Below are 72,089 nucleotides of genomic sequence, written 5' to 3' on the forward strand. Positions count from 1 at the left end.
AAAAAATATCAAGAAGCCTCAACCCTTAAATGGGCAACCAAAAATGAAATCAGCAATACCAGCTCTTTAAGAATACTAGATAACATAGGCAGAAATGGAGGGCCATGACGGCCGATGTCTGTAACACACCAGGCACTTGATGATGATGATGAGGGGGGGGGGGGGTGTAAGTATTATCATATCTTTTCTAGCTTGCAAGGGATATTGAATTCATAATCAATAAGTTCAAAATATAATATTGAATCGATGTAATGGAGGGATGGAGGCAATAATGGTTCTATATAAATGCATGATACAATATTTTGTCTTCGTATGGACAATGATGGAAATATGTATCATAAACAGTACAACCGAAATTATATATTTTTTAAACCTCCTACCACTACCTAGTGATTTATACAACATTATGTGTTTTTATTTCATCGTCCAAAGCATGTCGCGATAAAGAATATATTAAAGGCCCACTGCACTACTGGTAGTTCCTTGCGCCCTCTATATAACAAACAATGCCTAATCGGTGACCATTGGTCCCCCATGATCCTTTTTTTCTTATGTTAACTGAGAGCTGAGTTGATGAGATAACCACCTGTCCAGTGACCTTGCAGAGCGGTCTAATCCCTCCTGTAAACTACGGCAGATAAGCTTTAATAACAGTGTCCATAACACTCTAATTAGCACTATAATGACAAACAATGAAAATTTGTTGAGAGTGCACGATTGACAAGCAAAATGCTAAAATGCTAAATCATTTCATAATGTTAATAACTCTCTCTCTCTCTCTCTTTCTCAATACATATCTATCATGGTCTATGATATGCTAGTGAATCAGGGGTTGATTAATTTACAAATACAGACTCTATGCGAAAAATATACACCATTTCTTCCGCTAGAAGTCTAAACAAGCTTCTAAATAACAGATTATAAATAAGTATTGTAAATAATACATTGTATATGAAAGTTTGGTGTAAGGTCAGTATAGCTCAGACCCTGTATCACGTGATGTGGTTGACACGGTGGGGCGTCGGCAAACAAACAGATATTACGTTCAAATTATCTCATCTAAAAATTAATATCTCACCAATCACCAAAATTCATGTCCATAATTACAGTAGTATACGTTTGGGGAGTTGCAGTATAGACCTAATAGTTATATCAACATTAACATATATAAATATCAATCGATATATGGCTTGCTTTGAGCACTTTTAATCATCATGAACTGTCATTTCTAGCAGGAATCTATTCGCCGGTTAAACTTTCGTGTCTACAAATACATCTTGATAGATCCCGGCAACGGTCTCCATCGTAATTGTAACATCTCATAGTACCACAACAATTTTCCAGCCTCTGGTTTGGGTTACATGATTTTCCTTGTGGTACACAGGGCTTTGAATACAAAATAGTGAAACATTGAGATAAAAATGAATTAATTTTGTTTGTAAGCAAGATATTAAACTTCATGCATAATCAAGGAGTATAAAGAGTGAGTTTATTGGAGGAAGTTAGGAACAACACCAACGACAAATTGATAATGTTTCAAAATGGCATTCTTGCCCTATTTAGTAATGTCGATCTCTTCTAATTCTCTGCTGTATAAGCAGTCATATGGGGATAACAATTTCTGTCATAGACGACATGTACATGCCCCTGTATTATAAAGATTCAGCGTAAGATGAATTTATCATTTATAATCCAGCGTATCTCAACAATCAATATGACGATAACAATTTCTCTCATGGGCAACAGGTACAGATCAGAAAAAAGGAGAAAATGAGTTGATAATTAGAAGATGGCGAGGAAGATATACTACAGGCCAGTATACTCACTGGTGGGGTTCTAGGTGATGGAGGAGGTCTCACGGATTCCAATATGTTCCTGTTCGTCGATGGGGAGGCAGACTTGAATTCATGAATACAAAATAAAAACATGAGAATGTTACAGTTCTACTTGTAAAATATGATTCAATTTCAAAAGTAAGCATTTCCTTAACTTATTTTACATATATATGTGTATGTAAGGAGGCGATGATCTTATCAAGGCACGTTTGACGAAACATACATGCAGGCGCGCCGGAAGCAGTTTGGGATTGGGGGGAGGGGAAAACATTCCAGGGGCTCACCTTTAAGGAGCAGTGGCGTAATGAGCAAACAAACGTTTGGGAGGAGGGGGGAGAAGAAAAATCTGCATCACCACCACTCTTACATGTTACATGAAGGCCTTGCGGAACGTTTTCAGAGTGGAGTATTAACGATCAGGTAGAGAGAAGCGAGCGAAGCGAGTGGAGCGTAAATTGATGTGGGGTCCGAGGGGCTTTGCCTCGGTGGGGGTCAAAGGGTGGAGCCCCCAGAAGCTCAGGGGTTTTAGGCATTTAATTACGGTCAGATGAGCATGATTCAGGGGGCGCCTTCGGGCCCTTGTTGGGATCCAGGGGGTCGAGCCCCCGTAAGCTCAGGGGTTTTAAATATTTAATTACGGCCAGGAGCCTTTTCACACACAGCTAAAATTCTATAAACATGACTAGTTTAAAGGGCTTTAAACTAATCACCAGTACATACGACATCATTCATACACAGAAATTTCGGTGCGATCGTTAATCGTTTCGTGATTAACTACTGCTCGTAAAATGCGCAGTAGTGCCATTGCGCATTGAAGGTCATGTCATATCAATCAAAGCGCACGCTCCATCCAGTTTAAACACATCTGAAACACGTTTAAACACGAATAACCTTTCACACACAAAATGTCAAGCTCTCTAGATACGAACTTCGTATCTGCAGCATGCTTTTAGGGGCGTATGAATCGCGACTTCGTATCTATCCCAACATCGTATAAACGATGTTCACACTGGGAAAAAACATGTTTAAAACTGTTGAGTTAAACACGTTTATACTAATCATCTCTGGATACGATGAATTTTAGCTGTGTGTGAAAAGGCTGTAGATGAGCATCCAGGGGCCTTCCTTAGGGCACTTGGTGGAGTCCAGGGGGCATAGCCCCGAAAGCTCAGGGGTTTTAGGTATTTAATTACGGTCAGATGAGCATCCAGGGGCCACCTAGGGGCCTTGGTTAGGGTCCAGGGGGCAGAGCCCCCGTAAGCTCAGGGGTTTTAGGCATTTAAATACAGTCAGATGAGCATATTTTGATACCTCATTTGTCACTCATTTGTCTTTCTCTCTTTCTTTCCTTCTTTTTCTGTTTAACATAATTTTTAACAATGTGAGGGGGCTCGAGCCCCCAAGCCGCGCCGTTCTGCAGGCCCTAACATGAAAGCTTCTAAATAAGCATATTTTGCCTGACTGTAGACTTGGGAATATGTAATTTTCTAACAAACGCATACAAAAGTATAATTTACAAAAAAAATGAGAACAAATCCATGAAAATCATGTCATTTCAGCACCATTTGTAAATCACTGGTATCGAATATTTGAAAGGCAGTTGTCCCCAAGCCCCCCCCCCCCCCATCAGTAGGCCAGTGTTCAGGGGCTCATGTCTTCTCACCCCTTCAAAAACAAACACGCACGCTTTCCCATCAATATCTTCACGATCTGCGCGTAGGCCTCTATCCCATTATCAAATTCTCCATTGATAAATATTGGGGCATGCGGAATGTTTAGGAAATTTAATTCATGTTTACTTCCCTTTTCTTTAAATGGAATATGATTTGTATGTGATTCAATTCAGGTTTTATTATATTTTATATTATTTTTGGTTAAAAAATACAAACCATTTCTACTCCTTTACTGCTGATTCTTTTTTCGATGGGGGAGGGGGCCTTTTTTTTTTTTGGGGGGGGGGCAAAATTTGTCCCCCCCCCCCACTTTTTCTATTGGCGGGGGGGGGGGAGCCATAACAAAAAAATTGCGCTTCAAAATGATAATGAGGTGCCTTAAAAAAGTAATAATCTTTGAGTGACCGGTTTTACCATATAAAAGCCGTTAGGAAAACGCAAAATTTGATTTCGGTTTTCAATCATAAATATCTTGATAATCAGAAAGGCGATAGACTTGTAAAAGTCATGGGATTCCTGACTGACATAAAGGTTTATAATTATGATTGCAGCATGAGCTAAATCCAGGATACTGTTTCAGAATCTGAGGCAATGTTACAGAGTCACTTTGATGGAGATGAGTGTAGTCCATTTTCAAAGAAATCATATTAGGGATCACTTTCTTTGGAGCTGAATCATCTCCAAAGTAGGAATCAAATAACTCTTTTGAATCACAAATTTTCGTGTGGATTTCCATTTCAAACGACCCCAGTACATTTATACAATGCGTACAAAAAAGTACACACTTTGAAAATATGCTCTAAAATGATACTTTCACTATATCTGCATGATTTCTATTACACGATTGCGAGTAAATAAGCGAATGCTCACTCAAGCGTAAAACATTGTCAATACTTTTAGTGCCATCCTATTGAATAGACTCTAATCCATAATTTTGTAATTAAACAAAATTATGAAGATATCCTATAATAATAATTTTGGAGGATATTTTCAGAGTGTGTACTTTTTTCGGTACGTACTGTAGAACACTATAATCTTTTTGCGTATTTTACCTCGACATCGGTGGTATCTCCTGATGCACCCTGGTATGTAGCTAGTACACACAGCATGGCCAGCATCAAGTATGTAGTATACACTCTCTGTGTGATTGGTGCCATCTTATACGTCACGTGATCTATCCACCATTTGAAGCAAAGCAGAACAGTAGAACTTGCAATGTTTCCCTTTTTTCAAAATCAAGCTCTGAACATGCCAGTAATATTCTTTATTCTTTAAAAAAATCATAGCATAGCTCCTCATTTATGTACACTAAAACCCGTTACACAAGAGGCGAATAAATGTCTGAAGAAATGCAGAGCTACGCTCAACAACTGAATTTACATGAATTATTCCCAAATCCAGACTCTCAACTACCGAAAAACGTTATACAATGGCTCCTTCGAAATCGTAGAACAATATTCCCCTTTCCATCAGAGAATTAAGATCCATTAAAACATATTTCTTCCCTCAATAATAAAGTATGATATACCTATTTGAGTTTTATGTTTCTCTTCGCATTATGTTACTTTGTACACAGTAGGCTTATACGGTTGCACCATGTGAGAGGGGGAGGACTGGGGAGTCCTGAAAAGGACTGTCGTTAATCTTTCTTTCTTGAGTGTGTGTAAGCCTACTGTATATCTACATCACCATGCAAGCCGATACTTATAAGCAGCATCTAAGGTATTTTTTGTTTTAGCGCTACAAAATAATCGATATCATTATCAATACAATTACAAACTGACGCAGTCAGAAAGACGTCTCATGTGCAACAGGAATAACGTAAGGGCATTTGGGCCTACCTGATTTCGATGCGGTGTTCGAATAGAATTCGGTGAGATGATGATATACATGTACTCTCTCGTAGCTTGATGTGACGAAGTGTCTCTATCCAGCTTTCTGTTGAAGTACTGTCTAGATAGTTTCTAGTATTATAGAAAATCGAAGCCTGCAATGACCTTCTGCTTCACCGCATTCAAATTAAATTGCGAATAGTGCTCAACAACATGCTGGTGGATAAAACTTTCTAAAATGTTATTAAATATGACCTCGGAACACAGTTTGATTATTTTTTAATCAAAATTTTAATCTTCAATGTCATCATTCTGGCATCTCTCTTTTTTAAAACCTTCTTGTATGTGTATGTACTACAGCTAGATTTCTTTTTTGTTGATGGATTGTTGATGCCGTTAGTAACCGACAAGTCACCATGTTCATGTATCTTAAATGTTCGTTTTGATTCATTTCCTCCCCATTTCTTTCTCCCTGTTTAATACTGATAAAATGTTCAATTTGTCTTTAATAATCAAAGCCGAATATTATATTCATATTTTCTTTAAGCACGAGAGCGAGAGAGAGAGAGAGAGGGGGAGAGAGAGAGAGAGAGAGAGAAAGAGAGGAGGAGAGAGAGAGAGAGGGGGAGGGAGAGGGAGAGAGAGAATATATTAACTGACAATTATTGTGTACAACTATGAATTGCATCCTTTTCAATATCATATAATTTGCTGCCAATATTCAGAATCTAAATATGATGAATCTACATAATACACCAACGATATGTCATCACATATGATATAGTATGTAATTTTGTTTATTTTTGTTTGCTTCATTGTCTTCCCCCCCCCCCCCCACCCTCTTTTACAGGCTGGCCCTTACCATACTTTACCAACATTTCTTCATTTATTAGCAAACTCGTTTTTTCTGTTTTGCTCTTTTGTACTTTTTCTTGTATCTCCCCCTCTCTCTCTCTCTTCTTTTTCTTCCCCATCACCATTTCTCCTACATATATCTTTCTTCCTTCTCAACTTTTCTCTGTTGTTGTTTTGTTCTGTTTTGTGCTTTCGCTCTCCATCTTTATGTAAACTGTTGGTCATAATGGTGGAATAATTATTTCAACCCCAATTTATTGAATGATTTTGACAATGATTTATTCCTAATAGATTTAGATAATAGTAAACATTCTCAGATTTAATTGAAAGACAATTGGGGAGTGTTTGTTTTGGGTGACTGCTAAAGCATGTGTGTGCTACAATGCTAATCAACTAGGGGACCTACGTCCGTAATGGGGATTAATACCTCATAAAAGGGCACTAATATAGCACATCGACACGGTTTTGATCCTTGGGGCTCACAGTAACGAGGCCATTGCTTAGCCAATGGATCATGACTGTACGCAGCGGGCGCTAGGGTACGTCGACGCCCCCACAAAAACAAAAAAACTAAAAAAAAATGCAATAAATTTTAAATAATTTATTGCATTTTGCCCCGACCCCCAACATAAAAAATCTTCTATGTGGGCATGCCTTGAACCATGCATGGCCCTACCGAGGAATTTTTCCTGTTGGGGACTGGGGAATGCAATGAATTATTGAACATTTATTGCATTTTTTTTTTTTTTGTGTGTGGGGGCGTCGACGTACCCTAGCGCCCGCTGCGTACAGTCATGATCCATTGGCTAAGCAATGGCCTCGTTACTGTGAGCCCCAAGGATCAAAACCGTGTCGATGTGCTATATTAGTGCCCTTTTATGAGGTATTAATCCCCATTACGGACGTAGGTCCCCTAGTTGATTAGCATTGTAGCACACACATGCTTTAGCAGTCACGCAAAACAAACACTCCCCAGTTGTCATTCAATACAATCTGAGAATGTATACTATTACCTAGATCTATTAGGAATAAATAATTGTCAAAATCATTTAATTAATTGGTGTAAAAAATAAATATTCCACCATTATGACCAACAGTGTATATTCTTCCCATTTTCTCCTTTTCATCTATCTCTTTTGTATATTTTTCCCATGTGTAATTGTTTCTAGTCTGTTAAAGATACTGTGTTGCTTTTGCAGCCAACATCAAATTCTGTAGAACTTTGCAGGAATTATGAATATGTCATGTATGTCCTATCTGTGAAAATTAAACGTTAGCAGTGTCCAAATATTTAAATCATACAAGGAACCCGTTTACTCGCTAGACTTCACTGTCAGACACTATTGAGTGACTGACTGGCTTTTTTCCTTCTTTGATAATAACATACATAAAATGAGCTGTAAAGGGTACATGAGCATTTGTCTACATCAATAACCCACTTCTTGTAATGGCCAAGACTAAACTGATTGAATCTTTGCGCAGCATAAAACGAACGACCATTCGGTACAATGGTCTGAAAAGCAAACTATTACTTACTGGCTTTATAGCTCCTAAGTCGGTTTAACAACTAATAGTCGTTATTTTCTGAGGGAAGTTCTAAAGTAGGGATTTGGCTGGAATTACTGTTGGACTTAGCCGGGATGAAGTATTTAATATTTATTCCGAAACCTCAACATGAGACCGGAATCATGCATAGAAGAAATACTGGGGCGACTTCAAGGAACAGTAGGGTTTATCTCTCTACCTTTGCTTTTCTGTTAACCTCACGGAGAGTCCGGGCCGAGGAGGGCACGTTGGTAGCGAAAAGGGATTAGCCAAAAGCAAAGGTTATAAGATTTCTTTGTATTTTGCTATGTCGAATTCTTGTATCTTAAGAGGTTCCTAAGATGTGAGAGGATTTTTCGGAGGGGTGGTCGTTATGAAATATAGTTTGTAGTTTTACTGCTGCTGCATTTGCAAGAGTGTGTAAAGGTTCTACAAGGACGAAACCTGCCATGACCATATGCTCATAACCGACTGAAATTGAAAATAGTCTTCAACAACATGCTGGTGGATAAACCTTTCTAAAATACATATGACCTCCGAACACAGTTTGATTATTTTTTAATCAAAATTTGAATCCTCGTCAATGTCATCATTCTGGCATCTATCTTTTTTTTTAAAAACTTTCTTGTCTGTGTATTTATTACAGCTAGATTTCTTATTTTTAGATGGATTGAGTATATTCGTGTAATATTCAACGAATAAATCAACGTCAAATAATTGATCCATCATCCCTCTATAAATAATTATTTCACATGTTAACATACCTGCGTTCGTTTCCATCACGAATAAACATTTAGTATCTTAGATGTTCGTTTTGATTATTTTCGTACCCATTTCTTTCCCCTGTTCAATACTGATAAAATGTTCAAGTTGACTTAATGAAAGCCCTATATTATATTCATATTTTCTTTATGCACGAGAGAGAGAGAGAGAGAGAGAGAGATGGAGAAATAGAGAATATATTAACTGACAATTATTGTGTACAACTATTAATTGCATTCTTTTCAATATGATATAATTCGCTGCCAATACTCAGAATCTAAATGTGATAAATCCACATAATACACCAACGCTGTTAACCGCATCCATTGATTCATCGATAGCTCAAGTGACAACAACACAATGTTGATCACATATGGAAAGGGGGGGGGGGGGAAACGAAATTTGAATAAAAATCAATGCACTATGCACTGAGAGGCTTCAGTTGAAATCATAAATTCTATGTGACGACCTTAGCACTAGTTTCTGAGGGACCTATTACTGAAGATTCATAATTTTACAGGTGCCTCGAAAAGTGTGCATGGTGCATGGGAGTTGTCCATTTCATAGTGGCTGGTGTGTTTTTGTATTGGGGGGATTGATTTTGTTGTTGTTATAGATTTGGAATGTTATTTTATTCTTTTTTCTCAACAAACAAAATCGAATACATTAATTGCACAATTAAGATACAAAATAGTTCAAAATTACCGTAGATCGACAAGCTACCATAGATAATCCATATATAACGTGCCGGGTTCACTATTGGTTCTCTCTACCCAGGTTATAATATGCTTTGAGAGAAATAGTTGTTTTTATACGCTCAAGGGAAGGTTAGAATTGTGCTATTGCCCCGAGGCGTGCCGAGTGCAATAGCCCAATTGTAACCTTCCCGAGAGCGTATAAAAACAACTTTTTCTCGAATATTAAGGCAGTCATTAATACTTTTATATGCCGAAAAAAAAAAGAAGAAAAAAAAAAAACTTTTGTCGAAGATGGGATTCGATCTCTTGCGTACCAAAGGTGATGTAACGAAACCGCCGCCTTAAACCGCTCGGCTATCGCGCTCTGTTACGATACATAGCAGTTTTTTCTTATATATATATATACATTAAAATGGATTGAAAACGGCTTCGCGTGGTGGAAGCTTCGCGGCTGCTCCATTAAACAGGCCCTTCTTTTACTTTTGCAATGCATCTTGATATTGGCACGAATTTAGATCAAGATCTATCGGCAGATGTTGTTTTTTTGTTTTTGGAAGTTTATTTTCGTCTTAATGTCAACAATGCAAGATAAAATTGTCGGTAAGATCGATCGAGATTCAATTGTATGGAAATTACCGACCAATTCTTCGCACACGTACGGTATCCTCGATCGCTCAGACCATTTTTTAACATGTAACCCTATGGGGTAACCATGAAGACTGACCTATTTTCCCAATAACCATGGTTATTGGGATTTTGAACTGTTTTTTAACCATGGTTACCGGGAATTTTCGGGAACAGTTAAAGTTTATGAATGCAATTTCGACCAATCAGATTGCTGGATTACTTAAGTGAGGTATATAAAAGGGTATCCTGTATGAATAGTTGAAGAAAAGGAAAAATAGAAGTTTGGGAGTCCAGCCGTAAATGGAGATATACGCTGATTTGGGCAAAACATTGACCTAAGGGGGCGCTATAGCAATAGAGGAGTTGGGTTAAGTTGACCATTTGTACGGTTAATAGTTTGACTTTGTATACATCTAAATGTTGAACAGCATTAATTATGTTCCCGATATTATGACAGGAACTGGTAAACAACCCCTGGACTTGAATTTCTACATTAGATTTACAGGTGTTCATTTCCGATAAACACGTTGGACATGAATTCATGCACACTAGACTGTTTTCCGGGGATCTGACATTCTGCCTCAGAGGCGGCGGAGCGACTTCCAAAGTGGGGGGGGGGGGGGCACCAATAAAAAAGGGCACTTTCTGGGAAAAAAGGACACATACAAAGGGAAATCTCAAAGCGAAAATAAACAATTTTTAGACGTTGGTATATACCCCTAAAATTTGATTACATTATCAGGGATGATTTCAATATTTGTTTTTCTTTATACATCGTATAAAATATTGCTTTTTAGAGCATCATACCTTGCAGTTGGGTGTGATGGTCGAAAAAATCATTTGCGAGCGAGGAAAAATACGAGATTTGTGAGGTCACAGTGCGAAAACTACATCTTATAAAGAGGAAAAACCCAGCTTCATCGGGTTATAAATAAGCACATTTTCATAACAGCAAACTGAAAAGACCTTTGATAAGTAACATAATTATAACATCTATAACTGTGAGCGAGCGTAGCGAGCGAGCTTTGGGAGATATTGATGTTAGTCGCTTGAAATTAGGGGCACGTTTAATGATGAGAGGAAAGGGGGACACTTATCAAAGGGATAAGACACTTATTAGAAAATAAAAGGAGCACGTGTCAAAGTACAAAGGATTATTATTAGAGGTGAAAATGGGGCACTCACCAGGGATGAAAAGGCAATTATGAGAATGGAAATTGGGCATTTGTCGACAGAAAAAGGCAACCATCAGATTTTGATAGGGGCATTTATGAAAAAGGGATAGGTTTCTCATAAGAAAGGAAAAGGGGCACGTATCATTGTTAAAAAAGGTTAATTATCAGAGGTGAAGAGGGGCACTTATCGCACCTGAAAAGGGGCAAACACCATATATGAAAGAGGCACTTATGAGAATGAAAAAGGGGCACTAATAATAAAGGGAAATGTGCACTTGTTGAAAGAAAAGGATCACCGATCAGATTTTGATAGGGGCATTTATTGGAGGTAAAAGGGGGCTTTTATGAAAAGCGGAAATTATGAAGGAAAAAGAGCATTTATTAGGAAGGAAAAGGGGCACGTGTCAAAATAAAAGGGGGTGTTATTAGAGATGAAAAGAGCACTTATCAGGAGGAAAAAGGGGCACTTGTCAAAATAAAACGATTTGTCTCTCAGAATTGAATAGGGTCATTTACCAGACATGAAAAGGAGCACTAGTAGGAGAATGAAAAAGGACTATTTTCATAAGTGAAAAGGGGCATTTATGAAAAGACGAAGGGCTCTTTGTTAAATGGGGACACTTATCATAAGGAAAAAGGGCACTTATTAGAAAGGAAAGGGGGCACATGTTGAAATATAAGGTGCGCTTATCCGAGTTAAAAAGAGGTAGTTATTAAAAGGGAAAGGGGCACTTCTTACAAAGGAAAAGGGGCAATTGTCAAAGTAAAAGGGGCACCTCTAAGATTTGAATAGAGCAATTATCAGAGGTGAAGGAGGCGCTTAACAAAAGTGAAAAGGGGCGCTTCTCGTATCCGAAAAGAGGCACTTACTAGAGATTAAAAAGGGCACTTATGAGAATGGAAAATAGATACTTATTGCAAAAAGGAAACTGGGAACTTGTCTGGGAAAAGAGGAAGGTGTAAAAAAAAACGGGCACATATCAGAGGTGGAAAGGAGAGGGGGCACTTTTAAAAATTAACAGGGGCACATGTCAAAGTAATATGGGCACTTTTTATGTAAAAAGGGGCGCTTCTTACAAAATTAAAGGGGCACTTTTCCCATGGAAAAAGGGGCACTAATTGGGGTACTTGAAAAAGTGGGGGGGGGGGGCACTATGCCCCCCCTGCCCCCCGGGTCTGCCGCCTCTGTATTCGCGGGTCTGTAGGCTCCTCCTATTTTCTTCGGTACATAGTCCTAACCACTCTATCTATTGTGCCTTGTGATTTTATATTTATTTTATATTTAATTGAATGTCTTACTTCTCTCTTGATGGTATATTGAACTGATCTCGAGGTTAGGTGACCTAAAGGTCATTTTATATATCCTATCTTGTAATTGATTGGCTAATAAGGTCAGGCGTGTACGCAGAATTTTTTCAAGGGGGGGGGGGGGGTTAACATTTTGAAATCGGGCCGAAAATTTCGCATCGACTCAACCAGCCGCTGAATAAGCGGGGGGGGGGGGGGGGGGGTAAGAGGACACTTTTTTTTTTTGTCTCGAAATTTGAAAAATTGACATTTTGCTCCGTTGGGGGGGGGTAAGGTCGCCTTTTTTAGGTCAGCCATGGGAATAATTAAAAAAAAAAAAAAAACCAAAGGGGGGGGGGGTTGGATTTTTTTAGGGGGGGCTTATACACATAAAAATACCAAGGGGGGGGTTAACCCCCAAACACCCCCCCCCCCCTGCGTACGCGCCTGAATAAGATCATGTAACTTTGAAGCCTCGTCGGGCACCTGAGTATTTAAATGCCATGTGCGAGATGTCCTGCTTAACTCGCTCGATCTATAGGGCGGCCCAGCCTCTGAGAGAATAAGCTATTTTAAAATGTCCTTAAATAAATAATCTTCGTTTGAACTATTGGAGCTTCCTCTGAGTTTTCATTTTGCTTCTGAACTCGTAGTCACCGACCTACTATGGGCCCATTACACTGTAAAGCTTTTTGATTCGATCTGCAAATACAAATACAAATAACAAAGATAAATTGAGTACATCATTCATGTTACACAAGATACAATACAAAATATCTGAATAAACCAAATAGCTGTATCTATAAAGATTCATTTAAACCAATTTTTCTTTTGTACTATAAACTGTCAATCTTGACTTCGTCCTTGAACTGTCAAAACTTCAACTTGGGGGGGGGGGGGGTAACCCCCCTTTTTTTAGGTGTGTGTTTTGGATGAACCCCCATTTTTGTGTGTGTGCTAAAGGGTGACAACAAAAAAGTGCCCCCCCCCCTACTGAACGCATTATCGGTTGGCTTAATTTTCCAATTTCGGGGACAAAAAAAAACCAAATATGTGCTCTAGGTCAGTGAGGAACGGACTGATGAGGAAGAGCAAGATGGTGAAGAAGAAGCAGAAGAAGAAGAAGAAGAAGAAGAAGAAGAAGAAGAAGGAGGAGGAGGAGGAGGAGGAGGGGTGCACGAACAGTGGAATCAGACGAACTCCATGAGGTAGGGAATGAGCTGACATGGTCAAAGAACAATTAATACAAAAGTACAAGAAGGGAGAAGGAAAGGCAAAAAGGGAAAGCTTATATTAATAACCTGACGAAAAGGGGAAAATGAGTGAAAAGAAGAAGACGGAAAAAGGACCGAATCAGATATATGAATAATGATCAATAACTATGCTAGCTTAGAAAGTACGATATTAGATTTTACATAATATATGTACACATTTGTAAGTTTGAGTGTGACAACTGAATCCATTTAGTTGAATGGTTGTTTCAATACATGTCGGTTAGTCTTAGGACAAGCGTTTGATTTGCAGGAGCTATTGTTGGTGGGAGATACAAAGCATTTTATTGAATCTGTGCATCAATGCTCTATATTGTTCTTCGAACAGGAATTTCGTAGTTCAACGACCGCCCTTTTCCTTCTGAGAGTTTACACTCAGTTGTACTCAAATACAAAACCAGGATAGCGCCATCTTCAGCTCAGGACAGGGAAGTAGAGGTTACAAAGTTAGTAGATGCTCATATAATAAAATCTAAAATCAGTTAAGTTCTGAAATCCTACCACTACTACATCCACAGCCACTAACACTCCGAAAACCACGACATTCAACTCGATCACCACCAATATCGCCACCGTCGTCACCACCACCACCACCACCACCACACCGACAACAATCACCATCATCACTAGTACTATTTGTGTTTTAGACACCCTGTACAAAGATGAGTGAAATAGTTATCTCAAGAAAAAAAATTGACAGAACTAATGTTCTATAACGAACACCTTGTCCATGTATTGAAATGAATGGTACTAGTATAGAGATGTCGACTACTACGAGAGGACTGGCTGTTTCTATACTGGCTCTCGGGAAATTTGCCTCCGCTGATATCAGTCCGCGGCACGCCTGGGTGGGTGGCGTATACTCACACCTCGTCTTCTCTGTATACCAAACAATATCTTGTTCATCATACTGGTCCCATTTTACTGATGATATCACATCCAAAAAAAGGTACATGTATTCCCGCCTTGAAATAGAATGATTGCTATCAATATTATGACGTCATTCAAAATATTTCGTTTAACAAGGCCTCGAATATATGAGCATAATTATTGGTACGTACGAGGCTAAAAGAAGATTCTTCATTTAAACAAATTTATTTCCTTCTAATTTATTAATTTATTTCCTTTAAACAAAAAGAAAACAGATGTAAAAAGTATTCATGAGATAAAGAAAAGAATTGTGACGGCAAGAGTAAAACCATCATTCAGCAACACAATAAGAAAGATGCAAAAGCAATTTCCTTGTGACATAATATAGATATGATTATCTAGAAAAAAAACATATTAAGAAGCCTTAAGCCTTACATGGGCAACCAAAATCAAATCAGCAATACCAGCTCTTTAAGAATACTAGAAAATAGGCAGAAATAGAGGGCCACGACAGCCGATGTTTGTAACATACCCGGCACATGATGATGATGGTGAGTGGGGGGGGGGGGTGAAAGTATAATCATCTTCTTTCTAGCTTGCAAGGAATATTGAATTCATATTGAATACGTTCAAATTTTAATATTGAATCGATGTGATGGAGGAAAGGAGGCAATAACGGTTCTATATAAATGCATGATACAATATTCCTTCTTCGTATGGACAATGATGGAAATATGTATAATATAGAGTAACCGAAATTTTATTTCTATAAAAGCTCCTTCCACTACCTAGTGATCTCTACAACATTATATGATTTTATTTCATCGTCCAAAGCATGTTGCGATAAAGAATATATTAATAACAGTGTCCATAACTCTGACATTAGCACTATAATGACAAACAATGAAATGTTTGTTGAGAGTGCACGATTGACAAGCAAAATGCTAAAATGCTAAATCATTTCATAATGTTAATAACCCCCCCTCTCTCTCTCTCTCTCTCTCTCTCTCTCTTTCTCTTTTTGTCTCTCTTTCTCAATACATATTTATCATGGTCTATGATATCGCTAGTGAAACAGGGGTTGTTTAGTTTACAAGTTCAGACTCTATGTGAAAAATATACACAATTTCTTCCGCTAGAAGTCTAAACAAGCTTGACAATTTCTGAATAACAGATTATAGATAAGTATTGTAAATATTACATCATCTATGAAAGTATAGTCTAAGTTCAGTATAGCTCAGATCCTGTATCATGTGATGTAGTTGACAAGGGGGGGGGGGGGGCGTCGGCAAACTAACATATATTACGTTCAAATTATCTCATCTAAAAAATAATATTTCACCAAACACCAACATTTATGTCCATAATTACAGTACTATATGTATGGGGGAGCTGCAGTAAAGACCTAATAATTAATTCAACAATAAAAATATCTAAATATGAATTGATATATGGCTAGCTTTGAGTACTTTTAATCATCATGATGTGTCATTTATTGCAGGAATCTCGCCGGATAACCTTTCTTTCTTTCTTTCTTTTTCAGCCATTATCGATCCACTGCACGATGAAGGCCTCAGCATGACGTCTCCAAATAACCTATAGAATACCTGTCATGTCACTGCAAGTACATCTTATTGGATCCTGGAAATAATATCCATTGTCACCGACACACGTCATACCAGAACAACATATGTTCTGATGACCCAACTCTAGGTTACACTATCTTCCTCGTGGTATACAGGACTGTGAATACAAAATAGTGAAACATTGAGATAACAATCAATGAGTAACGATTAATCTTGTTTGTAAGCAAGATATTAGACTTCATGCGTAATCAAGGAATATAAAAAGTGAGATTATTGCAGAAAGTTAGGAACAACACCGACAACAAATTGATAATGTTTCAAAATGACATTATTGCCCTGTTTTACCGTCGATCTCTTCTTATTCTCTGCTGCATAAGCAGTCATATGAGAATAACCATTTATTTCATGGACAACAGGTACAGAACAGAATAAAGGAAGATTATGACAGGAAGAAAAAAAAAGTGAAAATGAGTTGCTAATCAGAAGATGGGGAGGAAGATATATAAGAGGTCAGTATACTCACGCCAATGGGACTTGCTTCCTGAATACAAAATAAAAACATGAGAATGTTACAATTCTACTTGTAAAATATGATTCAATTTCGAAATTACGCATTTCCATTACTTATTTTTACATATACATGTATGTTAGAGGCGATGATCATATCAAGACACATTTGACAAAACTTAGACTGTAACGAAACAAGGTCTATTTAAAGAATGAATGAAGAAATAAATGAAGGAATTAATGGATGAGTGAGGGGTGAATGGACTTATAACAAAAAGGTTAGTTGCAATAATAATATAACGCAGGTATGTAAATCATGTATCACCTTTTATTTCCATATGATCTTATCTTTATTAGAAGACTTATATCACACCAGTGGCGTACCTGGGGTACTCCGTCAGGGGGGGGGGGGGGCAAGCGACCGAAACAAACAAAAAAGGCGATGCTAATTTTCACTTCTGGCGAGCGAGCGAGCAAAAAAAAATCTTAAAGTAACGTTTGGTATATAAACTGGTATTGTTGCAAGTTGGGGTGGGAACATTCACTTGTTAGCGACGTTAATTTCATTTTTTTACAAACGAGCGTAGCGAGCAAGAAAAAAATCACTCCTTTTTTAATAATTGCCACTTAAACTTGGTTCAATTGTCCCATGCAGGGCGCGGGAACAATATTGTGTTTAGGGTGATTTCATACCCATTTTAGCTAGCGAGCCTAAATACATCTTTCTCTAAATGAATTGCTTTATAAAATTTGTTTCATTGTTGCAGGTCGGGGGCGGGCACAATCGTGTTTAAGGCAATGTCAATCCCATTTTGGCGGGCAGGCAACCCCCTACATTTCTCTTTTTAATGATATTGTAGCAGGTTAGTGGTGGGCACATAATTCCACGAGCTAGCGAGCGAAAAAAATCACTTCTCGTTTATAGGGAAAATATGGTACATAAAACTTAGGTTCATTGTTCCATGTCAGGGACGTGATTATTAAAAGCGGTGTTATTTCTATTTTGGCGAGCGAGCGTAGCGAGCGAGCAAAAAAAATCTCTTCTCTTTTGTAGGGAAAATATGGTACATAAACTTGGGTTCATTGTTCCATGTCAGGGACGTGATTATTAAAAGCGGTGTTATTTCTATTTTGGCGAGCGAACGTAGCGAGCGAGCAAAAAAATCACTTCTCTTTTATAGGGAAAATATGGTACATAAACTTGGGTTCATTTTTCCATGTCAGGGACGTGATTATAAAAGCGGTGTTATTTCTATTTTGGCGATCGAGCGTAGCGAGCGAGCAAAATTTTTGTAATGATAATTAGTTCATAAATTTCAGATTTTTTTGTTGCAGGGCAGGGCTTACACAATCATGTCTAAGGTGATGTTAATTCCGTTTTGGCGAGCACGAGCACACCAAAACTTCTTTGAATAACGTTTGGTACATAATTATTAACTGGTTGTTGCAGGTTGGGGCGGGCACGTTAGCGGTGTCAATTCCATTTTGGCGAGCGAGCATAGCGAGCAAGCAAAAAAAAAAATCTCTTTTAATAGAAATTAATAAATAAACTAGTTTTTATTGGTGCAGGTCAGAATGGACGCAATCGCGTTTAACGCGATTCAATTCCTTTTTGGCGAGAGGGCGAAAAAACTCTTCCATTTTTAATGATATTGTTGCAGGTCAAGGGTGGGCACAATTGTTTCCAAAGCAATATCTATTCATTTTATTCGCGAGCAAGTGTAGCGAGCGAGAAAAATGAATTAGTCTCTTTTAGTAACATTTGGTACATACATTGTGTGTTATTGTTGCCATGGTTGCAGGTCGGGGCCCGTCGGGGCAGGCACAATGGTATTCTAGGCAATGCTAATCCTTTTCTTTTTTCAGGGGGACGAGCAAGTGAAAACATTTAATACAAAATAGGCTAGCAAGCAGTTCGCGCCAGCGAAGAGTTTCGAATTTGTTATATCACTTATATTTTCCTATTTTCATTTGTCTTAATTTTTCAGGGCCGTATGCGGAATATTTTTCTGGTGGGGGAGGGGGAAAGATGCGTTAAAAGTTTTCGAAGAATCTCAAAAGCAAAAGGAGTGAAAGGAGTTCGAGCGACCGAACTGGTCATGAGGGTACTTTTGCATTTTCAAAAGCAGAATTGAAGGATTTGGTATAGGCCTACACTACATTTTCAGGAAAAAAACTGTACGTTTTCAAAATATCTGGGGTCAACTGCCCCCCCCCCCCTGGTGCGTACGGCCATGGTCTTTTTTTTTTTTTTTTCCCATTTTTTCCTTTCCTTTTCTTTTCCCTTTTTCTTCCTTTTCTCTTCTTCTTCCTTTTTTCTTTCCTTTTCCTTTTTTTTCCTTTTTTCTCTTTCTTTCCTTTTTTTCTTCCCTTTTCTTTTTTTCTTTTTCTTTTCTTTCCTTTTTTTCTTTTCTTTCCCCTTTTTCTTTTTTCCCCTGGAGCCCGTCAGGGGGGGGGGGCACTCTGCCCCCCCTGCCCCCCCCCCATAGGTACGCCAGTGTATCACACTTATTTTTAAACAAAACTATTATATTAATGGAGAGGAGTGGAAATCTATTTTCAAAGGTGTCATATTAGGGATCACTTTCTTTTGAGCTGAATCAACTCTAACGAAGTCATCGAATAACTCTTTTGAATCACAATTTTTCGCGTGGATTTCCATTTCAAACGATTCCAGTACACGTATACAATGCCAGTCCACACTTTGAAAATATGCTCTAAAATAATACTCTCACTATATCTGCATGATTTCTATTACACGATTGCGAGTTAATAAGCGAATTCTCACTCAAGCGTAAAACATTGTCAATACTTTTAGTGCCATCCTATTGAATAGACCCTCATCCATTATTTTGTGATTAAAAATCATGCAGATATCCTTCAGTGATAATTTTGGAGGATATTTACACTGTTTTCGTTACGTACTGTAGAGCACTATAATCTTATTGCGTATTTTACCTCGACATCGTTGCCATCTCTTGATGCACCCTGGTATGTAGCTAGTACACACAGCATGCCCAGCATCAAGTATGTAGTATACACTGTCCGTGTGATTGGCGCCATCTTATACGTCACGTGACCTATCCACCATTTGAAGCAAAGCAGAACAGTAGAACTTGCAATGTTTCCCTTTTTTCAAAATCAAGTCCTGAGTAATATTCAATATTGTTTTATTTCGTACTGTGTCACCACTCGCAAGTAAAATGTGTGCATGTACAATGCACAGTTTCATTCTCACAGCAAAGAAGCAGGAGATTGTAATGTTTTTAAATTGCTACCATGGCAAGGACAATATTAATAAATTGAATTGAATGAATCACCTTCCAGGTGTAAGTCAGTGTGAGTAATTAAAAACCTACCTAATGGAAAATGCATATTCAACCTAATTCTTAAATTGTTACCTAGTTCTTAAATTGTTACCTTACCTTGTTATCTTATGTTTCATAATTTCACTTCATATTTGTTCTCTTGTCATTACTCTGTCTAGTTTTAATTGTATTAATATTGTAAAGCGCTTTGACATAAGTGTCTTATGAAAAACGCTATATAAGTAAAAGTTATTATATTATTATTATTATATTACTAGAACCCCTAGATCTTTTTCTTTTGTACTTTTGTTCATACTCTCCAGTCTCTTACTCCTATCTTACTCCTATCAAGGAAGTGTAGTACATATGTTACCATGGACCTATTACGGATGGACATTCAACGTGATTCTTTCTTTGATTCAATGATAGTCACCGCCTTCTTATTATGTACATCTTAATGAGAACATTCAGCTGTTATAACAATAACGACTGCGTAAGCATTTTCGGGCATTGACAAAGGAGCGGTTTCCCTCTCTTGGGTTTTGTTTGGATGGTGTGCTCTGTAAGAGCAGGAAGCTGTAATGAATGGAGATACCGTCTCGAAAGAATTTTCCGAGGGAAAAATATTCAAGATTAACCTGGCTTAACAAAAAGAAATGTAATCCTCTCCAGCCACCATTTCCATCAACAGCTGTCCATATCAATGGACAGTCCCTCTCTGGCATTTCAAATAGTACGAAATGTTACGCAATGCAATCTGCTTCCCTAAGTTCTCTATTCACTCTTTTGCAAAAATATGCAAGCATCGAGCTTTGAAGCCATGCGTGGCACCGACAAATTAAGTCATGTTCAATGAAGATGTATTTAGCTATAACATATAAAATACAGAATTCACAACATATGACCAATGCAACTTTCCATTAGTCATCAAATGCTTTTTTCCGTTCTCGGATAGCTCTACTGAAGACATGGTCATTTCAACCAGCGAAATCGACCAAGGAAATCATGAGTTAGAGCGAATGAAAGGTTTTCATCATCATGATTTTCTCATCTAATTTTTGATATTTTCCGAAAATTTCCGAAATTTGTTCATAGCTAGAAAGGTAGTCCAAAGGTTTATCTTCCTAAAGAACTAAATGAAATTGTGTTAAATGTTTGCGCATTTATTGATTTAGGGCTAGAAGTTGTCAAGTTATCACCACTATTCACCCCAAGTACGGACCTGCAAAGCAAAAGCCGCCGTGCTCGCTGGGCTGGGCTATGTGTGGAAAGGGAGGACTTAGTGCTACTAGGGAGCTGTACGGTTTCGGAAGGGATTAAGGGGATTACGGTAGGGGAAACAAAAGACGCGCGGTGCCACGGATGACTTCAAAGGGGCCTCTTGGACGGGATCTCCATTAATTACAGCTTCCTGGTAAGAGTATGTCTTCAATAAAAACATCCCCAATGGGGAGCAGCAAAGTTGAAAAGCAGACGATTTTGGTGATATGAAATTTATTGTTACTGATTTGCACACTTTTGCACGCACCAATGACCTTATAAAACAATTAGAAGGCCATGAACTTTATAAGCCCTGTGCGTTGTAATTCTGGAATATTATGAGGAAATTGGGGAAAACGGGATTTTAAATCCCAAACAATCCAAACAAAACCTATTTGGTAATATCAACACATTTTTCAAATATAGAACACAGTACACGGAACAACGATTTCCAATTATTAACCAGAACTGCACAGTCGATTTCCCATGATTTAAGCGATATATTATCTTCTGCGCATGTAGATTAACATGTTTAAAATCACTATCTTGATTCTGTCTCGGCTTATTGGCGGTGACCATCATGAGATCAAAGTGAAGAAACATGTACGGAATGTTGACGACATTGACGGAGACAATCACAATGAATTCGTTAAGAAAACGACGAACGTCCATTCGTAATAGGTCCATGATGTAACTCCTAGCTCCTATTGGCGTGCACAATTTTCCTTTCCCGTTTCGATTGGCCGTTTTGAGGACGCTGTACTACGACTGCAACTTCCTTATTAGTGGTCGCTAGTTTTAAGGAGCGAGCATGCATTCATTTTTCAGTGTAAAAGCAGAATGGAGGAGGTCACTCTAAATGATCTTTTATATCCAGAGTTACTTTCAAAGAGAACTCTTGTGGAAATTCTAGTGCAGGTAATTACAATAAATACTTAATTTGATGGGAATAATGTATTTGGATGTGATTTTAATGCGACTTTTAATTTGATTTTGGACGCGCAGTCCCATGTACCCGGAGTTATGTCATGATTCTTGTAATATTCTTTTCATCTGTAGAATTACGTGTGTGTGTGTGTGGATACAAATTGTAATGCGCGTTCACTGATCACACAACACAACGTAAAACTATGCCAACTATTTCCACTTCACTGAAAAGTCCAGCTGGGGGCCGTTTCTCGAATCCAACTTCATGACAGTCACATCTTTGTCGGCGACCTACGGAGATGTCATGAAGCGGATAAACCGTTTCACGAAGCAATGACAGACATGATATCGATATATCGCGATACTAGCAGCTCAAGAACATTGAGTAAAGGAGCTGGTATTCGGCCACTTAAGACGAAATCCTATTTTTTGGACTCTTTACTTCCTATTTATTATCATTTCTTGTTCAAATCATGAAGCAAATATTATTATTATTTAAACAAAAAAAGAATCCCAGAAAAAAATCACGAATTGCCATGACAATATTCATTTCAGTTTTCACTGTTTTGGAGCCACTTATCGACCTAGCGATTCAGTTTACGACCGCATGTACAAAGTCAATAGGAAGCGCGCGTGCGCCGTGCGTTTCCGTGCTGATCTAAAGCACAAGCGGGCGGAGCAGGTATCCCACGCCGGAGCTCCCCGGTGCTCGCCTGGTCGAAGACTAGCACTGCAGTGATTGGAAGTTGGAATCTGAATTAGACAGACATATCGTGCGTGCGCTGCATTGATTTAATACATGCGATGAGATACTTTTGAGCTTGCGACTAATACAAAATCGGGCTCTAAATCTGAAAAATACTTGAAATAAAGCTCATTTTATGGTACCCATATTTCTTACATACACGCGTAAGATACTCGATTTTTCAGATTTGAGTAGCAGGACCGCTGATTACATCGCTATATTTTAGGATATATTTTCCCATTGCAAATGTGGTTCTTCAGTGACTCTGGCATGGTATGGTATGTGTGGGATATGTGATATGCTATTATGCGATGTATTTTAAAGGGATTTTACCATGCATCCAACGGATCGGCCGAAAACTGAAGCTGGTCGTTTACCCCCTCCTTTACTCTAAATGAGTTAATGACCGAGCCAGTTCTCCCCCACAATGCATTTTTATGACGTAGGGTCCTCAAAACACCTTGATACAAAGTTACAAACTATTTCATTCACCTGAAAAGAATAACAGTATTTCAACAGTCAGAATGCAAACTGCATATATTAAGTGTTGCTAGGTAGGGCAAGTTATAATGTTTGTTCTGCCTGGCAACGACTAATATTGCAGTTCGGATTCCATTAATTTTCTATTGAAATACTATTATTCTTATTACGTGAATGAAATAATACGCATCGGGGCACTTCACAAAAACGTATGTATTAAGGTATACTGCTGGCACTTTCGTTGTGAGGAGCATACATGTACGTCACATCTGTGCATCAATTGAAATGTTTTGCTCGAAATAACCGAAACAAAAATCGCTCTTAAAAATCACGTGATTGAAGTACACCCATTAATATTTGACAGTTTTAACCTTTGATTTATTTACAAAATGCTATAATTTTGTTTAAATTGGAGTGGACTTGGGCTTTAAAGATATTACTTGAGTTCTGGTAAAAAAAAAGAAAATTAATTCTCACAGAATCAAACAAAACTTACACTGAATGTTCAAGATTACAAATAAATGACATGTGCCAAACAATTTTGGAAGAAAATGTATACTGGCTGAGTAATTACATGTAGCATAGAAAGACAAGGAAATCAAGGTAGTACCAGCCCCGACACCATGTGTGTTGTCCCATAGCTTTCCGTGTACAGCGCTTGTCACTTTACCAAGACTCGGTCAAATTTATTATGATTTTGATGACTCCAGAACCTTGCAGTGCACACCAATACTTACATGCTACATGATCACTTGTTTCTGATCCTTTCCACACCTTTTCTTTCACAATGCAATCGCATTACCAGTACTAAAGTTTATCTTTAAGTTTAAAGGTATAGACCAGTTTTGGAAACCCCTCTCAAAAAAAATGAAATGGAAGCTCTTACATGTACTACCAATCATGTGAAAGAATATGTTTTGACTAATATGTGATGATACAAATATTCCCGGGAAACCGCCTACTAATTGATATATTTGGTAAATTATTATATCTATCCGGACCGAATAGATATCGTGCATGTGTCGCGTAGTCCCATATACATGATCTTTCTGTGTAGAGTGCTTGTAACTTTACCAAGACTGGGCCAAATTTCTCTTCATTTTGATGATTCCAGAACCTTGCAGTACACACTAATACTTATATGCTAGATGATCAACATTTTCTGATCGATTCCGCAACGTTTCTTTCACAATGCAATCGTATGACCAGAACTCAAGTTTATCTTAAAACATACATACAGTACACGCCGAAAATCTCCGCAACACGATTTACACGATTCAAAATTTACACGATTCGACTGCTCGCGGGAATCGTGTAACCATTTATTTTTACACAATTCGTTTTTTGCCAATGAAGCGAAATTTGAATCGTGTAAACGTGTAATCGTGTAAAATTACACGATTCCTCAATTCAGGTCGAATCGTGTAATCGTGTAATCTTCCCGCCGAAAATCTCCGCAACACGATTACACGATCGATTGCTCGCTGGAATTGTGTTACAATTTATCTTCAGTGGTGATGGTGAGCAGGTTAAGGATGTCTAGTTCAGTAAAAGCAAGAAGTTACTTCTTGGTTGAACGAGGACAAGTGGACGATACGAGCGGATAGCGAACACTACGCTTTCTTTCTCTTGTATATATTTTTAATTGCAGTGTCTTGTCTCTAGTTTTATTATAGACTGTTTGAAAGTTAAAAAAATCAGTCCACTTCCCGAAAAGCACTCTCGGATTTAATCCTCGGTGAGAAAAAAAGAAAAAAGCGATGAACGACGAAGGAAGGGGAGAATTTTGTTATTCCTAAGTTGTAAATAAGTAAAAATGATTACAAAATGTAAAGGAGGGCTAACATAATTAAGTTTGTTGTGATACTCTTACATTACAAGGCTGTACCAATTAGAATTATGTTCACCAGCTCATTCGTTACTATGAATATCGTTATACTTTTTTTTTATTCAATCATTATCCATTTTACAAACCTGGTTTGTAAAAACGCGTCAAAACGCGTCATATGACGCACAAAAACCAAGGTTTGACGACAAACCTCCTTTGTGAATTCGGGCCTTAGACTTTGATCACTTATTGCTTTTTTAGCGTTCCTCATTTTCGTAAATTACCTTTTACAACATTGCATTATTCAGCTATATGTATAAAGAGCTACGGTCAAGGCTTAAGGGCACACTTCCTGTCACATACAAAAGAAGCTTACTCTGAATGTGGCCTGCCATTGACCCTCGGCGGGGACAAAGGCCGTTGCCCTAGCTACAGGCAGAGATCCTTACGTAATACCTATTGTTCAGGGGGTTCCCCTTGAACATAGGATCCCCCTGAACAATAGGTATTACATGTACGTAAGTATGTAAGCCACTGGCTACAGAGTGTAGGGAACAGTTGCAAGCCGAGAATGAATAGAATAAGTGAATGGCCAACTGTCTTTGAGTTACGTTTAGCTAGCGGCACAGTGTCCCCCCACTTTTTCAAGTTCCCCCAAAGTGCCCCTTTGTATGTAGGAAAAGTACCTATTTTACTTTGACAAGTGTCCCTATTAATTTGTAAAAGTGCCCCTTCCCCTTTTTAACTCTGATAAGTGCTCCTTTTCTTTTGACACACACCCCTTTTCCTTCGACGAGTTCCTATTTTCCTTTACAATAAGTGTCCATTTTCCATTCTCATTAGTGTCCTTTTAATCTCTAGTATGTATCCCTCTTTAAGTACGAGAAGTGCCCCTCTTCACTTTTGATAAATGCCCCCATCAACTCCGATAAATGCCCCTATTAAAATCTGATCGGTGCCCCTTTTCTTTCAACTAAAGTTTTTTTATCTCTCTCTCTCTCTCACTCTCTCTCTTTCTTTCAATATCTTTCCATTCCCCCATATCTTTCTCGCCTCTCTTTTCCTCATTATGTTCCCCTCTTACCTTATTAATTTGTCTCTTTTCCTCTCCGTTTCATAGCCTTCTCATTTCTGTTAATTTTACTATGTTTCGCCCTTCTTTTTTTTATCACTCTATTTCACTCTTTCTTTTCTTCCGGTCAACTTTTTAGTTTTCCCATTTTTCTCTCTTGCATAATTTTTTCTGTTTATCTTTATCGTGCCTCTCAACCCTCATTTTCCTTTTATATGTTCCCTTCTCCTCGTAGCTATCTTTTTTTCCTTTACTATTTCATCTGTCTTCCTGTTTCTGACGTTTTTCTGCCTTGTCTCACGGATTAGTATACGATACATGTTAGTGGAAAGTGCTGAGGTTTATACACGAATATAAAGTACAGTAATTAATTGATGTACACTGAAGTTAAGTTGTGTATAAAGCAATTGGTGTAAGCAGGATACGATTTAACGATTGTTGCAGCTTGTCGCATCGTTCTACCAATGCCCTTATAACCCTAATAACTATTTACACGATTACACGATTCAGAGCGACATTCTTCAATCGTGTAAATTTACACGATTACACAGTTACACGATTGTTGCATCTGGTCGAATCATCCGACCAATGCACTTAACTATTTACACGATTACACGATTCAGAGCGACATTCTTCAATCGTGTAAATTTACATGATTACACAGTTACACGATTCAGGTGAATCGTGTAAACCGTGTAATCCTAAAAATAAATTGTGTAATCGTGTTGCGGAGATTTTCGGCGTGTACTGTATGTCCATCAGTGTGATACAATTTACGTTTCAAAGTACAACATTGCTCATTTTTACAATTACTGTATATAGGAGGGATACAGCATAAGCATGAAGCTTGAAATGGTTGCAGCCCTCGATGAAACTAAACTATTATTAATTAAACTAAACTAATCTAAACTAAAGTAACGGCCTATAATACATGTACATGTATATGAAAGATAATGAAGAGAGAGAGAGTGACTTGCAATAAGGAGATAAAAGATTAGAGAGAAAGAGGGGAGACTAGAATTCCACTCCAGGGCAGGTCCAAGCTATTGTCCCCTCTGGGGGTCAAATTTCATCTTTATATATATTTAACAAACTATACCTCTTTTTAAAGCTGAAACTATGAATTTTACGAATCTGATAAAAAATTAAAAAAATTATCAAAATACGAAGAGTGCCAAGGTCACGAACTTCGATTTGTATTAATTAGCGTGACGTACGGGACATTACATTTTTATTTTTGTATCTCATTTGAATTATTTGTTTAAAATTAAATATCTCAGGACATGAAGACCATCATGCTAGAAAATAGGAAAAAAATATAAAAACTTTCAAAATTAATTAATTATGCAAATGAGGTAGGTTCCAAAGTGTGATGTCCCGTACGTCACAATTTGATCATAATTTGTTTAATTTTAATTATGAAAATAATTTTTTTTTTGAAAGATATTCTAGGAAGTTCTAATTTAGATGAATACCTAACAAAAAATAAGTTTAACAAAAATTTCAAAAATTCTGTGTTGATTACATAATCAAATTAAGAAATGTGACGTACGGGACAAGTGTGTGACGTACGGGACAACCTCATATAAAACCAATGCAAGATGTGAAACAGGAAATGACCAAAAGGAGAATATATACTGTGTTAGGAAACTTGTTGTATACAGGGATATATGAACATTCCAACTGGGTCCCTTCTAGGAATTTACTTGTTTGTACTTTTGTTGTTAATGTAATTAGTCTTCAAGCCAGACCCCTGGTATTATCAACTATGGTATTTTGCCAGTTGATGTCCCCAACATTGGCAGGATGCTAAATATGTAAATCATAATAGTGTACTAGTTCCTGGAATGAGTCTAATGAAATTATATGGTAGTGGATGCGCCAGAAGCTGGCTTTTACAACTCATAGATGCTGCAGGTAAGAATAGCACATGTATGCTATCAAGCTCTCCATGTGAGGTTTTTTGATATTCTATTTAAATGTCATATATGATGGTAAAGGATTACAGCATACACTGTACATGTTATGGAGCCAGCTAGGGAATTATGATCTCCTAAAAACTAAATCATAACTTTTAAGGAAGGATAGCCTTTTTGAGTATTTCACACTCTCACCCACTTAAGATTTTTATCACTTTTACACCCATGCATTTTTGTTGATTTTGCTTTAAATTAATCATTTGAATTGTGAAAAAGGTCACACAAACCTTTAGGGTTTTAATTTCTTATATCTGGTGGTGTTAATAAGATATTTTAATCAATACAAAATACATTCAAGATTTATATTTTTGTATCCATCTTTCACAAACATGTAGGCTACATTAATGTACATCAAAATTCTTGAATATATGACAATAACATATACACGTTCTAATCTGTGATAAAAGGATATAAAAAAGACAATATGTCCAGCATTATCTTTGAATTCCTTCAACATTCTATGATATTACTATCAAGTAATTGAAACAAGCTATGAAGAAAAGACTTCATATTTTTAATGTATCTTTGTTCACAAACACTTAAAGCTTAAGAAATGTTCTTTGACAAAATATGATGTGCCGAGTGTGCCCCTGTGTTTCAAACGAGTTCAACTTCATCTTCTTCATTATTTATTATTTAAAAACATTTTGCAATGTTGAATGGAATGGATAAAAGAAATGAGAAAAGAAGCATGACTGCACATGATAGATGGGTAAATGGAATAAAAATGGTAATATAGTGTGTATGAATATTAATTCAATTTGTTTTCTTTGTTAAAGTAATATTTGTATTGATTTACCTCATAAATTAACACAGATGATATTAAGTAATGGTCAGAGGATCTAATTGGGTTCTAAAACACTCTAATTGTCACTGATTTAAGTTAAAATTGTTCACATTTAACAAATTTTGACGAAAATTCTTCATTTCAATGCATTTTCCCATAGGGAAAAGTTGTCCCGTACGTCACGTGTCCCGTACGTCACATGCACACATTTATGTTTTGGTATATTACATAATAACGAAAGGTCAGAAAAATATGATAATAGTTGTGATTAATTCTTGATTCCATAATGAATTAAGATATCATTACCATAAATCTCATAACTTACTAAATTCAGAGAACTTTTATGATGAACTTTTTTTTGAAAAAGTCAGAAATTCTCTGGTCCCGTACGTCACGCAGCACATTAATTACATTAAAACTTAATTTATGAATTGGTCAGAACTAAAACTTTCCACAAATGAACTAGCCCATAATAGCCACAGACTCATACCAAAAGATAGTCATATAAATAATGTCATCCATTGTTATTTCTTGTTTAAAGTCTCTGAATGTCCCGTACGTCACAAAGCAAATAGCTTGGACCTGCCCTCCAACAAAGCATAGAGAGTCAATGCTAATGCTTATTGACCTCTAGCGCTGTACTACATGTACGTGCTAAGAGGCAGCATTTGCACACATGAATAGTCAATACATACATTGCACACAAATGCACACAATGAATACGATGTTGCTGATTGGCAAGTTTGACATTAGACTCATGATTTGAATTTTCGAATTATTTTTTCTAACATCGGTAAGTTGAAAAATTTCGTATTTTACTGCTATTTAGGTGTCATCAATTGTCACTAAAGAACATATTTTGAGTGAAATCAGTTGAGTTTTGTATAGCGGTGTTTTAAATGTTAAAGAATCAATAGAACAGTTTTTAATACACAGCCAGGATAGTAATGCAGCTATGTGTGTAGAATTCCAAATACCAGACACCTGTTGACATTAGAAGACATGTCTATGACACCAGGTCATAAAGAAATGTATACCGTTTTATTATATGATTGGTGTACTGTATTATTAGTTTAACGGTTATCATGGTTTAGTAGATTAGTGGCAATTCTTATTTCTACATAATTCATAATTTTTATCTTGATTTCAACAAACAAATCTGTACTTTTTGCTGTATAAAGTTTCACCTCTTGTGCTGAATTTATAATTATTTTTATGACAATAAACCAACCAATCCATCTTAACTACTCACAAAATGAAAAGATATTTAATTACTGGGTATTTTAGTTTGATTAGTTTCTAGCAATTTTTTATGCCTCCGTTACGAAGTATCCGGAGGCATTATGTTTTTGGGTTGTCCGTCCGTCCGTACGTACATCTCTACGTCCGTACGTCCCGTTCTCGTGATCGCGTTATCTGAAGAACTGATGGATGGATTCCTGCCAAACTTTGGTCATGTATGTATCTTGCAGAGCCGATGAACTGAGTAGATTTTGGGGTCAAGAGGTCAAGGCCAAAGGTCATGCGGCTCATTATGTATGCAAAAATAGCTTGTGATCGCATTATCATTAGAACAGATTGATGGATTCCTGCCAAACTTAGATCATGTATGTATCTTGCAGAGCCAATGAACTGAGTAGATTCTTGGGTCATGAGGTCAAAGGTCAAAGGTCATGGGCTCATTATGTATGCAAAAATAGCTTGTGAACCCATTCTCATTAGAACTGACAGATGGATTACTATTTAACTCAGGACATCTTGCAGAGCCAATGAACTGAGTAGATTTTAGGGTCATGAGGTCAAAGATCAAAGGGTCATATATGTATATGAGAAATTGCTTGTAATCACGATATTCTGAGAACCTGTTAATGGATTACAATTGAACTTGAATTTGAAAAATTTCTTCTGTTTTGGTTTGTAAAATGGCTCTATGACGGAGGCATCATTTTCGACTGCGCGCAGTCGAAGTTCCATCTAGTTTTTGTATGGCATAACATTTTGTTCCTTTTCTTTGCTATGTATGATCTTTCAGAGGCACATCAAGCTAGATGGAGAACAGAAAGAAGACAAAGAAATCCTTGTTGAGATTTTCTTGAGGACGGTGACCCCGCAGCCTCAGAGACAACCCGGGTCAAATAGGAGAGGTCAAATCACAGCTAAGGTCATCAAGAAACTCAATATGCAGAGAGTTCGCTCTAAATCAGAGTCGGAGAAGAGCTTTTCCATTGGTATATCGGAACAACAGAAGAGGTAAATGGAAGTGTGTACCAAGTCATGTCAGTCACATTTTAAAATTTATACATGTACATGTAGCATACTCCAAACCAGTGACTGTCCAGATGTCATTTTCATGTAAGCTAAAAGGTCCAAAACAAAAGACAGATTCAATTTACTTAATCTCTTATTTCAATATTAGAGTCTGTGATATTTAATCTTGTCTTTAAACGTACCTTAATTTCAAATATTAAGATGGTCAAAAGTGGAAGTTCTATTTTCTATTGTCAATCCTTGCAAAGAGGTGCTTCGTATTCAATGTGTGCATTTCTTGGGCGGCCTGTGCTGAATCTCCATGTAAACTAATGTACACAAATCCAGTCGTAAAAACTCAATACCTTACCATGTCGCGCGTAAGTAAAATCCAGGAATTTTTTGCAAGCGCGAGGTGGAGTGTAGTTGATATAAGATTGTTGCTCTACATGTTTATAGTGTCAGCCAGTTTTTCTCTCTCTCTCTCCCCCTCTTTTGCAGACACATACACAGGAAATTTGCCTGCCCACCCCTCTTATTCTCTATCACGCTGTGGTTAGCTATCCAATACGCGTCTGGCTTTATGGCAAATATACTGGTCGCGTTATGGAGACTACCATCGGCGCGGGCATCTCGTATAGGCTACTTTGTGGTATGCTTGGTCAGTTCTCTGCATAAATTAAATCTCAATCAAACCTGATTAATCTGTTCTGTGTTTAAGATTAAATTGAATTTCATAACTTGCTCCACTGTACATAACTAATGATGATATAACCTTTATGTTTCTTGCTGTTCAATATAGGTCTCGGGCGAGTGGGTTACTCATGTCCACAGGTCTACCTTCAAGTGCTAGCTGCACCAGCCGATTAAAACCACCGCCTATTGTCAACAACCAGGGCAAATCTGTCGTTAAACTGAATCCTGGAAAGTCCCCAAGTAGTGACAAAGAATCGCCATCTTCCAACAGTCCAACAACAGGTGTTAGAAAGTCAGTGATCAGTCCTTCGTCTTCTACCACACCCAAATCCACCAAATTAAAAGTCTATAACTCGTCTGCCTCTACTGCAAAATCACAAGAGACTCTTCCAAAATCTGGAGATAAAGATAAAGGAGCAGCATCTTCCGGAAATGTGTCTCTGAAAAGACCGTCAACTATTGAAAATGGGGAGGTAAGATAGCTTTGTGAAATCAATTCGCATGAATAGACACTTTTGGAATGCAAAATACATAGTTGTCGAAAATCATAATTATTTCTCACATAGAGTTAGAACCATATAGTTAGGTTATGCAGCTGATTGATACATGGATTGTACTATTTCGTTTAGGCTCAATGTTACCTAGACTTTCATTGAAATAGTCATACAAGAACTTATAATTAACACACTTCACTACCGATCATTTTGTGCCACTCCATTTTGGTAAGCTACCTAAATGAGTTTTTTCTACAATAGTTATCTCATAGTTGAATACCCACATTTACTTGTAATCTGGGCAGAAGGTGTCCAGTTGCCTTTCACTGTTTAATTGTTATAATCATTATTATTTTGTTTTTTTGTTGTTGCTGTTATTTATGATGGAGTGATATCCAGATGTTAAAGAGTACCTAATCACCAATGAAAGTTCTTATCCTATAATCATACAAGAAATAGTGGCAAATTATTCGTCATTCTTCAGCATATTCTTTTCTTTCTTTCTCTTTTCTTTTTAGCCTTTAGTTAAATTGCTCTAAATCACTGTATTCTTATTTCATTTTTCTCCTTTTCCAGATGAAAACCTCTGATGATGCCTCTCCCAAGCCCAAGATCAAGAAGATTTCTTGGCCGTAGCTCTTTCTCATCTAATTTATTGATGCCCTGGTTTTAATTAATTAATTTTATATATTGTGGGTAATGACAGTACAAAGAAATCTTCAACAGTATTTTTACAAAATAGTTGTATCATAGTGAAAATATGGCATTATTATTGACCTTATTATAGATATTTGTATGCCTCCGCACCGAAGTAGCCAGAAGCATTATGTTTTCGGTTTGTCCTTCTGTTCGTCCATACATCCCTTTCTTGTGACCGCGTTATGTCAAGAACTGATTGATGGAATACCATCAAACTCAAGACATGTGTGTATCTTGCTGAGCCAATGAACTGATTAGATTTTGGGGTCATGAGGTCAAAGTTCATGGGGCTCATGTATGCAAAAATAGCTTGTGAACGCATTATCAGAACCAATGAATGGATTAAAATCAAACTTGAATTTTAAAAATTGCTTGTTTTGGTTTGTAAAACCGCTCTATGGCATTTTTCGACTACTCGCAGATGAAGATCAATCTAGTTATATTCATATATCATTTTGATTCGTAACCATAGATGATAATCGGCTTGCATCATGAAGTATCTTGATTATATTATTTCTGTATAGTAATCAGGTATCCCCTCCCCCCCCCCCCTTCTTTACTGTTAATTCTGCATCAGTATTTACTTTATATCTCTTTTGGCAGGCAATTATTGTTAAGGAAATGCTAAGTACCAACTACACTATCTTGCTCATAGTCACCCAATTTAATTCCAGTTAAATCTGAAACCTTAGATATGATTTGTATCATTATTTCAATACAGGTTTGTGTTGGAATTTTACCCTTCCAAGGCTTTCGAACAAGAACTAAAAATACACTTTCCTGTATCACCATTCAGGAAGCTCTATATTTTTTCTTTTAAAGTCCAGCTACAATATAATCTTAAAGGGATTGGGTATCTTTGTCTCAGATTCTAAACAAAATCCTGGATTTAGCTCATGCTGCAATCATAATTATAAACCTTAAGTTCAGTCAGAAATCCCATGACTTTTACAAGCAATCGCCTGTCTGATCATCAAGATATATATGATTGGAAATCGAAATTTCAGAAGCCGTTTTCTCAACGTTTTTTATAACACTACATTCTATTGGGGATATTGAGTACCAGGTATGGTAAAACCCAGTCACTCAAAGATTTTACTTTTTTGAGGCACTTCATGATCATTTTGAAGTGCAATTTGTTTAGGGTTTCAATATTACACCATACCACAGACACTGATAACACGTAGGCCATGCATCTCAAGTTTGTAAAACGGGAAACATTGTTCAACTATGCCTTTAATACCATGTTATATGATTTAACCAGGAAGCTGTAAGGAATGGAGATCCCGTCCAAGAGGCCCCTTTGAGGTCATCCGTGGCACCGTGTCTTTAGTTTCCCCTACTGTAATCCCCTTTACCCTATATAGCCTGGGTTGCTTATCTGATGTTTAAATAAAACAATTTGGATTTGGATATTAAATCATTTTTGCAGATCCAAATAACACCCCTAACAAAATTAATCATGCCACACATATCAAATATCGAGTATCAAACATCAACGAACATTTGTGCGCGTGTGTGTGTGCTTGTGTGACTTTGCTTCTGCAAAAAGCATATGCAATGCATTTCATTTGATACATTCAATTCATTTTCTCACACCGCTAATCCCAACATATTACATGCTGTGGGCATCACTTTGGCGCAAGTCGATTTTTGCACTCTGGCAAACAATGCCACCTGTTCATCCAAGCGTGAACACATACTACACAAAAATGATACCATAAACCATACAGCTCCCTAGTAGCACTAAGTTCTCCCTTTCCACCCACAGCCCATTCCAGCTGGTTGAAATGGCTATGTCTTCAGTAAAGCTATCCGAGAACGGAAAAATCATTTCATAACCAATAGAAAGTTGCATTGGTCATATGTTGTGAATTCTGTATTTGATATGTTATAGCTAAATACATCTGCACTGATCATGACCTAATTTTGTCGGTGCCATGCATGACTTCTAAGCTCGATGCCTGCATATTTTTACGACCAAGTTAATATAAAACTTAGGGAAGCAGACGGTGTTGCATAACATTTCCTAATATTTGTAATGCCAGAGGGAACTGTGCATTGAGAAGGACAGCTGTTGATGGATTTGATGGCTGGAGAGGGTTACATTCTTTTTTTGTTATGCAAGTTAATCTTGAATATTTTTCCCTCAGAAAATTCTTTCGAGATGGTATCTCCAATCGATACAGCTTCCTGATTTAACGTACCTTGGTTCAATCGCATGATTCTTAGTCAAGAGGTAGATGATTTCAATCCTTGCTCTCTACCAACAGACCTGTTACTAACATATTCAAATTTATGGACGTTTCTTTCCAGGGGACCTAGTGACCAGTTATTCCATTAACCTGTTATTAATGAATGATCTACAATACTTGGAATCCAGTCTGCATACATTACTTTGTGATATGTCGGGCAAGCCTTGGACAAGCTTATCAAGCACAACCTTTGTTTAGAAAGGATGCATACAATTTGAATATGTTAGTAAACCGGTCTGTTTGTGATAGCAAGAACTTCTTGTAGGGTAAGATTGTCAAAACACTTTTGAAGCATATAGATTTGTATTTTACATCAGAGTATAATGCGCTTTACAAAAGGAGAATATAGTCAACTGTATGTTTATTATTGGAAATGTTCCACAAAAATACACTTTATACCCCTATAACAGGGCTTGTTAAATGATGGGATATGTACATGTATGTTGGTGTAATTTATATCTATAGACATCTCTCACGGCAAATAGAATACATGTATTTAAAGGATATTTTGAAAACCTCTGTATTTATTTCCCTCCTTGCTATTCTCAGTTGTCCGATGATTCACAAAATACATGTATTTAATGCTCAAACATATGCTCAGAATAAGGAAGGTCTTTTTCTTCATACAGTAATTGTCTGTTATGGAGGGGGGGGGGGGGGGGAGTATTCTGTGAAAAGTACCAATTTTATATACACCCAGCCAGTGTATACTGGCTCAGGCTGGGTGTATATACATATGTAGATGTTCTATTCACAGTGGGTCACGTTTCATACAAACACATGTATATGTCTTGGTAGTGCAATATATACTCATTTATTGCATACATGTATACACCTTGCAGGCAGAAAACATAATTTGGACACCAAATCATTAAACATTATTTGGAAAATACCCCCCTGCCAGATATTAGAGAGAATTCAAATTTGTTTAATTTCTTTTTCTTCTCATAACTACAGGTAATAGTTGTTATTAAGAATAACTATCAAAGTAGTATATGAATGGAACACATTTTTGTCGCACTCATTAAAACAAATAGAAAATATGAGCTCCAAAGGTCATACATGGCTGCAGCTCGTAAAAGTATGAGTAAATAAATTTGTTCCATCGCCCATGTTTACCTTCTTCCACTGCAAGAAAGATGACTTATTTGCATTTAATTTTATAGATTGTTACTCTAATGTCTCATGATAAAAGAGAGAGAGAGAGAGACAGAGGGCTACTACACTCCAAAATATTCTCGACATTCATGTTTACTGGCTGTGCAAAGCTATCAAAAATTGTTTTATTTCCATGGGGTAAATTGAGGGTAATGTGGTCACTAATGGTTAGATTGGTTATGAATCAAAGATGTTATGTAGTCAAAATTTGAATGTACAAAAAGTATGTTATTGCTTTTGAACACTATTTTTAATATGTGAAACCATGAGAAGATCCAGAGAATTGTGTCTTCAAAATTTGAAATAAATTTATTTTATGAATCAGAAGAGAAAGGCATGACTACTGAACTATCATTAAAAGTAATTTGTGTACCCTTGACCTTCTTTTCCACTGTTTTCATTGTAATTTTGCCTCATGTTGATTTTTTGTTTGATTTGGCATCTTTTCTTTCTGTGCATCTTTTTTTCTTCAATTTCCCTTGTGACAATACAGTTCTATGTTTGTTGTATTTAGTGTCTATTATTTCTATTTGGGTTTATTGTGTAGTATATAATCGTCACATGTATTAAAATTAGGTAGGTTTATGTTTAAAGTTAAAATTTCCTAGACCATAGTTACAATATTTAGGGAGGTCGATAAGAAACCAAATGTTTATAATGCAAGATACATGTACTTGAATGAAAATTGTCAGTAATAAAATGTCCCCAATTTTGAGAGCATTTAAGTAGAATGATTTGAAGGAAACGTTGGTACAAATATTATTCATTTCGGAGATGAAGTTCCCCCCCCCCCCTCCCCCCATTTGAAGTCAGAGTAGCAGTGGGTGAGAGAGAATTGAAAGTGATCATGAGAAGAGGATTGCAATTATGTTTGAGAAGTTCGTTTTGTTTATTGATAAATTGATGTTGTGGTGCTGCTGGAGTAGATAAGAATCAATGATGAGGGGTGTCAAGCATGCGAGGTGAGATGTATTAATGGAGATCAGGGGGATCAAGGAGATGTACCTGGTGTTGGCATTGTAACGAAGGACTTTTGGAGAGGGTGGTGGATTAGTGTGAAATGGGGGGGGGGGGGGGGGTGGGTCCGTTCCGTTCCGTGTGTCGTATCCACCTGTCGGAAGAGGAGATTGAATGTACCATTTTATTTGAATTATCAAAATAACTGGTTAAGTCTTCTTAAGTGACAAAACATCCATTTTAACCTTTGTTACTAAAGCTTTTTATTTTATTTTGTTGTTGAGGTTTTGAGGATTTTATTCTTTGATAGTATTAATGACATTCAATGTACAATGGCAAAAATATGTGAGTATGGTAATTGGCAAACATAACTTTAAAAAGCGGTCGCTTCAGCATGTCTAATTGACTTGGAAAAGAAAGACCTGTACATAATATATAGACCATCTGCTCATAGAGACCGTTTTCTTGTTTCCCTTGAGCGGTCTGCCGTCTTTCTGTGCAGTTTTAAATGCATCTTGATTTTTTTCTCTTCTATTCCACTGTCCCACTTAATACCTTCAAATTGTCAGTTTGACCTCTGACCCCCCCCCCCCCTCTCTCTCTCTCTCTCTCTCTCTCTCTCTCTCTCTCTCTCTCTCTCTCTCTCTATCTCCTTTTCAACAGAACAGATTCACCCTATTATAACCTGTTGTGATGAATATGTGATGTTTATCTTTTTGGTTGTTTGTTTGTTTTTCTTTTTTGGTCTTGTTCATGGGCATTTTTGAGTCACAGGTCGACCCCCCCCCCCCCTCAGAGAAAACTGAATCCACTATAGGATCCCCCCCCCCCACAAAGAAAGGGCCATTTAATTAATTCGAGATGTTTGTGCCCTAAGGCTGATTACACTGGTCCGAGCATGAGGAGTTCATGGCTCTGATACCTACCATTGTTTCTCCAACAAATCGATCTTCAATCAATCATCGCCCTTTGTGATTTGACCGCAGGAGGACATCACATTGATTTTCTCTTTCACATGTGAACTCCGGGGAGATATCTGACTTTGTTCTACAGTGCCAAGTTTGCAAATAATACCCATTTATAAGTCTATGTCTACATCAACATGATTATCTATATCATCTTGTCTTCTCTGTTCTTGGTACGCCTTTTCTTTCCTGTTCTCTCTTTAAACGTTAGATCATTTAAAGCCTGTATGCACTACTTGTAGCTACTTGCGCCCTCTACATCTATATAACAAACAATGCCTAAGCGGTACCCGTTGGTCCCACATGATCCCCTTTTTCTTATTTCGATTGAGAGCTGATTTGGTGAGATAACCACCTAGCTGTCAGTGACCGTTCAGGGAGGTCTAATCCCTCCCGGCCAAACTAGTGCAGAGAGGCTTTAAGGAAATGTTAGCTTCATACCTCTTCCAATTTCAATGCAATATACCATTTTTTTTTTTCATTCAGTCGAAAATTTCACTCATTTCACATTAAGACATCGCGCATAAGCGGCTTATAATATGGGTAAAAAAGATATAGGGCGACATTTTACATGTACGTTCCCAAATTGAAAAAAAAAATATGAACACAGCGTGAACAGCAGCGTTGTCTTTTCCCTTCTTTTCTTTTCTTTTCTTTTCTTTTCTTTTCTTTTCTTTTCTTTTCTTTTCTGTTCTTTTCTTTTCTTTTCTTTTCTTTTTTATTTTTTACTTTCTTTTCTTTTTAAAATAATTCTGTTATTCTTTTACCTCTCTTTTTTTTCTTATCTGTTCTCATTTCTTCTTTTCTATTACTCTTTCTATTTTATTTTCCTTCCCTTTTTCATTTTTCCTCCTCTTGTTCAATTAAAAAAAAATATCCTTTTAATCTTTTTTTATCTTCTTTTATGCCTTCACCTTATTCCTCCTACACCATTCTAACTATCTCTTCATAGGCTAATCTTTTCATAATCGGCTCTGTCAAGAATTATGTTTATATTGTTTACCTTTCTTTTTTTATCTTTACTATAATCATTCAAATTGCATTTCTTTTCCTATCGGGTCTCTTTATCACTTAATGAATACATTACTCAATGATTTGCTTTTTAACTGCCAATAAGAAAACATAATTACAATAATACTGTTATACCTGCAAATTACTGCAGTGTATACATATGTATGTTGCAGGCATAATGAATTTAGAGCTCACAAGAATGCTCCCCTTGTCGGGAGAGAAGACCTGCTGGTCATATTAATCTTGAATTGCTTTTTCTCTTCCAGGCAGCTGGGGGAACACACTTGCGAATGGATAATTATAGTTCATTGTGTTCTTTTAATTTGTTACAATTACGTTTTCACTTAATGCATATTGTATGTATGACTTGTATGAAATTGCCAAATTAATAATAATAATAATAATAATAGTTGTTTTGATCAATCTCTCTTATCAATATTGTTGGAGAGAATGAAATATTGAGATGTGACTGTATATAGGACCCTGTCCTTAGACCCCCCCCCCCCCCCCCCCCCCCCCCACCTCCGCCGCTCCTTGGCTGGTATATTGAATGTCACGGGAACAATCACCGATCACGGTCTATTGATACAATAGTGTATCGATCAATTATCCCTAATGACCTTACATGGTATGGAGGAAACATGGCGTGTTTTATTGTTAGCAACAAAATAAAAGAAGATCAGACACGCGCCGAGTGCTTCCTTGTAGTAGGGTGTCTGGTAGAGGTTACATAATGAACGAATATCAGTTAGTCTATAGCATGAAATATCAGACCATATTACTGGCATTGCCCTTATGGGGGCGACGTCTTTATCAAAACTACAATTTATTTGGAAAGATATGCACTCCTTGTTACTTCACCAGAATGATTTTGTTGTTGTTGAAAACTTCCCCTGAAGCTCAAAGAGCTTTAAATATTAATGTCTGTTTATATTTATATCCATGATAAAGAACGCAAAATATGAATGTGTAGGCCTATTTCCATCAAAAAAATAAATTGTCGGTTGAGGCCCGGGAGGGAGGGGGTCAATATGAGAACAATTAGGAATGCAACTGTCATATTGATATACTTTTTCATATTTGTTAAGGTCTACGTTAATAATGTGGATTTTCTTTGTTGCTTTAAAACAAACAAAAAATTACACATTTTCGTTTCTAAGTTGTTTTTTATAAGCGTACAAATTGGGATTTATTATGTCATGAGAAACGTACATGTACATGTATCACCATAGCTGTGTCTGTGACTAAGTCTAATCCATGTTACTTACCCGACGCTTGACCGATGTTGGTCAAATCAATGTCCATTCTTCTCAGACCACGTTCATGTATCGGTCACTCTTGGATACCTCTAACATTTCACCTGGTCAAGGTGTTTATTGGTCAAGTGTCCATTGAGACGAAGAGAAACAATCATTCCAAACATAATCTTAGTTTGTAAAGGTTATGCTTTCTTCATGTTCTCACCTCATGCATATCCAGTTGGACGTTCATACTGATTTTATTCAATTTTGATACTAATTTGTGATACAAACCAATTTAAGGTAAGTCTATAATTACTTTTTGTTTTATTTATTTATATGTCTTTATCTGGCTAATCTGTTTGCTGGAATAAACAATATAATCGACTTAGTTATTTTTCATTTAAAAAACAACAACATATAAATGAAAGAAGATGATATTTGCTCTGGTGTGCAGATAACACGCACAAGTCAAATGCAACAATTTTGGTTTACCTAAATTTGTTTTATTTGTCTCTCTCCTACTCTTGTACATGTATACTCGTCTTGGAAACCTTGTGTTAGAAAATGAATGTAATACAAGTTTTTCCTCTCCCAATAGGTAGTATTGTAATATCGTTGTTAACTATTTTCATTATTATTCAATAGATGATAATCAGTTTTTTACAATACATCGCTATCATAGTGCAACGAGGCCGGGTACAACACACGATGAGGAAAAAAATGGTTTATTGTATACAAAAAAAGAATTCCCGAGCTTGTCACATATCTATCATTGACTGACTTTAAAGTTCTGTAGAACTTTGCAGGAATTATTTACATGTCAGACACTATTGAGTGACTGACTGACACCTTTTTTTCCTTTGGTTATAACATAAATAAAATGAGCAGTAACATGTACATGAGCATTTGTCTACATCAATAACCGACTACTTGTAGTGGCCAAAATTAAACTGATTGAATCTTTGTGCAGCACAAAGCGTAAGACCGTATTCGGTACAAGGGTCTGAAAATCAAACTGTTACTTAGGTGATTGCAATCAACAACTAAAGGTCGTTATTTTCTCACAAAAAACATTTTCAAGCCCTTTCGTTTTATGCTGCGCAAAGATTCAATCAGTTTATTTTTGGCCATTACAAGAAATGGGTTATTGATGTAGACAAATCCTTTACAGCTCATTTTATGTATGTTATTACCAAAGAAGAAGAAAAAGCCAGTCAGTCACTCAATACTGAAAGTAGTGTCTGACAGTGAAGTGTTGAAAGTAAACCGGTTTCCTTGCATAATTTGAATATTAGGACACTGCTAACATTTTCATTTCACAGATAGGACAAACATGACATATTTATAATTTCTGCAAAGTTCTACAGAATTTGAGGTTGGCTGCAAAAGGGACATAGTATATTTAAGGTATTGGTTATAACGTTTTAAGCAAAAGATCACCCTACAAGCACCTTAACCGATAACAAATAATTTTCCAGCATTTTTAAAAGAACAGTTAGTGTGACAAGTATTACAAACTTTTCAGAATCATTTTTCTTTAAATGTACTACTTGTAGCTACTTGCTCCCTCTACATAGAAACAATGCCTAATCAGTGACCATTGGTCTCCCGTGATCCTCTTTGTCTTATGTTAATTGAGAGCTGAGTTGATGAGATAGCCACCTGTCAGTGACCATCCTGTGTGGTCTAATCCCTCCTAGCCAAACTAATACAAACGGCCTTTAATATTATGTTTCGTTAGGAAATGAGTTAAATGAATATAAGTGAAATTATTTAGTACGGTATGCTGCACGGTAATCATTTGCCCATATGAATCAGTATTTATTTTTCAATTTATCAGATTTATTCCGATATACTTCAATTCAGTCTTAAAGTTAAATTTCCTATGTCTAAAGTTTTAAATAATTTTCATTTATTAATATGCATGAAGACACTTAAATTACGTAACTTAAGGAAACTAAAGAAGCCCTAAGCAAACGAAAATCATTATAACGTATGGCTATTTTATTTTTGTATTTACCAAAATGTATCCATGTATCGTATTATATTTTTGTTCTTTGTAAACTTTGTTTGAGCCTTTATTTTACATGTGAGCAAACCAAATATCCATGTGGAATGACATTAGACAAATAAATACAGCGAATTGAATTTGTATTTTTGCTTAAAGATTAAGCCTAATGAGATACCAGAATTCTATTTTTTTTCTCATAGTTAGACAAAATGAATATTAGTAACAACGAATAAAATAACCTCCATTCATTTCAAAATAAATTTAGAAAAAAAGTATATTCGAGACTAGGTGAATTGAGTGAAGCAAAATGTAACAGAAATATATCGTTATTTCATTTACCCCTCAGATCAGAGCAGCTTCATCGGCCAATACTTGGAATAAAGCTTACGAAAGGATAACATCGAAAGGGACTATTATTTAGGATATACATTCAAAGAGGTAGAACAAGATGGGGTGCGGTACAAGCAAGGACCTGGCGGTCACAGGTGAGTTTCGTGGTGATATTATATATATATATTTTATTATTATTATTATTTAATTATTATTTGTATTGTTATTATTATTATATTGTTATTTGGGGGGGAGAAGGGGGGGGGGGTGGTGTACAGCTTTGTCGGAAAGGGGGAGGGTGCAGTAAACAAACACACGCAATGGTACATCCGGGAATCAGGGTGTATCTCGGTAATATGATTTCTGGAATTCTTTCTTCCTAGACGTATTGACATTATTCGTACAAAATAATAGCCAAATTGTAATTTCCCCAATATAAACAAGACTACAATGAAAGTGTATTGTAGGCATACATTTTCGAATCTTGATATGAAGATTTCTAATTAAATGGGAATCGGTTACCACCTCACCCCAACCCACTAGACCACATTCAGCAACCGTCTCGATGCAGCATTGATCTAATAATCTATTTCCTCATTCTCTTGTCATGCCTGTAGAAAACTCAAATGGAACCGCTTATCGCCCAGCAAACAAAGACATAAATAGCAAGGACGAAAAGAACGTTGATCACAAGGAAACAGCTACATCGTCTAAACCAAAAGAGGTCAAGAAAAAACCAAAAGCCAAGAAGAAGTTGAATGAGCTCAATGTAAGAGGATATGAAAAAAGGGCAGCTCCCGCACCCGTAGTAGCAGAAAAATCACAACCAGAACATGAAAGTAAAGAAGCAGAAACAACTCAAGAGGTAAAGAAAGAAGAGCCAGCACCAAAAGTAGAAGAGTCAGTACCTGCACCGGAGCCGGCAAAATCCCCTGCAGAGGCACCGACAACAGAGGCGACACCAATAGAAACAAAAACAGCACCTACAGTAGAACAGGCACCAACAGAGCAAGGGGCGGAAGAAACTACCAAGCAAGCACCGCCAGCTGAAGAAACTCTTACAGCAACCGAAAAGACACCCGCTGCTCCCGAAGAGAAACCCGCTACCACCGAAGAGCCAGTAGCTACCGCAGAGAAAACAGCTGTCACTGAGGAAAAGCCAGCAGCTTCTGATGAGACGCCAGCAGCCACTGAAGAGAAGACATCAGCCTCTGATGAGACGCCTGCAACCACTGAAGACAAGCCATCAGCGGCCGAAGAGAAGCCAGCTGCCACCGAAGAAACACCAGCAGCCACTGAAGAGAAGCCAGCAGCCTCCGATGAGACACCAGCAGCCACTGAAGACAAGCCAGCAGCCACTGAAGAGAAGCCAGCTGTCACCGAAGAAATACCAGCAGCCACTGAAGAGAAGCCAGTAGCCTCCGATGAGACACCAGCAGCCACTGAAGTCAAGCCAGCAGCCACTGAAGAGAAGCCAGCTGTCACCGAAGAAACACCAGCAGCCACTGAAGAGAAGCCAGTAGCCTCCGATGAGACACCAGCAGCCACTGAAGACAAGCCAGCAGCCACTGAAGAGAAGCCAGCAGCCTCCAATGAGACACCAGCAGCCACTGAAGAGAAGCCAGCTGCCACCGACGAAACGCCAGCAGCCTCCAATGAGACGCCAGCAGCCACTGAAGAGAAGCCAGCTGCCACCGACGAAACGCCAGCAGCCACTGAAGAGAAGCCAGCATCCTCCGATGAGACACCAGCAGCCACTGAAGAGAAGCCATCAACCGCCGATGAGAAGCCAGCAGCCGACGAAGAGAAGCCAGCTGCCACCGAAGATAAACCTCCTGCTGGCGAAGATTCACCAGATGGCGCTAAAGATTCACCAGCATCCACCGAAGATACACCAGAATCTCCCGAAGATAAACCTACCACCGCAGAAGATAAACCAGCAACCACCGACGTGAAAGCAGCAGCCATCGAAGAAACGCAAGCAGTAACTGAAGAGAAGCCATCGGCGGCCGAAGAGAAGCCATCAGCGACCGAAGAGAAGCCAGTTGCCTCCAACGAAACGCCAGCAGCCACTGAAGAGAAGCCATCGACCGCTGATGAGAAGGCAGCAGCCATTGATGATAAGCCAGCAGCGGCCGAAGAGACGCCAGCAGCCGCCGAAGAGACGCCAGCAGCCGCAGAAGAGAAACCTACTGACACGGAAGATACACCCACTGTCAAAGAAAGCGCACCATCAACCGTCGAAGATACACCTCCTGCTGGCGAAGATACATCAGATGGCGCCAAAGATTCACCAGCAACCGCAGAAGATACTCCAACAACTACCGAAGATGCACCAGCAACCGCTGAAGAAAAACCAGCAACTACCGAAGATAAGCCAGGAACCACCGAAGATAAGCCAGTAGCAACCGAAGATACACCAGCAACTACAGAAGATAAGCCAGCAACCGCTGAAGAAAAACCAGCAACTACCGAAGATAAGCCAGAAACCACCGAAGATAAGCCAGTAGCAACCGAAGATACACCAGCAACTACAGAAGATAAGCCAGCAGCTACCGAAGATAAACCAGCAGCCACCGAAGATAAATCAGCAGCCACCGAAGATACACCAGCAACCACCGAAGATAAGCCAGCAACCACCGAAGATGCACCAGCAACCACCGAAGATGCACCAGCAACCACCGAAGATAAGCCAGCAGCCACCGAAGATAAGCCAGCAGCCACCGAAGATAAGCCACCAACCACCGAAGATAAGCCAGCAACCACCGAAGGAGCTCCTGTTACAAAGGAAGAAACACCAGCCTCCGCAGAAGCTCCAAACTCCGAGGAAAAAACAGCGACCGAAGAAACACCCGGCACCGAACAAGCACCGGTCGCCGAAGAAGCACCTGCCTCAACAGAAACACCCGCAATCGACGAAACACCTCCCGCCACAGAAACACCATCTGCTTAAGTATCAAAGCATGTGGCAGAGGAGAGTGATGCGCCAACATCTAAAGAGGACTGAACAGCTAGCAGCAGAGGTAAATGAATGGCTAGATATAGGTTTAACCGGTCAACTCCAAGCAACTGACAAAAGTCTATTTCAACCTTTCATGGAGATTAAAAAACAACAACACTGTTTTGTATTGTTTGAAACAATACTGTCATGTGGCCTTTTTGAGTGAGCATGTTGTAGTGCGTCGTCATGTGCAAACTCCCTTAAGGGCCAAAGTGACAATTGGAAATTACCATCTCGATCTACCTAAGGAAATACGAATCATCAGAGATGATATCACGGTAGGGCTAAACATTTTGAAAGATCGGCCGAAGCGTCCCTTATGCATGTTGCACTCAAGGCATCGTTTTGCTTGCGTTGTATTAACTGTGCTGGTCAAACATGTGGATACAATATAATGTTCCATTGACTTTTTTTTTTACCATTATGCGTCGAAGGCAACATCACACTTCTACGTCAGGAAAAATGACGCATCGTTTGTAGCAGGCAGTACATTTTTTAGTTGATACCTGCCATGTTGGCAGAAATATGTTTTGAATACCAGACTGAAAGTGATCAACTTCTGTACTCCATGCATGCTGTACGTGTACGAAGTATCATCTTTCATAATTTGTATCCGTTATTGGATATGGATTACATGTTGTCACTGCGATGAAAATATTTGTCCGTAAATAAGCAATGAATGTAAATACTTTAATACAATTATTTAATATGTTTATGAGTAAACATCTACGAATGTTTAAATAACCATTTGTATACATGCTGCTATCGCACGTATTGTTATACAATGCAAATTGGAAATTAAGGTGATTCGAAATCCGTTAATTTTTTGTTGACAAGTTGGTACAACCTACCTTTGCAAACAATTTGTTTTCGATGTTGGATATGCTGAACAGGCAAACTTGAGAAAGTATATAGAATGATATAGCACAGGATTTCTGTGTTATTTAGTTTGGTTGATGACAACCATAGCAATTGATATTAATCTTTGAATCGTTATCCATTTGTACAGAAACATTTTATTTCAGAAAAATATATATGTTAAATTATCATGAACAAGTTTAAATTGGTTTTGTTTTGCGATCTTCCTGATTGGTGAGTGATTCACAAATATTTCAAGTTGTTGATAGATAGAACGATTGATTGCCTGATTGATTGACTGACTGATTGCTTGACTGATTGATTGACTAATTGCTTGACTGATTGATTGACTAATTGCTTGACTGATTGATTGCCTGATTGATTGACTAATTGCTTGACTGATTGATTGCCTGATTGATTGACTGACTGATTGTTTGACTAATTGCTTGACTGATTGTTTGCTAAATTGTTTGCCTGATTGATTGACTGACTGATTGTTTGACTAATTGATTAACTGATTGTTTGCTAAATTGTTTGACTGATTGATTGACTGATTGATTGCCTGATTGATTGCCTGATTGATTGCCTGATTGATTGACTGACTGATTGCTTGACTGATTGACTGATTGATTATCAGTTGATTATTGGTTGACTGAACGATTAGATAAGGAATAATTACTTAATACATGAATGAGTTGGTTGACTGAATAACTGATTGTTCGACCAAGCTTCTTTGATTGATTGATTGATTGATTAGATTCGGAGATTTATAAAACCCAATTAATACAATTGTCAGCGCGAAAATTCAGTAACTGAGTGTTTGATTGCCAAATTGATTGATCAAATGAATGAATGAATTTAATCTCATATAGGCCTAGCTCTACTACCACTTTCATTACCACCATGACCACTCTACCAAACCTACTAAACTAAATATTTACTACCCTAACTATCTCTTCTGTCACACCTGCTACTCGACCCCGATGATCTTTACTCACCTCCCTCTACTCAAGGCGCGGATCCAGGATTTCTTAGGGGAGGGGGCCAAACTTTTTTTTTTTTTGCTCCCGAAAATTTGAAAATCGCGCCGGCCGAAAAGTCGCTCAATGGGGGGGGGGGGGGGGGGTACAGAGCACAATTTTTTTATTTTTTTTTTATATTTTTTTTATTTTTTTTTGCTCCCGAAAATTTATAAAAGGGGGCGGCCAAAAAAAAAAAATAAAAAAAAAATCGCTCAGTGGGGGGGGGGGGGGGGGGGGGGGGGGGGGGGGGGGGGGGGGTAGTGAGCACATTTTTTTTTTTTGATCCTCAAAAAAATTTCAATTTGTACCCCCCCCCCCCCCCCTTATCCTTGAGCGCCAGGGGGGGAGCCCAACCCCTAAAAAGGTAAAAATCACGTGATTTTACATGATTTTTTTCCCTGGATCCGCCACTGCTCTACTCCATCGCTACGTTTACCTCCGCTTTTACTGCTGTATTATGTTTTGCCCACTGATCTCTTCGAAAGGAGAAAACAGTGGTTGAGCCACATTGAAGAGTTATGATGATAACGCCCTCACCGTGGAATTTTTTTGTTTTGTTTCTTTCTTTCGCTGTCGGTCATTATCTTTTTTTTTTAATTCACTCTTCCTTTTGGATTTCCTATTGTCTTTTGTTGTCCAATGTCTCTTTTTCATTTGTGTGTGTGTTTCTTTTCTTTATATTTTGTTGTTATTGGGCCTTTTCTCCTTTTTAATATTTTTTCTGTTAGTTATTTTCTCATTGTTTCTTTTAAATTTTCATTCAAATTTTCTTTATCATTGCATTATTGTGAATATTTTTCTCCTTCGTTTGCCACTATTTGGGGGTTGATTTAGTCTCTTAGGGTCCCTATAGTTGTTTATCTCAATGTAATTTATCACCTTGTAGATCACAAGTCAATGCCTGTTTGGGACTGAAGATAAAAAAATTGTTATGGCGTGTCGGTTCTGATTAGGGATATCTTGCTTCAAAGTTTATTTATACCCTGTGCTCGCTGCGTGACGCCAATATGCAGCACTATATTTAGAACTATGTATGGGAGGGACACAGAGTCAATCATGTTGAAATTTTGCTTCTCTGTCATTCGAAACCAAATCTCTTTCTCACTCTCTCTCTCTCTCTCTCTCTCTCTCTATTTCTTTCTTTCTCTCTCCTTCTCTCTCTCTATTTCCTTCTCTCTCTCTCTCTCTCTTACCTATTTTCTCTCCCTCTCCCTCACTCTCTTTTTTCTCGCTCTCTCTCTCTCTCTCCATCTCTCTCTCTCACTCACTCTCTCCCGCTCCCTCTCCCTCACTCTCTCTCTCTCTCCTTCTCTCTCTCTTTATCTCTTTCTCTCGCTCTCTCTCTCACACACACTTTCTTTCTCTCCCTTTCTCTCTCTCCTCTTCTCTTATCTTCTCTTTTCGTCTTCTCTCCCTCGTTCACTTCACTCCCATTATCCCCCTTTCTCTCCATTCTATCTCCCTCCCGCCTCTTCTCTCTCAAGTCTCTCAGACCCAAAATAGTACCTTTTTTTTAATTAGAATCATAATCATGACTTAACATTAATTTCAAGGAAAACAATTACCTCTTTCCATTTTTAGTATACGACAACGTTTTATCATCTCATTGATCTAAATAAGTTTGCTTTCGGAATTCGGATTATACTAAGATATTAATTAAAAATAATACATATTAATTTGGATTGATTATCTATTCATTTTACTGAATATTTACGTTTAATATGATTTGTTGGGGGGTATACTTTATAGTTTTGTTTTGTGAAAAAAAAATAGTGATGTACCTGATCGTGAAGAAATTTTCCCCACTGATTTGATTAACTATATAACAAGATATTACAAGGTATGAACGAGGTAATGGTTAACAAAAAAGGGCTATTCAATTACAGAAAATTCACTTTACTTGTTTTATAATTCTGTCTTCGGTATTGATCGATCAGGGAGAAACTAATTCCAGATTTGTTCTAGCGTGACTAATACGTGACGTGGGATGGGCGGATGACCGAATGACTCTCTGAGATGGTTGCATTATGCTTGTATCTTAGCATACATAATTATACCACTGAATGCTACTCATTAGTACATCGTAGTGGTAACAGTTGTTTTCCGTGTGGACAAAAAAAAAAATCCTGTCTGACTGCTGATAATTTACTCGAAAATATAGACACAAATCATGCCTAATAATTTGGGGATTATCTTTGATCAGGTATTTAGAGTCAGATCGACCCTGTAATATAATGTTCATCAATAGATCATGAAAAGAGACATTAAGTTATTTTAAGAAAGGATGAATCATTTAACCATCCAATATACTACAGATGACAAAGACTATGATTAAGACTATAATATATGAATCTTGTTGTCATAATTGTTCTTACAATACGACAATATTCAGCATTAAAATCATATGAATAAAGATCACCTGGCAGTTTAATTATTTCTCTACCCTTCTTTCAAGCTCGTGGTTTCTAAACGGTTATTTCACTATTTAATATTCCTTTGTTCGCGGATAAACGTTTCTTAAAATGTGAACATAGGAAATGATATGATGATGGATGAGACAAACGAGTCATTACTCCAGACTAATCTATCATGTCGGTAAAGTCATCTTTACCGACATGATTTAATTTTGCAGCTGATTTGACATTTACTGTCATTTTCAATTCAATTGTTTTATTTATATTCTCATGGGGGCAATATGTTTCCGAATTGTGAAAATATCTACAAATATTAGATATACACCTCAATACATCAAATACATCCAAATGCAACACAAAACACAAATCGCAGCGAATATGACATGCACATGTACGTATATCATGACTATGTTTAAGTTGTGAGCATCCTTCTTCTCTTTATTAAAAAAATCGTGCCTGGCTGGCTCTATAATCCTGCTCTATTTAAATCCTTCCAGAGTGTGGCCTAGTTCATGATTCCAAGATGTTCATGAAACATGTCAACCGAAGCAATCTCTACTGTCATGATTGTGACGTCACTATGTATGATTAATGAGTAGGATGATCACTGTTGTCGTAACGTCACAGAAATGAAGCGATGCTTAGCATTATGCCTTCCATTATGGGAGGATGTGCTCCAACCTTTCATTACTTTCGGAAAGGATGATTATGAAAGTGATGACAGGGATGAAGAGGAGGATCAGGGGGCGTTTCACAGAACTTGTCATCGGTGACAAAAGACAGCTTTTGTTATAAGCTATTAAAATCCTTGCTTCTGATTGGTTATCAGCAGATTTATTTTACTGATTTTTGTCATTTAGCATTAAAAAAAGGCTTTGTGAAACGGGCCCCAGAAGACGGGTGAATGAAAGCGACTGAAGAAGGTATGACAAAAAGACGCCTAAAGAAAAAACGATGCAGTGCAGTGAATAACAAGTAGCAATTTTCGACATCAAAATTACTGCGTTAAACTGGGAGGAAAGATCATCATGGCAGATTGTGAGTGTTCGCTTAGAAAAAATAAGTTCATCATAATAAATCGAAGAAAATTCAAAGACTTACAATAAAACAGCAAAGAGGCATATCAAATAAAGTGTCTGGAGAATAGAATTACAAGATTTTTAAAAACACATTAAAAATAGACCAGAACGGACAATTAATGTTTTGCTTTACAGTATTGTTTCAAACAATACAAAACAGTGTTGTTGTTTTTAAATCTCCATGAAAGGTTGAAATAGACTTTTGTCAGTTGCTTGGAGTTGACGGATTACTGACTTTGATTGGATCACAAAAATAAGAGAAAAGAAGACGATACTGATTAAATGACAACAGATGTATTTCATCTTATATGATTCCGATGAATTACATAAGAACTAATAACCAGAGATAGTTTTTCATACATAGGGGAAATCTGGCCTTTTTATCGAAAAAATGTATGACTTCTGTAAAAAAAAAATGCGGTTTCAATCTAACTTTAATATCATTCATATTGTCAATATTTACTGTTTTAACATGCTTTATATAATTATATTTTTCAAGACCGCCTACCCCAGATCAAAGAAACAACAAGAAATACAGAAATATGGTGCTTCGAAAATCCAAACCATAATAAGATTATTTTCCTGTCTTTCCTGGCAGATACGGGGGCGGATATTACTGTTGTAAAACATGTAAACGTAGATACCACCAGCAAAAGTAAAAACACAATTTCTTGACCCAAATTCTCAAACGTTTCCCTTTATTCCCCATTGTTCCTACCTTCTGGCCATTTTGTAATATGCTGATTAATCCTCGCCGAAACAATTTTTTATCTCTAGCTACAAGATCAAAAACATTCCCGACACACCTTGGGCTAACTGCCTTTCAGCGTGCTCTGAATAACAATTAGGGAAAGCTTTTCCATTGTGATTAGGAGCTTTTCTACGAGGAAATGACATCACCGATAATTGAAATTCTTTCATTCACTAAAAGGTTTGATTGAAATTTTTTCATTTCCCTCCAAGAATGGGTAATGAAAATTGCTTGTGGACAACGAGGCTGCATGTTGTCTCCACACTGCCCCCCTACGTCATATAAAAAGAATATAGAATCAAAAGAAATTAAAAAAAAATAAAAAAAATATTAACATATACCTATAATTTGCATTAGCAAGAAAAATCATAAGGCATTAAATTGGAAAACTACAATATTGAGAACGAAAGAAAGAATGTACAACGAAATAAACAAAAATAGAGAAACCGACGGCTAGATAGCCCATTTTCAGCTGGTCTTCCATGGAGACCATAAAGAGAAGAAGCACAGGAAGTAGTAGACAAATGTCCCCTGTACCTACCCCTTTTTTTTTCTTTCTGTCGCCTTTTACTATTTACCTCCATTTTTTCCTCTCTTTCCCCCCCCCCCCAAAAAAAAAAAAAAAAATCTATAATTTCTTAGCTACATATTTGTTCTATTTTTTTTCTTCTAAGCATACTTTGTTCATGTTATATTGTAAAACAGCATCTGAGGAACTAACACTTCAATAAGCTCTGCATCTAGTTCAGTCCTCTTTTCTTGTGCTTTTTCTATTATATTTATCGTTTCATTGCATATTTTTGTAATATAATTATTCATTGTATTATGGTTTGCATGAGAAATAAAATCATTTAAATCATTCCAAAAGGTAGGAGAAATAATTATGATACGGTTATCTTCACCCATTCCGCGTTTAACAGATTTGTAAATGTCAAGCTAGTGTAGGATCATATCCTGTATCTGACAGAGATATAATTATGGAGATATCTGTTTTTGTTATAATGTTGACTTATTTTATCTAAAAGGAGAATCAGATGTTTATCAAGCAAAGAAAATCATACGAGGCTGACATACGCTATTTCTATAACAAGCTGTTTGTTTGTTTGTTTATTTATTTTATTTTAGCACGGTGGCATACTTCAGTCAATGGATGCTGTGCAAGAAACATACATTATAGATTAACATGGTTTACATACAAAGTTAAATAAAACATACACTTATAATATATAAAAGTCACATTTGTACAAGCATTCGTTTTAAATGGACCCCTCCGTTTCCAATATGTTGTAAACAAATTGTATAAAATTATTGATTTGTAATGTTTTATTGGAAAAATCAATGAATTGAATTGAATTTAATTATGGCAAAATATATCATCTTTAGATTGATAAAAGATCCCTTGCTGTGAATGGCAAAGGCGAACCATTAATAACCTGGTCCTTGCAAACAAGTCCCTGGGATTTTATAAATCCGATTCTGGAAGGAGTCATAAATCAGATTTATATCGAGAGCGATCAAGGGGTAATTGAGCTAATTATATTTGACGATTGCATCCTGGTATCATCGCCTCAGACCTTAGCCAGGAACATTTGCCCGTCAACCTACAAATTCTAATCGAATTTGGGAGTAGAAATTAGATTCTGGAATGATTTCTTGCACGGCAAGGAAGAAATATACATGTACATGGAGATATACCCATTGGCGTATTTGAAGACTGAAAGTACAATCAAAAGGACAATGACCTTTTAATCTTCAAATATTATTGAAAAAAATAAATGGACTTAAATGATAATAACATGAACAGCAATACTCAGATTTTGATTATTTGATGACTTTTGATTTTTAATGTGAAAGACTCTTAAACCACCAAGGATACATTAATATATTAAGGCTATGAGACGTTTCATTTGACTTATCTATATTATTTCAACCATCTAAATGGTGAGCAAGATGATTATTACTCCAAATTAAATTTACACAAAGGTTATAATTATGGTTATGGCGCCGCGCCGTTCTAAAATAATGAGATTTTTTCCTTCTAAATATTGCTCTCTATGGAAGAATGCTAAACCGATGCACTGATAACTTGGAATACTTCAAAGGTAATATTTTTATTATATGGCTTTATGATTAAGCTCAATCTAACAAAAACGATTCGTCTACATTTATTCATAGTATTAAAACAAAAAGAAAACATCCCAATGGATTGGAAGACAATGTACAAGATGCACGACCGATTCTCATCTCTAATGAAAGGTTACCTTATTAGAGAGAGAGAGAGAGAGAGGGGGGAGACACAGAGAAAGAAGAGAAGAGAAGAGAAGAACGAGACAGAGAGAGAGAGAGAGATGTGAAGAGAGAGAATTTAATTTTAGCTCGAGAATCGAGGACACACTGCACGTCTCGCTTGGACGGGTCTTTAGCCCGAATCTCTGGCTATGCGACCATCTGTCGACAGGCATCATCTCCCCGGATGAAGGAGGGGTAGAAATACTATTATTTCAATTTGATTCCTCTTCAATTAGTAAGCAGGTTGAAAGATAGGGCTGTCAATTGGATATGATTAGAGCGATACTCATGAGTGATTTATATATTAAAGGTTTATTATAAGTGGTTGGAATAAGTTCTCTAGCTCACTCATCGTGTTCAAAGAGAGCGTACAGCACCCCTCCCCTCACCATCACCACCACCACCAATGTTCACCCCCTTCTCCGATCCCACTGAGAGAGCATGTAACAGACCTATCTTCCCAATCACGTCTTCTAATGAAAGTAATTACAATATTAAATGGGATTTTCTTTTTTAATCACCTCCCATCATACGGACTAATAGTTCCTCTTCTCGACCCCTCTCCATGTCCTCTCTCCTCCACTCCCTCCCTCCCTCGCCGCTTCTTGCGGTTTTCTACGGATCAAGCGTTGAAACCAACGATTTGAAACGGCCTGTGATTATTATTCGGAAGCTATTCAAACTGCAATATAAAGTTTATACTTTTGTACTGTTGTCTTTTATGACTTTTGTAGCTATGGTGCTATAAATACACATTTATACCCAACACGTTCTTGAAGAAATCTGTAACACGAATAGCTTACATCTAACTTAATTTGGAGCACAATATTTTCTCGAGTGACCATACAATAAGAGACGAGAGTTCGAAAACGATACTTTGTCGTATTACCTTCGTCATTTCGTTTCAGAATGGTCGCTTTTACAGCGCTGTATTGAAATCAATTCAAATCCGCCATATAATACACGGTTATAAACAACTCTATGCTCGAAGTGCTTTGTAAACGGTGCCCTCTCGTATTCGTCTTTTTTCATGCGTTGCCCTCGGTCGTAAACAGCGACACTCATAAAAACGACCCTGGTATATGGGTGATGACTTTTGCTTCCCATTTCTTTTATCGTTCATTTTCTTTTCTGTCGATTTATTTATAGAAACAATCCAATTTAGAAGCACTCTCAATAAATTGAACATTTCTCTGCCATTTCCTAATGTCATAACACAGTCCGACCTGAGCGGTGGAAAAGAGCCTAATTCACGTGCGGTTCTTTGCAAGTCCGTATTTTTCAATCACTTTTAATGACCTGCTGGAAAAGGTCGCAAGGATAAAAGCGCGACACTTCCGAAAATTCGCGAATGTTGTATAAACTAGGGGAGGAGATGACCGTAGAAAAGCCATCCTTCCTAATTCGGAACTGATGGGATTTACTTTTTAGAGAAACGAAACATTTACCACACATTCCCCGAACAAGCGTTATCCTATACACAAAAGTAAAAGTCGAATATTCAATCCTAGATGTACACAAAATGACGCTTTATGTCGTCAAAAACAGAGAAGTTGAAAGTTGTTTTAGAGTAGTTTGCACATTATGTAAAAGCTTAAGGATATCAAATTTGTTTGCAGTTAGGTGAATGATGTTTCTTCGCATCATATCCTGAAATAGTGCTTTAAATATTTAACCTAATATTTGCTTTGTGACATTTTAAAAGTTACTTATTAAGAATACAATAAAACCACTGTGAATCGCCGTCGAGATTGCATGGCACCTCTTATAAACCAAGATTTATGAAATATAAAAGAAAGTTGATAGCAAAAGGTTATCGCTGATGATAGGTGGAAAGCACAGTGGTATTGTGGTGTTCTGAATTAATTATTATAGAATGGGTAGAAGAATCCCTGCAATCTGATAGGTCAATTACCGTGTAGATAATTTTACTGGATACACTAGATTTTTTTTTCTTCCTATAATTCTCTTTTTCATTTTTTGTTGTTGATTTTTTAATCGTTATAATTGTGTAAATTTGGTTTCATGTGTCCGGTAAAAAAAAATGTATGCGTCCGGGAATTTATAAAAAAAGTAAAAAAAATTAAAGTCCATTTTTATAAAACAGATGATACGCAGGTTGAATTTGTGAGTCGGTGGAATAGTGTGCACGTGGTAACTTTGGACAGGTCTAAAACACACTCGGATACGCCTTGTGTGTTTAAACCATGCCCAAACTAGTTACCTCGTGCACACAATTCCTACCGACGTACTCATACCTGCGCATCATTTATATACTATATCATAGATCTTATCCCTTCGCAAGATGTAAAGAGTGGAAATCTAATTCAATAGTTCCAAACAGTATTTTGAATATACATGTAACCTACTCGTACAATATCTACGAGCTAAATGCAATATATCTGATATACCACTCAAGGGCAGCCAATATTATTTAAATATCATTATTTGGCACGCTTGCCTTCTTACCTCTATCACTCCCAGTGCACTCAACAAACAAAAAAGACAACCTTTCTCATATATAAGACGATGAGATTAAGGCTTGTCACGCAATGGATTATAGATGAAGGTCGAGCTATCATTATGTATGGCTCAACGTTACAACCAAGGCTTAATTCAGCAAGAATATTTGATCTCTGTTCTGTATTGGTCTTGTCATTCTTGAACTATTACCAGTGGCATATCCCGTATTGGACAAATTTGGCGTATGCACCCTTCTTCCCTTTGTATACATGTATCCTTGCATTTAGCGCTACAGCTCATATCACTATGTAGCACTCATACAAAGCGCTACCTATAGCCTATGTGGAGTAAGCCTTTTTGGCATGTCGGTCATTATCTTTATCTATAAAACATTCAAAAATGTGCTACGGGGACGAACCCCGGATCATTTTTTCAGGGGGGGGGGGGGGTGGGGGTAGTAATTCTGATCTGTTATTCTTGTATATTGTTGTACATTGTGTGTTGGAAGCTTGACGAATACAATCAATCAATCAATCAATCATGTCCACCCCTCCCCTCTTTCCTTTGGGTCGCTGCCCCCTGCAACAGAGAAATCGAAGGTAAAAGTCAAAAGGTTGATAACGCCCTCTGTCGGGTCATGTCGACTTTTTCTTTTCAAATCAATGGCAAAACCTACATTGACATAATAACTAATTAGTTCTAATGGGTGTATCTCATTGAGCGGTGGATGCTTGCGAACGTAGCGAATTTGGGGTTTTGCCAGGGTTCGTAAAAGGTTGCAAAAGGTTCGTACAAGTTTGCAATAAAGTTCGCAAACAGTTTTCATTGTTGCAAACATTATTTCTTTGCGAATTTATTTTTCCGCTAACAGTTGCAAGCGTTTGCAAAATAATCGTAAACATTTTTAAACGGTTGTAAGACGGTGTCGCTGAAGTTCCTTTTAATTCGCCAATGCCAGCGACTACGTTACCATATGATTCTTATATAAAATCGACCCATTGAGTACACGGAGTTTAATAGCAAAAGGTCCTAAACATTCACAAATAGTGGCAAAGGATTAACAAATAACTGTTAATCTTCGCAAAAACTGTCGCTATTAACATTTGCGCAAACATTCGCTCAAATGCTGCTAATTGTCGCCAAACATCGCTAAAAGTAGCTAAATGTCACAGAGGCGAACCCTGATTTTCGCCAACATTCGTCAGAAAAGTTGGCGAATCCTCAGTTGCAACGTTCGTAAGCATTCGCCGCTCAGTAAATAGCTTAATACTACCCAACTGAATGAAATTAGCCAGTAGCAATGAATGCTAACTAGCTTTATTTCAGTTTTAAAGTCCGACCAAGACCATTATGAACATTTCCTCCACTTCCATGTATCGTTGAATGTCAACCTTTGATTTCCTTTTTAAATGTAAAAACTTCGGTTACCATGCTTACTAAAGTTACTAAAGGAGTATAGGAATCATAATACCATAAAATATTTTTTTTATTTTTTTATTTAACTTAGATTATTTTTTCTTCTTTTTTCTTCAATTTGTGTTAAATATGTCTATACTTACGTTCAATAAAGAGGATGAACTCAGCTTAGTGCTTCATACATCAATGAAATGGAGAAACCCATAATCACTGTGTGGGTTAATTTACTCGACTTTTTTCTTTTCTCTAGGCTTATGTGTTGATATCTTTCTTCTTATTATTTTTTATTTTTCAATCTTATTTTATTCATTTATTCCTTTAGTCATATCACACTTGTTCGTATTTTCTTACCTTAATATCTCCCACGCAAGAACCCTTTTGTGGTCTTGAGTAGGATACATGTATATAAATCTGTTCGTGCTAATTCGGGCAGACAACATGTCGTCAATGGTTTAGGCGGGAGGCTGTGATTTTAAATTGGAAGCGCTCCGAATAAGCCATTTCCACTACTCTAGCTAAGCAAGGGCGTCACTATACCATTTTTAAAACGCCGGTGGGGGGCATAGTCTCTAACCAAATGATTTCTCGACAAGTTTGATAATCAATTATCAACAAAAGCTAAAACAAAAACAACCACATTTCTTACTCAGTCCTAGATTAACGCTTGTCAATTCTCCTCAATGAAAAACAATCTTGATTTTGTCGTCATGGAGACTCAAGTCCCTTGACAGAATTAATTACGAAATGAAAGAAGAAAAACAAAATCAGATAATTCATTTTGAACATAGAGATGGCTATTGCACTGGGATGGAAATGTTACGTAATAATAAACTGAAATAGAATTGGGTTCATATGGGTTGTCATAACTCTTCTACATAGAGACTCTCCACGGTGCCAACGGTACCTCCCTGTAGCGACACCCCTTCAGCCGTGTTCATCGGAGAGCGACCATAAGAGGATGCGAGTAGGGGTTGACTAGGTAATTAAAATGCAATGATGGATCGACAGTCAGAGAGATAGACCTGAAAGATTGCAAGGGAGGGGTGGAGGAGGCTAATAAAAAAGAAGCTTTTGCTCGTATTGCTTTTGTGGTCGTTGTCTTTGATTTCAGACCCTGTTCATAGTGCTATGCAGCTGATGGCAGGCATTTCAACAACCTGATGATTATTATCATCATCGCCTTGTCTTTCTCATCATCCATGTAATGTTCAAATGATATAAAGGCTTGGTAAGGGTTTACCGGGATATACCAAAGTGGAGAGGCTAGAAAGGACACACAACCCCCTCCCCCCAAGTAAATAGATAAATAGATTAAATTGATGGGAATGATGACAATCAAATGGTGAAAAGGTGCAATTGAAAGAAAGATACAAAAAAGATAGGAAAAGGTAGAGAGAAGAGAGAGAGAGAGAGAGAGAGAGAGAGAGAGAGAGAGAGAGAGAGAGAATAAAAAGGAAAATAAACAGAACGCGATACGATCCTCTCCCACGCTCTTCCCTTACTTGTAATACCGCCTTGTTTATTCGCATTTCTTCTATCGAGTATAAGACCGACGCGACGCCCCTCTGGATCCACATCACGCCACTCATTTAAATGTATGAAAACACAATAGCGCTTAGTATAGAGACTTCGGTGGCAAGCGCTTTACAAGTAACATTTTTATTATTATTATTATTTATAATTAAATGCAAGTCCATCCATACTAGTCTCCGAAGGGACCTTTGTGGTATACGACAAACGTGTGCATGAAAGATTTGTCCAAACCGTAGTATAGAGATCTATTCATTACAAATGATTCTGTATTGTTCAAATAGATGGTAACATTATTTGAAAGTCACTTTGGGGAACGTTTTTCCGTTACCTTGACAACCATACATACAATATTTTCACTCTCTTGTCTTCTTCCTTATTACGAGAAAATAACTTTGTAAAGTCACTAAACTTTCACTTTGAAAAATCGTTTTGCCTCGCATCCGATTAAACGTCGTAATCAATGATACCTAGCTTAGTTTATGCGTTATGGATACAGCATGTACGAGCCCTTATCTTTACATGTAAAATCATTAATTTGACTTCATGTAATGTTCATTCATTTATTTGATTTTATATGATTATGTGGTAAATATCGCAACTTGAATAATTTTCAAGTTAATCATTGGAAAGTATCTATTATTTAATGGAGATGGACCATCACTCTACAGCGCCAATTCTGATTCATTTATGGTATACGACAAGTTCGAATAGAGGGAAATATTGAAAAGAAATATTAACTTTCTTTTAAATGAAACAAGTATAACAAGGGCCTCATTTGAATGCTTCTCGCCATCTTTGCTCGCGGTTTCGTGACACGGCCCCAGCGTCTGAATATTGAGACTAGGCGAGCGAGGCTTTCTCCGTCGCTCTGCCCATCTACGAAACGAATCGAGCATCGGACGAGGTGATCGGTGCGGAGCCTCTCAACTCTCCTGATTTCCAAAGATTGGAGTTTCTTCCCTGAATTCAGTTATCATCTCTTCATCTGCTACCTATTCACGCGCTACGCAGAGTCTACCCTATATCACAGGTGTTCAGATTCTATACTCCCAACAAGGGTCGAGAGGACTTAAATGATTGTATGGTATCTGCAATGTACAAACATTTTTTTAATCAGAGAAGATCATACCGATAACATTGAAAGTGCTTTCGGCTTTGTTTTACCCACTTTCCTACTGGAAATTTATTTGTTGGAATCACGTAGAGAGAATCAGGTAGGAAGCGTAGATTCAAAGTCAATTGTACCGGACAAAGGTAGGTAAGTTGATTGCTTTTTTAATCAGACATGTCCTTGAAAAAACATCAATATTTATTTGATTATTGATTGAATATTACCATGTCGAAATGAGGGTTTCAGTTGTCTGCACAATGTATGTCTTCGGCTTTTAACAAAACATAAAAAACGTGAATCCGTGTAAGCGATATTATAACAAACTTCACATCTTCTCTAGATGACAATTATGTAAACTTTTACAAATTGACAAAAAAGGAGTAATTTTAATTTCAACATGATCGCAAAGTTTTTTGAAAAATCAAACCAAGGTCATTTCAATAGCCTTTTCCATCATCCATTGTGATGTGTAAACATTACAATGACTTATTACGTAATCTAAACACGATTGAATATACAGTGGATCATCTAAATTGCCTTTAAGTTGATTTCTCGAAACAAACCAACTTTAGGCAATCCTATGCCCAATCACAATCTCCTTTTACCACAAATTTAGCAAAATCGACTGGGATGGGCAAATAATTGCTTAAAAGAGACATAACTACCCTCATGCTGGGCCTCTGAATCCAATCAATTGCACAGCATACTCCAATTTATGCCTCATTTGGTAGACCTATATCAGACAATATTTCTGTTTCACATGACGAAAAAAATGTTGGGACTTACGCCATTTATGTCTGTGTCCGAAGATATATATTATTGAGGATTAATGTCTGACAAAAAGTGGTTCTCCGGTACTGATTTCAACCCGTACATTTGTGAATGTGATTCTCGAATATTATGATTCTTTTGTTTGTTTCTATCAAAGAAGTTAACTTTTCTCTGACTGTTTTTTCTTCGTTCGGATTCATAAATAAAATGTTTATCGTTGTTATTTTTGTCACTTGAAACACACAGTGAGACCAACTCCCCCGGTTTCAAGGCAACGAGAAATAAGGAAAATATGGATACGCCATTGGTGCGATGAGTCCATTATTTTATCGGGTCATTATCGTATGATAAAGTAGTGCCATCAGTAAATTACACTGGTTTAGAACGAAAGTATTATCTTGAAAATCACATTATCTCCCTCTTAAGTAACACGTGACAGTGGTTCAGTTAGAAACATCCTTAGGTAAACTGATTAAACTCAATCTTCGTATTATCTCTTAATGTTTTGAATCATCTAAACAAAAGGATCGATTTACAGATATTTTTGGCACAACTTGAAGCTAAGGTCATAGGATTCAGGCATTTCGATTTTATTGAGATGAAGGTCACGATTTGATACTTTTCCCCGGTGGGCAAGGTTCGGATAAAGAATGGAAACCTTGACACAATTTCTTCAGATTTGACACGTTTCCCGAGAAGAGAATGTGATATTGATAGAGATATTTTGGTAATCCATAACTCTAAGATTGAGGCATGTGTAATCGAGAATCACCACGCAGGCCTTGGTAGCAGATAGGGAGCATGCAATTAATCTCAAATAACGATGCTAATTTCTTATTATCCTCTTTGCTTTCGATGTATGGATGTTTTTTTTACTTCATTGAATCATGACGTTTCACTTAGTATACAGAACCCATCATGCTTGGGCATGGTACGTACATGTAACACAAAGCCTGGTTATTGACGGTATGACTGACGCAATTATGATTTTTGAAAATACGTGAAAAGGTGCTAACTTGAAATAATTAAGAGAAAAATAGACTAACGGGGAAATTTAAGGGGGAAAAGTCTGACAAGGGATTGTTTTCTTCTTCTTATATTGTCGTAATTTACAAGTTAAAGTTAATACAAAGTTTTAGTATCGGGTCATGAATTTGGTTCAAATGAACATATTGGAAGCATATCGTCGGTGGGGTGACAAAACCTCGTATCTCAAAAATCATGAATTTTCAGGAGAGCGAAAAAAAATTCCTGTCTCAACAAATTTAGTGCTGTGACACCGTCCTTTCTTTTTAAAACTGGAATATTTATACAATTTTTAATGTCATTGTTGAAATACAGTAAAATAATTGTTTTTATATTTGAAAGTGAGTTACGAGGTTTTTGCTTTTATCTACATTGAGATACGAGTTTTTAGTTGTTATTCAAATTGAGATTCAAGTTCTTACTTTCAACTCTGAAAGTACTGTTAGGCCGTGTGTGAGTTACGAGGTAAAGGAATTACGTATCTTATGTTACGAGGTTTTGTCAGTGCAGCTTCAAAGGGGGTTAAAGTTACGCGGTTTAGTTTAAGGGTGTTTGTGTGGATTTGTGAAAAACCGAGACAGGAGGCGTTCCATGGATTTATCAGGTGGTGTCGTAGGCCATTAGCTACAAAATTATGCAAAAAAAAATCAAAATCTCAAAAAATTGAGATACGAGGTTTTGTCACCCCACCGACGATATGCGATTTTACAATATTCAATGAGCGTTGTCGCTGTTGAAATCGAGTCTAAAGTGATGAAATTGTAAACAATAAGCTCCTTATGTTGTATAGCTCCCTCTCAAGACTGGTATTACTTTAGCTTTAAAACAATGTTTCTTGACTACAATCAACCGATTTGCTAATCCCGTTTGAAAATTGTATATCAGAACTGCATATTCTGAGATTTGTCATGGTCGCAGCTACTACGAAAGAGCCTTAGGCGCTTTTTGAAATATTTGAAATTTACCGGGAGCACCGGTAAATTTTGATTTTTCAATTTGCTCGAAAGCGGAAGCATTTTAGGGGCTACATTTTCTAGTGCTTATAACACACCCACAGAGGCATCCAATTATGTCAACATTTTGGAGAATTATTATCCATCTAATTTTCAAAATTCCCAAAACTTTGCATTACCTTTAATCCATTTTTTAGAAGAAAAGCATAAAGGCAACTTTCAGTTTTTAGTATCTTTCAATTTCTCAAGTAAAACTAACTGAAATACTGCATATTTTCTTGGTAATTCAGTTTCTTGGAGGGGGGGGGGGGGGGTTAATATTGCAGCGTAGATGTAAATACAAGTCTTTTATAGAAATATTTCCGGTCGTAAGGATTCGTGTTTGTACCTTAATTACACGAGTAACATACATTTAGAATTAAAAACGATCGTTTTAGAGTGATAAAAATATCATTTGGATAAATTTAATCAACGATTCTGATGAAGACAGTTGCATTGAATGATCAATGTAATCACAGCATGTTAAGGGAGGGTATCGTTGGGCAGGGTGTGAAGTAGAAATTATCAGTATCTAATGAACAATTTAATTAAATTTGTCTGTGTAATTGCACTTTTACATACGTAGATCAATCAGATATATTTACGTCTGGGGGCAGATCTTTAACGCCACCATCCGGAGGACATCTTTCAAACCACGGTCCGTCAGAGTCAGTTTATAGGAGCGCTGACCGCTAGACCAACTCGCATACATCTCTCTGATTGACACCTCAATTCGGCGCGCTTTTGTTTTCATAGTTTCCCATGCAGACGACTTGTTTAGTTAGCGTTCAAAGAGGGCGTCAAGTGCGAAATCGATTGCAAGATTTGAGACAAGCGGACGTATCAATTAACCGTGATTAAACGTCATGTTATGAAATGGCGCGAAACATCCGATACGTGAAAGATAATCTCGATTAGCTCATCAAGAGAGAGAGAGAGAGAGAGGGTTGGACGTCTAATCGAGTCAGTCCCATTAGAAACCATCCTATCCCCCCGTCAAGTGACCCTTAGGATTCAACTGATATATAAGATGACCGCTACAGGCTCACTAATTGCCTGTTACCACGGTAACCATGGATGTTAATCGAGCATTGGATATGTTTGCATGAACTTTTGTGAAGAGGCACGAGACCTGAACCCCTTCCGGGAGCACTTCCAAGTGCTTAATGGAAGTGGTATTTAATAGCAGAAACATCACACCCTTTATCGTGTTTAATCAACGGCGCATAAGAGGGGTTAAGCAGCGTCCAGAACTTGAAGGAAAAGTACAACCAGAATTTAACAAATCAGATAAATGCAGTCCCCCTTTCCCATTTGACCCTTGTATGCTACACACTGATATTTAAAAAAAAAACGTGGACATCAGTGTATTGCCGCCCCTAATAAAAAGAAAAAGAAGCGAAATAGTGCCTTAAATATGGTATCATTTATGTACGCTCCTTTATTGAACCTCTTTTGACTCAAACAAAGAGGTGTAGGAGATGCACCACTGACTTTAGTCCTTCAGTAGCTCACACACTTCCGATCGCTCTGAATGTGAACATGTGAATAACAGTGATCTTTCATTCTGGCGTTACCTCCTGATAGGGATGTTTGAGATTTCAGCGCATTACTTTCTTCTCATATGAAATGAGCATTGACCTTTAAGGTCTGAAGTGCAAGTGACGGGCTTACATCAGGACGACTAGGAAGTTATCCTTCGCCTTTCATCACGTCAAGGCCAATATGTGAAATCTAGGAAACACTGGCGTGAAAGCATTCACGGTTCGCACCATTATTACCTTTGGATTGACTTATAAGAAGCCGCCAAACTCTGCTGTACCATAATAGTAAAGTGAGAATTCACTGCTTGTGTATGTACATGTATCGTGAACTCAACTCATAGTGTTTCATCCAGGTGTTCAATGAAGATTGTGGATGTTTGATTCGAGTGAAATTATTTTGTAGGTAATTGTTTTGTTGTTCTTGTTCTCGGATAGCTGACACTTTCTCACACAAAATAAAACACAATTCGACGAAAAACAAGACTAGGAAAATGAATCGAAAATCTATATAAAACCAATTATTTATTCATCTTTTACACAGTCTCGAAAATATTGTTGTATATGTGTATATTTTACATTTACCGTTTTATGGCGAATGAATAAGAAATGAAGTGAAATGAAATGCATATGACATTTTCTATTTTCGTGACATTTTCTATTTTCGTGGAGGGATTCCAGCATCGCTATTTCTTTTTAAGCACTGTGTGCTTAAGAAGAAATAGCAATGCTGGAATCCTTCCACGAAAATAGAAACCCACATATAACATTAATTAACTTTCAAGACTTACAAAAAAAGAAAAGAAAATTCCATGACATTTTAAATACCCGCTTATATTGCCCCTGGAAATCATTCGTGGATTATGCAAAACGTCATTATCATGTTCGATCGTTTCAAGAGGTAAATACATGTACATAATGTTATTGAAATTGCCCTCGACTTGATCTCTTACGAGTCATTGCGATCCCGTTTATTGCTTTTTGGCCGGTTTTACATATCAAAGATATCACTCCGAGTCCTGTACGATACGGACAAAGCGCAATACTAATTTAATTGTATTTTGATTCATTTAGAGAATATCCGTCTCTATATATCTAATGAGTTTACCTTTCTTGGACCTACAGTGTGTACCCTAAGGATATATGTACTAGTTTGTGTGAAATGAAAACCATTCTGATATAATTATGCAAGTTTAAAATAGACTTGAAATCTATCCTTCGATTTCCATGGCAACTATTGTCTAGCAGCAAAATACTGAATACATGAATTGCATTCGGAATTTTCATCCATAGAGACGTCGACTCGTTGCAGTTTGATTCATTTATAGAAAATACCCGTTTCTATATCTAATGAGTTTACATTTCCGGGAACAATACCCATATGATCTATGTAGTCGTGTCTGTCAAAGTAGAAACCAATTTTTGATATTTATGATGGTAATAAACAGATTCTTTTTTATCTCGTGTAATTTGTTCGGCTTATTTGATTGATGAATACAATGTGATAAATGGCAGAACGTTTCATTGAAGGGTGTCAAGGGAAATTATATTGTTTTTCATTACAATTCTAGCTTGTAATTTTATAAATATGAAAATACAAAATTAAGAGAATATCTTTGAACAAAAAAGCATAAGTTTTTCGTCTTGCGCCCATCAAAGATAATCTTAAATTATTATAGTAGGCCAAAAAGCTTCATTATCCCCGTTATATGATATGATATTCTTTGTTATTTATTTCATAACTCGCGTGCATTTGCATAGGATTTCGTTGTATAGAACTGTTACAATTATGCAACCATTTAATTATTTTTGGTATGGATGTTTTTATTGTTGTTGTTATGTTTTTAATGATGGAAACAAACACGTAATATTTGACAGATGAATCAGTAAACTCAAATAAATAGTTACAGTTTTTCTCCTTCAGGACAGTAGCCAAGATCATAAACACATCCAAGAAATCATCATAATGTTTCAATATATAGATAACAAGTTTTTTTCGTTAACCGTGTTTTCGAATGTGTTGCGACAACGGAACATTATCTTTGGAAAGACACCGTCCCACTTAAAATAAACTAGCCCCTAGCTACAATTTTATCAAAACATGATGTCATCAACCCCCGTCCCGGCTACTGCAATAATATTTTCTTGTGTTTTATCTGCAAATTGATATTTTTCTGCTCGAATAAAGTATGTCCATTGCGGCGGAATCACCCCAAGCTTTTAATGCTTACCGCTTTATATTTCTTCCTCTCCGCTTTCCGTTTACTCGCAAGCATAGAATAAACTGAACAAACTATTTGAACAGAGATGCAGAGAGAGAACGGAGGATGATATGAAGGAACGTTCAGGCAATAAGGACCAATGCACTTACAGACATTGGAAAGAAAGCTAAACGCAAAGCGAAACATCATATGAGCCAAAACATAATTACTGTAACGGGAAGTAATATGTTTCGGTAAGGGAAATTTTACAGTTAGGTTTTCCTTCGATTAAAATATTTTATTCCTTATATTCCTTGTAGTCACTCCTGCTGTATTGGATTTTCTCTTATGATGCTTCTTTCACTAGTGTATCATCTTGTGTTTATCAAAATATATACAGCGGAAAGAAATTACTATGAACATGATGTTTGGGAATCAGCGTTTTATGTATAAACTTTTAAAAAAAACAAATATGTGCATCATATTACTTATTTAAAACGATTGTACATGTATTTAATATAAACCTAGACATCTCGGTCTACGAAAATCCAGTTTGTTTTTGTTACATTATCTTCTCTTGACATTCTTTTTTCCCTTTATCAATTCCATGCCACGAACAAGAGACGTGTAATTAAACAAAAGAAAACATAGCTCTTGGGCTCGAGATCACAAACCAAAAACATGTCACAACTTTGTTCATACTCGCAAAATAATTGATTGTCAACATTTTACTCAAGCCTTATCTACGTGTTAACACTAGCAATAATGATTCTGGCATCGAAGACATTCTTTTATATGATTTTTCCTATTTGTATTGATGTCTTTATCATTTTGTATAATGTTATAAAAACGATAAGCAAATACCCTCCTTCTTAATATTGAGTATATTTCTTTCTCTCATTCATATTTTACAGGAAATAATTGCACAATAAAAATAATTTACGCCATATTGCTTGTAATTCTATGTTGACGTAATACACTGAGTTTGTACCATACCGCTGTCTTTTTAAGGATTTGTTTTTCACTTTTTACTCCAATGTGCTGCTTTGAAATTAAATGAAATCACGACTGGCTCATGAATATAACCCTATCATTCTTTTGCCACTCATTTCTAAAGGTAAGATCGATTGAATTTCACTATACACATACACTACGGTAGTGTGGGCTTTGTAAGCCTGATAAAGAAGATTGTTTCGTCTGGTTTAATCAATAAGAAGCTTACACTACAAAGGGCCCCACAAATCCTTTCTAATCCTATTAGAAACATAATTAGGTTAATAAGGTTAACTGTATGAATGTGAACATAGTATGGGCGGATATGAATCCATCATTAATGTAATGCATCTCAAGTACATGCTTTGGCGGATGTTTTAATAGCATTTCAAGGCCTCCTCCGATCAGGAGTGGAATATTCCCGAGAGCTGAATACTGATAGATGGAAGGACTGAACTCGGATAAGTATGGTAATGTCAATATGATGAAGACTTGATCATGGCCGTATCACTGATGTCCCAAAGTACCGGAGGAAAAGGAAGAAGAAGGAGTAGAGGAAAGGATGTTGAAGATGATTTCTTCACATCCTGTCGAGATACAAGCGGTGACCATAGGCGAGGGGCAGGGCAGGGCGGGGAAGGGGGGAGGGGCCGAACCCCCCCCCCGATAATTACCATTATTCATGCAACCATCGCGTCACATTTTGATGACGAGTGTTTTGTATGTTTGTTCATTTTTTGTTGATCATTTTCATATCTCTCCTGGTAAATTGTGACGACGAAATCACACTATCAATGATCATGACAATATACTTAAAATTGTCCCGCTTACTTCGCTCACTTGCAAAATGTATCGTTCAATAAGTATCCAGGAAGTGAATGACATTACTTGAATAAGAGTTATGACAGCAGATTACCGCCCGTCATTTCATCTTACCTCTTGTGTCTGTTGGTGTAAAATACTAAACGTCTGTATCAATGTCACTATTGCATGTATACATACAATTATCAAATGCGACCTCCTTTCTTCGCATAATCAAGATCATATGTTTTGGACTTGAATTCAATTTGCGAACGCCCTGTGGGACCAAACTTTATAGTGAAAATGCAAATGAGGCGAGTGGGAAGCGAACCCTAGTCTGCCTAAATGAAGACCAGAACGTTTGTATACCTGACTAGACCAAAGTCTGATTGATAAGAATGTAAACAAGTGGTGTGTACAGGATTGGATGAATGTAGTCCCATTCATTGTATGTCATGTCAGTGGTGGTCGCAACTACTTTTGAAGAATCAACCAAAGGCAATTGCAATAGCCTCGTGCGTCCCCTTCTGAAGTGGGTGAACATGACAATGACGTATAATCAGAACATGATTTCTACGGGATAAACATTCGGAAATTAATATTGCCTTATGTTCATTAAAAGAAAATAGTGATCGTGACAATGTTTTAATGAGTGTCTTTGACCTTCAGATGATAGATAGATGGATTTTTATTAAGATCTTCGTGTCTGGTAGTTAAAAACTGAAATTAGCATGAATTACAATACAAATTTCAAAAGAACATTCACATAATACGATGATATACCAATAGCCAATAGGTCACTTCCGCAATGCACTCAAATGCAGTCGAATGGAAATACCAACGAGCTTTCACACTCGCCCGCCGAGGGACACTGCACTCCAATAGCCATACGCGGACCGCATACATCAGCCGCCGCTAGGACGGGCAAGCTATAATGCTCATCCAGCCCAGCAACGACTAATGCACGCAATCCGCACCCCGACCACCAAAACACAGTTAGCCTCGGCAGGCGAATGCGATCATTCATCTCCAGGCACTTCACAAACACATGCATTTAATTTGAATACATTATAGAATGGGTTTGCTTAAAACATTAAAAATATAAATCTGTGGGTATTTTTTTTAAAACAAAAAGTTAAGAAGTGTATAGTTCATATATATAAATACATGTATAGTTCATAAATACAAATATAATGTATAGGGGATAAATACATTACGTTCTTCATTTCAATGTGCTGTATATTGCACAAATAATTCTTATGTCTTACTTCCAATAGAGAATATGAATATTAAGATATATAAAAATACAAAATTGTGCAAAAATAATCGTTGTCAAATTTGTCACAACGTGAAAAATAATGCGTTGGAGCAAAGTAACTGAATAATTTTCACGGTTTACATTATTTACCCAATTCAACTCAACGTGTTGTATATTGTACAAATTGTAATTTGTTATGAATACGAATTAAAGCCCCTGTAAATGCACCAAGAGAAACTTGAATATATTGAGTTGTGAAAAATACAAACTTATGCTAAAATAATTATCTATTCTGTCATAACGGGTTAAAAAGTTTAAATCAGACTATAACTGATACATACAGTGTATATAACAATGTGTTCATGTCAATATTATTGGCTGACCTGAATATTTTAAACAAGAAGCGATGAAATTAGAGTCAAGGCTTAGATCAAAATCCTCCCAGAAATGGAAGAGGATTACTTAAAATTGAAGTATGAGGTCGCTATGCAGATCACTAATGGAGGAGGATAGAAAGACACATTCAAATATAAAGCCAATGGGAAAGGAGCTACTAAATGAAGATGTAGGATAAAGAATGGAGCGAGAGGCAGACAGAGAGTGAAATGAGACAGGGAGAGGGAGGGAGGGAGAGAGGGAGGGAGGGAGGGAGGGAGGGAGAGAGAGAGATGTAGACAGAGAGACATAAAGACACAAAAAAGGAGAGAGATAGAGACAGAGAGACAGAAAGACACAACAAAGGAGAGAGATAGAGAAAGAGAGAGAGAGAGAGAGAGAGAGAGAGAGAGAGGCAGAGACGCACAGACAGGGAAAATTTAGATTGAGAGAGAGTTAGAGCGAGGGATGGATGGATAAAAGCAAACGAACAAAGTAAGACAGGAAAGCGGAGAAGGAACGTGACTAATAGAGAAAAAGCCATTATCATTTTGAATAGACCGCTACCACAAAGTAATTATGGAGATATATCTTTTCTATTTTCCTAAGAACTCATGAATGCAAATGGATTTTTGATGCCCATTCCTGGAGGATGCTACGAATAGCTTACCATCATCAGCTGGACTCACGATTTATCTCTCATGATGATAATACCTAAATCTTCGAATCAGCTGCGAGATGAAGTTTTGATGAATGTCATCTCATCAGTCTTGTCTCGCACATAGTAGACATTTTAAGGAAAATAATAGTATCACAAGCCATAAACTGGGTGGTGGTGGTTATTTTACCCGACGGCTAAGAAAGCATAACTGCTTGTAAGTAAGTAACCAGACGGCCAACGGCTTTAGGTCCTCTACGAGGGACCTGGTAATGAGGATTAATGCCTTACCAAAGGGCACTAGCGCATCGACTTGGTTTCGAACCCGGGTCACCGGATCACGAGACCACTGCTCTACCGACTGAGCTATCGCGCCTCCTAAATCGGTGAAATTGAGTCAAGTCTTTCAATATCATAGGATAGAGTCCGGAATCCAAGGAACTGTTTAATACTTTAACCGTTGTAACTATATTGTAGTAAGACTTTATAATACCCCCCCCCCCTACCCCGCTAAATAATCCATTGTTTGCATAATGCTTTGTCTGAGCCATAAAGTTTAGTTT

The 72,089-nt window shown here is 37.2% G+C and overlaps 2 protein-coding genes across 2 annotated transcripts; both read left to right on the top strand.

The window, feature by feature from the left end:
- The first annotated feature begins 21,763 nt into the window (after positions 1–21,763).
- LOC105443002 (putative protein TPRXL) lies at positions 21,764–33,937 on the top strand. Its single transcript, XM_030994995.1, has 4 exons — positions 21,764–22,009; positions 30,942–31,159; positions 31,959–32,325; positions 32,923–33,937. Exons 1-4 carry the CDS (start codon positions 21,932–21,934, stop codon positions 32,980–32,982), a joined length of 723 nt encoding a protein of 240 aa, XP_030850855.1. The 5' UTR covers positions 21,764–21,931; the 3' UTR covers positions 32,983–33,937.
- A 6,719-nt stretch (positions 33,938–40,656) lies between these two features.
- LOC756441 (cell surface glycoprotein 1) lies at positions 40,657–45,976 on the top strand. Its single transcript, XM_001195120.4, has 3 exons — positions 40,657–40,932; positions 42,990–43,128; positions 43,591–45,976. Exons 2-3 carry the CDS (start codon positions 43,092–43,094, stop codon positions 45,924–45,926), a joined length of 2,373 nt encoding a protein of 790 aa, XP_001195120.2. The 5' UTR covers positions 40,657–40,932; positions 42,990–43,091; the 3' UTR covers positions 45,927–45,976.
- Positions 45,977–72,089: the final 26,113 nt, after the last annotated feature.

The sequence above is a fragment of the Strongylocentrotus purpuratus genome, unplaced genomic scaffold (assembly GCF_000002235.5).
Source record: "Strongylocentrotus purpuratus isolate Spur 01 unplaced genomic scaffold, Spur_5.0 spur5_scaffold_21, whole genome shotgun sequence".
In the NCBI taxonomy this organism is placed as follows: Eukaryota; Metazoa; Echinodermata; class Echinoidea; order Camarodonta; family Strongylocentrotidae; genus Strongylocentrotus; species Strongylocentrotus purpuratus.

What these genes read in the sequence shown, in the direction of transcription:
- LOC756441 (XM_001195120.4), top strand. Translation starts at nt 43,092, where the DNA reads ATGGGGTGCGGTACAAGCAAGGACCTGGCGGTCACAG. An exon ending in CAAGGACCTGGCGGTCACAG is followed by an intron (nt 43,129 to 43,590) that starts GTGAGTTTCGTG and finishes TCATGCCTGTAG; the next exon opens with AAAACTCAAATGGAACCGCT.
- LOC105443002 (XM_030994995.1), top strand. Translation starts at nt 21,932, where the DNA reads ATGGAGGAGGTCACTCTAAATGATCTTTTATATCCAGAGTTACTTTCA. An exon ending in TTGTGGAAATTCTAGTGCAG is followed by an intron (nt 22,010 to 30,941) that starts GTAATTACAATA and finishes ATGATCTTTCAG; the next exon opens with AGGCACATCAAGCTAGATGG. An exon ending in CAACTATTGAAAATGGGGAG is followed by an intron (nt 32,326 to 32,922) that starts GTAAGATAGCTT and finishes CTCCTTTTCCAG; the next exon opens with ATGAAAACCTCTGATGATGC.